Source organism: Rhinatrema bivittatum, chromosome 1 (assembly GCF_901001135.1).
Source record: "Rhinatrema bivittatum chromosome 1, aRhiBiv1.1, whole genome shotgun sequence".
NCBI lineage: Eukaryota > Metazoa > Chordata > Amphibia > Gymnophiona > Rhinatrematidae > Rhinatrema > Rhinatrema bivittatum.
The window spans coordinates 821,411,048-821,483,136 of record NC_042615.1 but is presented as its reverse complement, the minus strand read 5'-3'; the positions used below and the strand labels follow the sequence as shown (position 1 = coordinate 821,483,136).

The 72,089-nt window shown below is 45.3% G+C and overlaps 2 long non-coding RNA genes across 2 annotated transcripts; one reads left to right on the top strand and one right to left on the bottom strand.

Annotated features, from left to right (window-relative positions):
* Positions 1 to 28,078: 28,078 nt before the first annotated feature.
* On the top strand, positions 28,079 to 37,157 carry LOC115082440. Its single transcript, XR_003854170.1, has 3 exons — positions 28,079 to 28,201; positions 31,012 to 31,094; positions 37,122 to 37,157. It is a non-coding gene; the product is annotated as an uncharacterized LOC115082440 (long non-coding RNA).
* A 12,132-nt stretch (positions 37,158 to 49,289) lies between these two features.
* On the bottom strand, positions 49,290 to 54,084 carry LOC115082434. Its single transcript, XR_003854167.1, has 3 exons — positions 54,008 to 54,084; positions 51,243 to 51,246; positions 49,290 to 49,300 (listed from the first exon to the last, which is right to left on the bottom strand). It is a non-coding gene; the product is annotated as an uncharacterized LOC115082434 (long non-coding RNA).
* Between the last annotated feature and the right edge of the window lie 18,005 nt (positions 54,085 to 72,089).

Genomic DNA, 72,089 nt, shown 5'->3' with positions numbered 1-72,089 from the left:
GATCATTTATAAATATATTGAAAAGTAAGGGTCCCAATACAGATCCCTGAGGCATTCCACTGCCCAATCCCTTCCACTGAGAAAATTGTCCATTTAATACTACTCTCTGTTTCCTGTCTTTTAGCCAGTTTGCAATCCATGAAAGGACATCGCCCCCTATCCCATGACTTTTAACTTTTCCTAGAAGCCTCTCATGAGGAACTTTATCAAATGCCTTCTGAAAATCCAAATATACTACATCTACCGGTTCACCTTTATCCACATGTTTATTAACTCCTTCAAAAAAGTGAAGCAGATTTGTGAGGCAAGACTTGCCTTAGGTAAAGCCATGCTGACTTTGTTCCATTAAACCATGTCTTTCTATATGTTCTGTGATTTTGATGTTTAGAATACTTTCCACTATTTTTCCTGGCATTGAAGTCAGGCTAACTGGTCTGTAGTTTCCTGGATCACCCCTGGAGCCCATTTTAAATATTGGGTTCCATAAGCTATCCTCCAGTCTTCAGGTACAATGAATGATTTTAATGATAGGTTACAAAATTTCATTTTTTAGATCCTTCAGAACTCTGGGGTGCATACCATCTGGTCCAGGTAATTTACTACTCTTCAATTTGTCAATCACGTCTACCTCATCTTCTAGGTTCACCATGATTTGATTCATTCCATCTGAATCATTGCTCATGAAAACCTTCTCCAGTATGGATACCTCCCCAACATCCTTCTCAGTAAACACCGAAGCAAAGAAATCATTTAATCTTTCCATGATGGCCTTATCTTCTCTAAGTGCCCCTTTAACCCCTCGATCATCTGTCCAACTGACTCCCTCACAGGCTTTCTTCTTTGGATATATTTTAAAAAGTTTTTACTGTGAATTTTTGCCTCTACAGCCAACTTCTTTTCAAATTCTTTCTTAGCCTGTCTTATCAATGTCTTACATTTAACTTGCCAAAGTTTATGCATTATCCTATTTTCCTCTATTGGATCCTTCTTCCAATTTTTGAATGAAGATCTTTTGGCTAAAATAGCTTCTTTCACCTCCCCTTTTAACCATGCCGGTAATAGTTTTGCCTTCTTCCCACCTTTCTTAATGTGTGGAATACATCTGGACTGTGCTTCTAGAATGGTATTTTTTAACAATGACCACGCCTCTTGCACAATTTTTACTTTTGTAGCTGCTCCTTTCAGGATTTTTCTAACAATTTTTCTCATTTTATCAAAGTTTCCCTTTTGAAAGTTTAGCATGAGAGCCGTGGATTTGCATACTGTTCCTCTTCCAGCCATTAATTCAAATTTTATCATATTATGATCACTATTGCCAAGCGGCCCCACCACCGTTACCTCTCTCACCAAATCCTGTGTTCCTCTGAGAATTAGATCTAAAATTGCTCCCTCTCTTGTCAGTTCCTAAACCAATTGCTCCATAAAGCAATTGGTTTAGGAACTGACAAGAGAGGGAGCATTTATTCCATCCAGGAACGTTATCTCTGTAGCCTGTCCCGATGATACATTTACCCAGTCTGGTCAATATTAGACCTGGTCAATATTAGACTCACAGACTACCTCGAATCCCACGACATCCTATACCCATCGCAATTCGGTTTCAGGAAACGTAGAAATACAGAAACTCTCCTACTCTCATTATCTGACAACATCCTGTTGGGCCTCAACAAAGGTCAATCATACCTTCTAGCTCTGCTAGACATCTCTGCAGCGTTCGACACAGTGAACCACACAATCCTCATCGACCGTCTCATGGAAATAGGTATCTCAGGTGCGGCTCTCCTCTGGCTAAAATCCTTTCTAAGCGACAGATACTACAAAGTAAAAATAACCAACAAGGAGTCGCACCCGGTAGCTGCCAAACAAGGAGTTCCCCAAGGTTCCTCGCTCTCGCCGACCCTATTCAACATATATCTTCTCCCTCTTTGCCAACTCCTCGATAACCTCAACCTCACATACTTCATCTATGCGGACGACGTGCAGATCCTAATCCCCATCAAGGAACCCGTCTCCGACACGCTAAATTACTGGAATAGCTGCCTTCACGCCATCAACCTCCTTCTCACAAGTCTCTGCCTCATTCTCAATACGTCCAAGACCGAACTGCTAATCATTTCCCCTAATGATAACAACATTCTAGCCAACAATACTAACATACCTCTAGTAAATCAAGTGAGAGACCTTGGAGCCTTCCTAGACTGTTATGCTCCTACCCGCAAGAAGCGTGGGCAGGCTCTTACCTCTCACAGCCACAGCCAGCCGGGCTGCTGACTCTGCTTGCTTCCTCCCTGAATCAGCTGGGGCTGTCCCCGCAGCTCTTGCCATGCGGTCTGCTTCTCTGCTACTGTTCCTGCCTTTCCCCAACGTACTGCTGCGATCCCGGGACCTTTAGCCAGCAGCGAGACCGTCTCTCCCAGTGCCTGCTTCAAGCCCGGGTCCTTGCCTGGCTGGGAAGCCGTCCCTGCCAGTGCCTGCACTCTTTCCTCTGCTCCTGGGGCTGACTTCACGGCATGGAGCCGTTCCTGCAGTCAGCCCTTCCCCCGCTTCCTCTGCAGCCAGCACGTCTCTCTGCCAGTGCCTGCAGCCAGCCTTACCTTCTCTGTTTCTGTCCATGCGGCTGGGAGCTGCTCCACTGAACTGCCTTCACCCAGCTCCAGTCCAGGGCTGCTCCGCGGCTTCCTTGGGCCCTCCACGTGGCTGAGGACGCCACCAGCTTCCAGCTCTTCTCTCCAGCCTCCTAGGGCGCGAGCGCGTGCCTCTCTGCTCCTCTTAAAGGGCCAGCCAGGTGTGGCCCCCTGCTAACCCCTCCCTGGGCGTTGTCCACCTCAGCCCTACTAAAGGGCTCAGCTTTCATTGTGTCTTTGCCTTCGCAAGGAGTTGGTCACTCCTGAGATCCTCGTTCCAGGAGCTGCCTTGTATTCCAGCCTTCTGCAATGTCCTGTGTTCCATGTTTCCTGTTGAAGCTTCTTGTCAAGTTGTTCCAATCCTGATGTCTTCAGTGTTCCAGTCCTGATGTCTTCAGTGTTCCAGTCCTGATGTCTGCCTGCCGTTCCAGTCCCAAGGTCTGTCTCTTGATCCAGTCCTGATGTTCCTGATGTCCATGTTCCAGCCCAGAGGTGTGTCTCCTATTCCAGTATATGTGTTCCAATCCCGATGTTCCTGCTGTTCCAGATATCCTTGTTCCTGATCCTGATGCCTAACCTGCCTTGTGCTGCCAGGAGAGCAGCGTATTCCTGCCGTGCTGCCTGGAGAGCAGCGAACCTGCTTCCTCTTTCCTGTGCTCTCCCGCTCTCTGCGTGGTCCGCGACCAGCCTTCCAGGGCTGAGTAGGGCGCGCATGGGACAGGGTGGTCCGCGACTCAGTCCCGCGGGTGGCCTGAGTAGGGCGCCCTGAGGGTCAGTGCCCATGTCTACCTTCAGCCCTCGTTCCTGATTCTACCTCTGTGCATCCAGCACCTCGTCCTGAGTCCACGTCTATGCATCCTACACCTCATTCCTGAGTCCACGTCTTTGCCTGAGTCCACGTCTAAGGATCCTGCATCTATGCCTGAGTCCACGTCTATGGATCCTGCACCTCATTCCTGAGTCCACGTCTATGCCTGAGTCTACGTCGTTCCTGAGTCTCGTCTGAATCCATGTTCCAGTCTTCGCTGCCCTGGCCTCCATCCGGCCTGCCGCTTCGTGCCGTACCCTGCGGCAGGTCCGAAAGGGCTAGGAATGGTCAGAGGACTGTTCACAAGACCAACATTGCGTTGTTGGGTCTTCCGAAGCGTGCAGGTCCGGAGGAGGGCCCGTGTTACTCCAGCCCTGCTCCTGTCCAGCCCATGCTCGGGCATGCCACGCCTCCCACGGCACTTCTTCAGAGTCCTCTGGGGTCGAGCCGTGGCCCAAGGACACACATCACCCAGGAGTGGGATCGCTCTCCTAGCGCTCTACAACATAGACTCCAGAATGAATTTTAAAAAATTCATCAACACCACCACCAAAGAAGGCTTTTACAAACTACAGGTATTAAAACAACTTAGACCTCTCCTTCACTTTCATGACTACCGTTCGGTCCTTCAAGCCATACTATTCTCAAAGATAGACTATTGTAATGCGCTGTTACTTGGTCTCCTGGCCTCTTCTACCAAACCTCTTCAAATGCTGCAAAACGCAGCAGCCAGGATCCTCACAAACTCCCGCCGCATGGACCACATCACCCCGATTCTAAAAATACTTCACTGGCTACCCATTCGCCACAAAATTCTCTTCAAGACACTTACTATTATCCACAAAACCTTATTTCAAGAATCCTTGCTCCAACTTATCATACCCCTCAAACCTCACTCCTCTGCAAGACCCACCAGATCTGCATATAGAGATTCCCTCCAAGTTCCCCCCCAAAAAATCCATTTTTCACAACTCTATAGAAAAACGGGCACTATCAACTGCTGGACCGCTTCACTGGAACTCCCTCCCGCCAGATCTCCGCCAGGAACATTGCCATATCACGTTCAGAAAAAAATTAAAAACTTGGCTATTCGCCCAAGCCTACCCCTAAAAAAAGTCTCTGGGTCACCCACACAGTCTCTTACCTCATGGATGCGTCCATTACAGCAACTCAAAGAAACTGTTGCCCGACCAACTAAGCACCCTCTCCTCCTTTTGACCTTCCCTCCAGTTAGAATTTGTTTAACTTAACTTTAAAATTTGTTAGAATTTGTTTAACCTATTTTCTCTCTAACAGCCTAGTTCTACATTCCCTGTTATAATGTAACTTTTGTTGTTGTTTGCTCTGTTAACTGGTTACCCCTTGTTTACTGTAAACCGGTACGATAAGACCTGGTCTTGAGCATCGGTATATTAAAAGAATTTAAATAAATAAATAAATAAATAAATAAATAAAATATTGGGGTAATTGAAGTCTCCCATTATTACTGCACTACCAATTTGGTTAGCTTCCCTAATTTCTCTTAGCATTTCACTGTCCATCTCACCATCTTGACCAGGTGGACGGTAGTATACTCCTATCAGTATAGTCTTCCCCGACACACAAGGGATTTCTACCCATAAAGATTCAATTTTGCATTTAGTCTCATGCAGGTTGTTTATCCTGTTGGACTCTATGCCATCCCGGACATAAAGTGCCACACCGCCTCTCGGGTGCTCCTCTCTGTCATTGCGATATAATTTGTACCCCGGTATAGCATTCTCCCATTGGTTGTCCTCCTTCCACCATGTCTCTGAGATGCCAATTAAGTCTATGTCATCATTCACTGCTATACATTCTAATTCTCCCATCTTACTTCTTAGACTTCTGGCATTAGCATACAAACATTTCAAAGTTTGTTTTTTGATGTATTTTCATTCTGCTTTTTAATTGATAGGGATGTTAGAATATTTTAGCTCAGATGAGTTTTTAGTTACAGGCTCTTGGACTACTTTTCTTATTATTGGAACCTCACTGTCGGGATGCCCTAATTCTATTGCATCATTAGTATCCTTTGAAGATATCCGAACCATGCGCTACTGAGCGACTGTCGGCTTTCCCCTTTGTTCTAGTTTAAAAGCTGCTCAATCTCCTTTTTAAAGGTTAGTGCTAGCAGTCTGGTTCCACCCTGTTTAAGGTGGAGCCCATCCCTTCGGAAGAGACTCCCCCTTCCACAAAAGGTTCCCCAGTTCCTAGCAAAACTGAATCCCTCTTCCTTGCACCATCGTCTCATCTACGCAGTAAGACCATTTTTAAGTCAAGGAGACCTGAGAACCATTATACAATCTATGGTATTGTCTCCGCTTGACTTCTGCAATTCCTTGTATCTAGGGTTACCACAGAAGTCACTGAAAACCCTACAGATGATAAAAATCTCAGCGGCTAGGGTTATTACTGGTAAGGTTGAGGGAGCACATAACTCCTTCACTGAAGAGTTTACATTTTCTACCAATAAGGTGGAGGATCATTTTTAAAGTTATCATGCTGGTGTTAAAAAATATTAATGAATTAGCTCCCCCTAGTATGAATATGTTACTGAAATCTAATCAAATATCTCGGTGCTTAAGGTCATCACCTCAACATCTTTTGACTGTTCCCTCACCTAAAAGTATTAAACTCAATGAGACAAGAAAGAGGCTTTTTATGGCTCAGGGGCCAATGTTATGGAACACGTTGGCTCTTGAGCTAAAAGAGGAGACTTTGTTATTAAGATTTAGGAAACACCTAAAGGCTTATTTGTTTCTCAAGGCATCTGCTGATACATGACTGTAGAAGAACAATGTTAAATGAATAGGTTCAGAGCACTGTGATAATTCAGATTTTAAGTCAGGAATTTAAGCTAAATTGCTGAGTGAATTATAAATTTAATGAATGTTATTTATGGTGTTTATATTAATGTAATGTTTTTTATTATTTTTTAAAGAGTTTATTATGAATGTATCTATGTACTACTGCATAGACATTTGGATATGTGGGATATAAATATTCTAAATAAATAAAATAAAAATGGCCAAAGGAAGAGTCTGATCCTGAAGATTTCCCTCTATGGGTACTTCAGGAGGCACCCAAGGGTATAGGCCCTCCAAAACTGTTGGTCTCCTCCCCACTGGAAACTGTAGTTTGCTGCTGGAAGTGGACTCATTCCTACTTGAGATATTGGAACTAGGAGACCTGGATGGCACCTCCATGGCCATCCAGCAAAGCTCTCTGAACGTCTTGGGACTTCTAACCATAAGGTTATATTTAGGTGTTACCACTGTACATTTCCTTGTCTTTCTCGGGAGGTAATGGCTGTGCCTCACTCATGGCGCTCCATCTTGTGTAAATGTGATCTGGCCCAAAACCAGCTGCATGAGACTCCAGAGCTTATAGAGGTTGTATCCACACCTGCAGAAGCAGCACACGCAAATCGTGGGTGTGGCACTGATTTGAGATGTTGTGGGTACACTTTTGATGGGGTCATCATCCAATAGCATTGTTTCCGCTGCTAATTAACGTTGCTCTTGGGCCTCCATCTATTTGACCCAGGAGAGCTTTCTGGTATCACTGCCAGGCCTGCCATAGAGGGGTCTTCCTTGATGGCCTCCACTACCATTTCTGGGTCATCGCTGCTTGCCATTGTATGGCTCCATTCAGCCCTCAGCCTTTACCACAGTGGCCCACCTCGGGTGTTGATGACACTGCTGGTGAAAGAGGTTTTGCTGATGACAAAGTCTTCAGTTGAATCGAGCTGTTCCTGCTCATTTCAGACCCTCCAGGTGATACAGGACTGTTATGCTGTGGCACCGCTGAACAGCAAAATGCACTTGAGGCGGATGGACCAGTTGCCACCCGACAGAAATCCCCGGGCCTACTCTGAGGTCTTGCAATAGGCGTCCCTTGCAGCAGTAGCAGTGCAGAAAAAATTAATCCGGTCATTGTACCACACTGCAGTTGACAAATTTGACAGCGAGAATAGCTCTGGTAGTGGCAAATGACATGCGCAATCTGGCACGGTATTGGACTGGAATCACAGCTTACATTAACCCAAAATATTGGCCAGGCCCTCCAATGGGAACGATTGCTTTGCTTACCCATTGGCCTCCGACTATCTGCATGGCGTAAGCCTCTTCCAGTGGTGATTTAGGAGGACGACTATCCCTTGAACCAGAGTTCTTGAGAATCAGCTTGTCAGACATATTGCCTCAATTCGATAAATGCCACTGTTTATATCGCTATGCCACTCGAAGGATTTCTTGACAAAAGTCACCATTTTCTTTAAATTGAAATGCCCGTACGTATTAATAAATTGGAAGTGCTGGTAAAGTTGGTGGTTTAAACTGCAGGCTTGACTATCCACGATTAGGCCTTGCTAGCAGTCTATTAGCACCACACCCACTACACACAATCCCTCATGGCTGAGTGTGCCGCCGCTTTTATACTATTTTTTTGGTAAGACGCCATTTTCTCTGTGGTGATGTCAGATGCACACTTTGCATATGCATTCTCTTCAGCGCACCTCTTCCCGATGATCCACATTGCAGGAACAGGCGCCATTTTGTAACATACGTCACAGTTCATTTTCTACTTTTTTTTAAATTGTACTAATGCCAAACTTCACATTTCACTTCAAAAACACACTGTTCATATTTTCCACCGTCATCAAAGCCTTCCGATTCTTGGGCACCAAATTATGCAACCCTTAGCAGGGTGTGTTAAGTCCCCAGGGCACACAATCTTATTTATATCCAGGTGCATGCACCTCTATAACTTTGAGATCAGTCTTGAAAGCACGTTCAGTGCTATTTAGCCAGATAAGTGGGATATTTTGGATATTGGTCTCTTCGTTATCAAGACATTGATTACATTAATTAGGTTATCCAAATTAATTTTGGCCTCTGAAAGGTGAAGTTTTTGGGTACTTGCCAGGTTCTTATGGCCTGGATTGGCCACTGTTGGAACAGGATGCTGGGCTTGATAGACCCTTGGTCTGACCCAGTATGGCATTTTCTTATGTTCTTATGTTCTTATTCAGGTTTTTGAAAAATAGCACTAATGAAAAGGAAACAGCAAATATTCAGAAAAAAAAGGTATTTGGAGTGGACAGGAAAGGCAGCTGTCTTAAAAATCCCACTATAGCTCCACTCCAACCACAGCCATGCCCAGGAGCACCGTATCCCAAATATCCACGCACCTTCTCATCACCTCCTAGAGCCCTCACTCTCAAACCTGCTTACTGATAGTATTTTACAGGAGGTCTGCAGATAAGGACAATTTGTCCACTCCTTATATCCCATGTTCCCACCCGCTCAGCTGTACGTGTGGTCATCACCTTTCCTTCAATTGACCAGCACCACTAGGGAGATCACCCAGCTGTTACTCAAACATGCTTGAGTACCTGCAGGTGGCTGTTTCTTATCTTTTCTGCCATTAACTGGGAGTGCAGCATTGCAAACTGCCACCCATGTAATGCTCTATGCTTATTGTGAGCTGCTTTGATCTTATATTTGGAAAGGCAGCACATTCTATATAATTGAATACAATAAATAGGTGACCTGCTACCAATCATACCTGCAAACATATCAAAACCCTGCTGCTACTCCTTGCTGTTCAGCATTGCCACTTCTCCCGTGGAGCTCAAAACAGCTGGAGCTCGAAATCAATTTTGCTACCTCCTCCTTTGGCCCTGTACCATGGGCATGTGAGTTTCCACACCTAAAAAAGAAAAACAAACATAGCAGTCCCCTATTTCTTTAACCTGCATCTCCCTTCTGCAGGCCATTGCACACGGTATCTGTCCTAAGTCTGCTTGAGTTCTGCTCTGGTCATAGTCTTGCAATTATCAATCCTACTGTTAGGTTTTGTGTTGTATCCACTTCCCTCTGAATAAAGAATTCTGAAGCCTCTCTCCCCTCCATCTTAATATCCTGGTGCTTCATCCCTGAGTTCCACTTCCCTCTGAATAAAGAATTCTGAAGCCTCTCTCCCCTCCATCTTAATATCCTGGTGCTTCATCCCTGAGTTCCATTTCCCTCTGAATAAAGAATTCTGAAGCCTCTCTCCCCTCCATCTTAATATCCTGGTGCTTCATCCCTGAGTTCCATTTCCCTCTGAATAAAGAATTCTGAAGCCTCTCTCCCCTCCATCTTAATATCCTGGTGCTTCATCCCTGAGTTCCACTTCCCTCTGAATAAAGAATTCTGAAGCCTCTCTCCCCTCCATCTTAATATCCTGGTGTTTCATCCCTGAGTTCCACTTCCCTCTGAATAAAGAATTCTGAAGCCTCTCTCCCCTCCATCTTAATATCCTGGTGCTTCATCCCTGAGTTCCACTTCCCTCTGAATAAAGAATTCTGAAGCCTCTCTCCCCTCCATCCTAATATCCTGGTGCTTCATCCCTGAGTTCCATTTCCCTCTGAATAAAGAATTCTGAAGCCTCTCTCCCCTCCATCTTAATATCCTGGTGCTTCAACCCTGAGTTCCATTTCCCTCTGAATAAAGAATTCTGAAGCCTCTCTCCCCTCCAGCTTAATATCCTGGTGCTTCACCCATGAGCTCCACTTCCCTCTGAATAAAGAATTCTGAAGCCTCTCTCCCCTCCATCTTAATATCCTGGTGCTTCATCCCTGAGTTCCACTTCCCTCTGAATAAAGAATTCTGAAGCCTCTCTCCCCTCCATCCTAATATCCTGGTGCTTCATCCCTGAGTTCCATTTCCCTCTGAATAAAGAATTCTGAAGCCTCTCTCCCCTCCATCTTAATATCCTGGTGCTTCATTCCTGAGTTCCACTTCCCTCTGAATAAAGAATTCTGAAGCTTCTCTCCCCTCCATCCTAATATCCTGGTGCTTCATCCCTGAGTTCCATTTCCCTCTGAATAAAGAATTCTGAAGCCTCTCTCACCTCCATCTTAATATCCTGGTGCTTCAACCCTGAGTTCCACTTCCCTCTGAATAAAGAATTCTGAAGCCTCTTTCCCCTCCATCTTAATATCCTGGTGCTTCATCCCTGAGTTCTATTTCCCTCTGAATAAAGAATTCTGAAGCCTCTCTCCCCTCCTTCTTAATATCCTGGTGCTTCATCCCTGAGTTCCACTTCCCTCTGAATAAAGAATTCTGAAGTCTCTCTCCCCTCCAACTTAATATCCTGGTGCTTCATCCCTGAGTTCCACTTCCCTCTGAATAAAGAATTCTGAAGCCTCTCTCCCCTCCATCTTAATATCCTGGTGCTTCATCCCTGAGTTCCCTCTGAATAAAGAATTCTGAAGCCTCTCTCCCCTCCAGCTCAATATCCTGGTGCTTCATCCCTGAGTTCATGTTCCTCTGAGTCCCTTAAGCCTCTCTGTATTGGGAATCTGTTGCATTTTGCTGCTCCCATTTGATGCTGGAGTGAGTCAGGACCAGGACATTGCCACAGCTGCACAACTCACTTTACTTCCTGAGAAAGCGATGTTGAAATGTATACTATATTTTTTTATTGCTAAAGAGAAATATGTAAGCAAACCTGGAACAAACCATGATGTGAGTGAAAGCTTGATGTGCAGGACATCTCTAACCAGAAGCAGCACGCTCAGAGCATTTAGACTGGACGGCTCCATAGAACAGAACAAAATATCCTTCCTTGTAAATAATGAAACTCTGAGCAACTCCTGTACTTACAAGGAGAGACCATTGTTCTTAGAACTGTACACATATCTAATGATGATTTATGATATAGTCATCAGTCCTAAAATGTCTCTGTCCCAATGATTTGTTAAAGTTTTGTTTATGCAGTTCAAATCCAATGGACAAGTACTAATCTCAGTGCTGACCACTTGTAGAGATAAAAACCAGCACTGTCCATTCTTTCAATTAATCTACATCAGGGGAAATCTTCATTAGAAGATCAAAAATCAGTCACCACAGGCATCCTTGCTATGACTCCCTTCTTTCTCTGCAATAAGTTTCTTTCTCTGCAATAAGCGGAGGAGAACACGTCAATACATTTAATCACCAAAAATGCAGTGACAGGAATATCTGGAACAGGTTTTAACCCAATAGTATACCTGCCTGATACTAATGTCCATAAGTTTGTGTAAGATCAAACCAGCTCCCTACAATTGGACAAATATGATAAGCCAAGGTACTATGTCCCCAACACTGAGAGGAGAGGATCACCTTGCTGGTGGCTGAAAGGAATCAGTAAGTTTTTGCTTGGGACATTGTCTTTTTTAAAAGTATTGGGGCAAAGTTATCTATTTGGGAATATTATTTAGTGTGTTTGTGTGTTTGTGCCTTTAATAGTCAGAACGGCAGTGAATGAACAAGTTAGACTTTGTATTTTTAGTCAGTCAATAAGGTAGCAGTAGGTAGTGTGTTTATTTTTAAAAGTCTGCAGAACTGAGTGTTCTCCAGACTTTTAAAGAGCTGAGTGTTTGTATTTAATACTAACTGAGTGCTTGTATTAAAAAAAAAAAAAAAAACAACCACAAAAAAAAAAAAAAAAAACAACCCAAAAAGTAGCCAGAAGCTAGAAATAAGCTAGGAGCAGTGTATACGAAAGTAAAATTTGAATAGTTCAGCTCAGTTACTCACCTTGGAAAGGTGTTGAGCTAGTGTGATTGGGTTTGAATAGGGACCAACATTTGTTAATCAAGGGAGCAGTAAGTCACTCAGGCTGACTAACTAAAGTTAGACTGTTTGTATTTCCCAACCCACCCCTAGCTCATCTCTTAATTTATAGGCAGGTGCCACTTTGACAAAAAAAACAAAACAAAACATCAACAAAAACTTTATTGAGAATTCGATCAGACCCCGGTAGGCCACTACCAGACACATAATGAATTCACTAATATATTTAAAGGAAGTTAGATACATTCCTACTCCCATAGCAACCTAAAACTTAACTAGGAACTGATCAAAATTGTGATGAAGGCAGCAGTCCAGCAGCAAGAGGAGGGCTTCCCAGTCTTTTGCATCGAGTGTCACATGTATGATTTTTTACCCACCGGTGAGAAGTTGTACATGTGCATGCGATGCAAAGAGCTCCTGGCTCTCAGAGAACGAGTCCAATCTCTGGAGGCTAGAGTGGCAGACCTGGAGGAGCTGAGGCAGACAGAGAGGTATATAGATGAGACCTTCAGGGACATAGTAGTCAAGTCCAACTTCAGGCTGGCAGCCCTGGTGCTGCCTTGGAGGAAGAAGGTCTCATGATGGGAGAGCACCAACCAGGTATAGCAGGAAAGGATCCTGTAGCAAGGACCTGCTCTCCAGGTGATGCATTGTCCTTTCGCACTGATGATATCTCCCCAAGGCCTACTGCCCAGGAGGGAAGGGTTAGGTCGGCCGTCATAGTTGGTGATTCGATTATTAGGAATGTAGATAGCTGGGTGGCTGGTGGGCGTGAGGATCGCCTGGTAACATTCCTACCTGGTGCGAAGGTGGCGGACCTCACGAGTCACCTAGATAGGATTTTAGACAGTGCTGGGGAAGAACCGGCTGTCGTGGTACATGTGGGCACCAACGACAAAGGAAAATGTGGGAGGGAGGTTCTGGAAGCCAAATTTAGGCTCTTAGGTAGAAAACTTAAATCCAGAACCTCCAGGGTAGCATTCTCTGAAATGCTCCCTGTTCCACGCGCAGGTCACCAGAGGCAGGCAGAGCTCCGGAGTCTCAATGCGTGGATGAGACGATGGTGCAAGGAAGAGGGATTCAGTTTTGTTAAGAACTGGGGAACATTTTGGGGAAGGGGGAATCTCTTCCGAAGGGAAGGGCTCCACCTTAACCAGGGTGGAACCAGACTGCTGGCGCTAACCTTTAAAAAGGAGATAGAGCAGCTTTTAAACTAGAACAAAGGGGAAAGCAGACAGTCGCTCAGCAGCGCATGGTTCAGAGAGAGGTATCTTTAAAGGATACTAATGATGCATTAGAATTAGGGCATCCCGACAGTGAGGTTCCAATAATAAGAAAAGTAGTCCAAGTGCCTGTAACTAAAAACTCACCTGAGCTAAAAAATTCTAACTTATTCCTGTCAATTAAAAAGCAGAATGAAAATACAAACAAAAAACAAACTTTGAAATGTTTGTATGCTAATGCCAGAAGTCTAAGAAGTAAGATGGGAGAGTTAGAATGTATAGCAGTGAATGATGACATAGACTTAATTGGCATCTCAGAGACATGGTGGAAAGAGGATAACCAATGGGACAGTGCTATACCGGGGTACAAATTATATCGCAATGACGGGAGGAGGTGTGGCACTTTATGTCCGGGATGGCATAGAGTCCAACAGGATAAACATCCTGCATGAGACTAAATACAAAATTGAATCTTTATGGGTAGAAATCCCTTGTGTGTCAGGGAAGACTATAGTGATAGGGGTATACTACCGTCCACCTGGTCAAGATGGTGAGACGGACAGTTAAATGCTAAGAGAAATTAGGGAAGCTAACCAAATTGGTAGTGCAGTAATAATGGGAGACTTCAATTACCCCAATATTGACTGGGTAAATGTATCATCGGGTCACGCTAGAGAGATAACGTTCCTGGATGGAATAAATGATAGCTTTATGGAGCAATTGGTTCAGGAACAGACAAGAGAGGGAGGAATTTTAGATCTAATTCTCAGTGGAGCACAGGACTTGGTGAGAGAGGTAACGTTGGTGGGGCCACTTGGCAGTAGTGATCATAATATGATCAAATTTGATTTAATGACTAGAAAAGGAACAGTGTGCAAATCCAAGGCTCTCGTGCTAAACTTTCAAAGGAGAAACTTTGATAAAATGAGAAAAATTGTTAGAAAAAAACTGAAAGGAACAGCTACAAAGGTAAAAAATGTCCAAGAGGCGTGGTCATTGTTAAAAAATACCATTCTAGAAGCACAGTCCAGATGTATGCCACACATTAAGAAAGCTGGAAAGAAGGCAAAACGATTACTGGCATGGTTAAAAGGGGAGGTGAAAGAAGCTATTTTAGCCAAAAGATCTTCATTCAAAAATTGAAAGAAGGATCCAACAGAAGAATATAGGATAAAGCATAAACATTGGCAAGTTAAATGTAAGATATTGATAAGACAGGCTAAGAGATAATTTGAAAAGAAGTTGGCTGTAGAGGCAAAAACTTACAGTAAAAACTTTTTAAAATATATCCGAAGCAGAAAGCCTGTGAGGGAGTCAGTTGGACCGTTAGATGATCGAGGGGTTAAAGGGGCACTTAGAGAAGATAAGGCCATCGCGGAAAGATTAAATGATTTCTTTGCTTCGGTGTTTACTGAAGAGGATGTTAGGGAGGTACCCGTAATGGAGAAGGTTTTCATGGGTAATGATTCAGATGGACTGAATCAAATCACTGTGAACCTAGAAGATGTGGTAGGCCTGATTGACAAACTGAAGAGTAGTAAATCACCTGGACCTGATGGTATACACCCCAGTGTTCTGAAGGAACTAAAAAATGAAATTTCAGACCTATTAGTAAAAATTTGTAACTTATCATTAAAATCATCCATTGTACCTGAAGACTGGAGGATAGCAAATGTAACCCCAATATTTAAAAAGGGCTCCAGGGGCGATCCGGGAAACTACAAACCGGTTAGCCTGAATTCAGTGCCAGGAAAAATAGTGGAAAGTGTTCTAAACATCAAAATCACAGAACATATAGAAAGACATGGTTTAATGGAACAAAGTCAGCATGGCTTTACCCAGGGCAAGTCTTGCCTTACAAATCTGCTTCACTTTTTTGAAGGAGTTAATAAACATGTGGATAAAGGTGAACCGGTAGATGTAGTATATTTGGATTTTCAGAAGGCGTTTGACAAAGTTCCTCATGAGAGGCTTCTAGGAAAAGTAAAAAGTCATGGGATAGGTGGCGATGTCCTTTTGTGGATTGCAAACTGGCTAAAAGACAGGAAACAGAGAGTAGGATTAAATGGACAATTTTCTCCGTGGAAGGGAGTGGACAGTGGAGTGCCTCAGGGATCTGTATTGGGACCCTTACTGTTCAATATATTTATAAATGATCTGGAAAGAAATACGACGAGTGAGATAATCACATTTGCAGATGACACAAAATTGTTCAGAGTAGTTAAATCACAAGCAGATTGTGATAAATTGCAGGAAGACCTTGTGAGACTGGAAAATTGGGCATCCAAATGGTTGATGAACTCCCATAAGTCCCGGGATTTTTCGAGGGGGCGTGTCGGGGGCATGTCGGATCGGCGCAGTGTTTTGGGGGCGGGACGCGGCGTTTCGGGGGCGGGCCCGGGGGCGTGGTTTCGGCCCGGGGCTGTCCGGGGGCGTGGCCGCGCCCTCCGTAACCGCCCCCAGGTTGCGTCTCGGCGCGCTAGCGGCCTGCTGGCGCACGGGGATTTACTTCTCCCTCCAAGAGGCGTAAATCCCCCGACAAAGGTAGGGGGGGGTCTAGATAGGGCCGGGGGGTGTGTGTTAGATAGAGGAAGGGAGGGGAATGTGAGGGGAGGGCAAAAGCGAGTTCCCTCCGATTTCGGAGCAGCCTTGGAGGGAACGGCGGCAGGCTGCGCTGCTCGGCGCGCGCCGGCTACATGAAATCGGCAGCCTTGCGCGCGCCGATCCAGGATTTTAGCGGACACGCTCGGTTACGCGCGTATCTTCTAAAATCCAGCGTACATTTGTTTGCGCCTGATGCGCCAACAAAAGTACGCGAAGGCGCGCTTTTTAAAAATCTACCCCTTAGAGAATAGCCACTGCCATTAGCAATGGTAACATGGAATAGACTTAGTTTTTGGGTACTTCCCAGGTTCTTATGGCTTGGATTAGCCACTGTTGGAAACAGGATGCTGGGCTTGATGGACCCTTGGTCTGACCCAGTATGGCATGTTCTTATGTTCTTATTCAGCGTCTCTTAGTCAGATAAGTAAGAACTTACTTAGGTAAGTGGCAGTGGATGAATATCTACTTGTCTATAGGGGCTGACACTTATCCAGATACATGCGTTGTAGAGATGTGTATCGTGTGATCGATCGTCTTAATGATCGATTTTGGCTGGGGGGGGGGGGGAGGGAATCGGATCGGCGCAGTTTTGTTTTTCTAAATATCGTGTAAATCGTGAATTGGGGGAGGGCGGGAAAACCGGCACATTAAAACATCCCTAAAACCCACCCCGACCCTTTAAAATAAATCCCCCACCCTCCAGAACCTCCCCCAAAATGTCTTAAATTACCTGGGGTCCAGTGGGGGGGTCCCGTTGTGATCTTCCACTCTCGGGCGTCGGGCGCGTTGATAGAAAATGGCGCCGGCGCTACCTTTGCCCTGTCATATGACAGGGCAAAGGTAGCGCCGGCGCCATTTTGGTTTGTGTTCCCCGACGTCACGAGTGTAGAAGAGCGCTCCCAGATCCCCGCTGGACCCCCAGGGACTTTTGGCGAGCTTGGGGGGGCCTCCTGACCCCCACAAGACTTGCCAAAAGTCCAGCGGGGGTCCGGGAACGACCTCCTGCGCTCGACTCGTGTTGCCGTACGGCCGGCGCCATTTTGCTTTGCCGTACAGCAAAATGGCGCCGGCCGTACGGCAACACCGTCCTTGTGGCACTGCTCTGTCTGCAATGTTAACATGAAAACCAGTTTTGAATATTCCGGGTAGAAGTAAAACGTTTAAAACTCAATAGTTTTACTAACTGCAAAAGCTAAGGTGTCATTTATATAGTATTTTGTCCATGTGGAAAGATGTGTATTGGTAAAACTGTAAGACAATTTAACAAAAGAATAATAGAACATAAGAGTAGTATTAATGGAAAAATAGAAACAAAACCTTTGGTATCCCACACATTAGAAAAAAACCATAAATTTGAAGATTATAAATTTTGTGTATTGCAACAGCCTGTTCTCACTTGGAGAGGTGGAGATTTAGATAGTTTACTGTTACAATTGGAACAAAAATATATTTTTGAATTTAATACTGTAGAACCATGTGGTTTAAATCTTGAAATCGACTACTCAGTGTTCCTATGAATATGCACCATATTGGTCTGGTAGTTGTTTTATTTCATTTTACCCTCAATAGGTCATAGTATTATTATTTATATATACCTCTTCTGTTTTTATTTATTTATTTTTTACAAGTATCCATTTATTTATTCATTCTTTTATTGTACTAGCTTGCATATTTTATCTATTTTTTATTATATTCTATATTTCATATTTTCATTTTATTTTATATATTTTATTTATTTATTACATTCTTTCATTTCCATTCCATTTTATTAGTTCATTGTTTTTTAGAGTAGTTTTTTAAGGAATAATAATTTTACTGATAGATTTGCTTTTTTCATAATTTTAGTGTAGTTAGTAGGGCAGGATGTTTTATAACTTAATACCACTTTAAATAGCAGAATACACCAATCAATAGACTTCTGGATTCCATATTTCCTTTAACTTCAGCATTCTTTTTAGAGTTGTTTTGATGCAAGGATGGTTTCCATACACACCGCTGTGGGTTTTGTTGTTTTCAATGCTTAGCGCGATCTTCCGCTTAATGAATTCACTGCACTCATTTGCCTCTTTTTATTCTAGGACATGAGCAATCACGATTTTAGGCCTGGATTTATCAAAATGCAGTACGTACCGCATGTGTTTTATGCTATTTATCACAATTTGTGATAATTACCTGTGCAAAGAGCTAAGTTAGTGCACATTGCAATACCATTTCAGATTCTGTGATAAGTGCCAAACCTGATGTATTCTCTGCATTCAATATATATATATGAGAGAGAGAGAGAGAGAGAGAGAGAGAGAGAGAGAGAGAGAGAGAGAGAGAGAGAGAGAGAGAGAGAGAGAGAGAGAGAGAGAGAGAGACTTGCTATAATGTCTCTTCCCTAGACAGCTATTTGTATCCCTATGAGAGGCCCACCTAGTAACTCGAGGTGGGGATTAGGTATGAGTGTAGGGGGTTGGGGGGCCACTTTCACATTCAACATAGACGTACAAACAGAACAGTGGTCTCTTGTGAAGCTTTGCTGGCCTTCGGAGTGAGGAAACTCACTCCAAGATGAGATTTGGACAATGTTCTCTCCACCTAGCTTGATGGACACTCTACCTGGGCAACAACAAGCTAGTTTGAGAGAACATTGCCCAAATCTCATCTTGGAGTGAGTTTCCTCACTCCGAAGGCCAGCAAAGCTTCACAAGAGACCACTGTTCTGTTCTTACGTCTCATGTTGAATGTGAAAGTGGCCCCCAACCCCCTACACTCATACCTAATCCCCACCTCGAGTTACTAGGTGGGCCTCTCATAGGGATACAAATAGCTGTCTAGGGAAACGACACTATAGCAAGGTGCTCTCTCTCGCTCTCTCTCTCCCCAGGGCTCTGGAGCCTTCAAATCATCTGAAATACGCCGTACGGGACACATCACAAATGGAGATAAAACCTTACCGCATGGTCACGGCTGCTATCACACTTCCTAACACATTTCAAAGAGGTGTAGTTAAAATCTGCATTATGGCTGTGCAATAGCTCTTTGCAGAGAAGCTAACCCAGCCCACTCTCCACCCCTAACCCCTCCCATTTTTTAAATTTGCATCGCACCATACGATATGGTGCGATCGCATGCGGTAAACACGTTTTCGCATGCGTTAAGGGCTTATCGCATGCGTTAAAGGCCTATCGCATGCGAAAACGGGGCTTTTTGCATGCGATAAGCCCTTAACGCATGCGAAAACGCCTTACCGCATTTTGATAAATGACCCCCTTAGTTTGTTACATTTCTATACAGCAGTGTGTTTTTATATTTATTGGAGCCAACCGGAACAGCTTTTCAAATCAGCAGCGCTAGCTGTCACATGCGGAGTATTTGAGTACACGCCCCCTCATTTTGATTGACATTAGTTGTCACATACGGGGTATTTGGGTACACGCCCCCTTTATTTGACTGACGCGACTTTTTCGCGCGTTTTTTCAGCGTTTAAAACCCCTTTCTGAGTCTGCCCTGTCTTTTTAAATGCACAGTGAAGATACGTGACTTGGTGCAATCAAAGAAATGGGTGAGTTTAGTTTATTAGTTTTAATACCAATACGGTTTGTGAGAGGTAACCGGGTATTTTTTGAGTTAATATGCACACTTTTTAAGATATCGGGTGTAGCAAGTTACAATACTGAAATGCGGTCTGGTTATGCATTTTAAGTTATTGTGTGATCTTTTTGCATAGTTTCATTGTTGATACATGTTTTGTGCATTTAAGCTCTATTATATTGATCTTTATCCCTATCTTATTGATATGATGTGCGCTGCATAGAGATTACAAATCTAACCGTCACTAGTGCTAGTTACAGTAAATCTACATCCGCATCCACTATTATTGACATTTAAACTTGAGGTATCCATAACGCAGTAATTTTTTATCTATATATAACTTTATACCATTTCAGATGTTATAGAGTTATATGTGAGGTGTGTGTTGGGACTGTCCGTGTATGGAAACACAACAACTCGTATAATGTTTTTTATAGTAAATATGTACCCGCGGTTTTACTAATTATATATCCGTGGTTTTTGACATTCAAGTTTGAGTTATTTAAAACGGAGCAATTTCCATACATATTTTTTATATACAACTCTGTGCCAATTAAGATAGTAAAGAGTTTTATTTTGACTCGCATATGTTTTACAGGTTCCTTACATTGGTGATACCCCACTTAGGGGCGGATTTTAAGAGCCCTGCTCGCGTAAATCCACCCGGATTTACGCGAGCAGGGCCCTGCGCGCCAGTGCGCTTATGTTCCATAGGCCTACCGGCGCGCGCAGAGCCCCAGGACTCGCGTAAGTCCCGGGGTTTTTCGAGAGGGGGGTGTCGGGGGCGTGTTGGATCGGCGCGGTGTTTCGGGGGCGGGACGCGGCATTTCGGGGGCGGGATGCGGCATTTCAGGGGGCGGGCCCGGGGGCATGGCCACGCCCTCCGTAACCGCCACAGGGTCGTGTCTCGGCGCGCTAGCGGTCCGCTGGCACGTGGGGATTTACTTCTCCCTCCGGGAGGCGTAAATCCCCCGATAAAGGTAGGGGGGGGTCTAGATAGGGCCGGGGGGTGGGTTAGATAGAGGAAGGGAGGGGAAGGGGAGGGGAGGGCGAAAGCGAGTTCCCTCCGAGGCCGCTCCGATTTCGGAGCGGCCTCGGAGGGAACGGCGGCAGGCTGCGCGGCTCGGCGCGCGCCGGCTTCATGAAATCGGTAGCCTTGCGCGCGCCGATCCAGGATTTTAGCGGCTACGCGCGTATCTACTAAAATCCAGCGTACTTTTGTTTGCGCCTGATGCGCCCACAAAAGTACGCGAAGGCGCGCTGTTTTAAAATCTACCCCTTAGTGTGGTTAGTTATAGACATTCCTGTCACAGCAAAGCATCTATGGTGTATAAGCTATTTTTTGAATTTATTCTCTTTCTGACTTTTTTATATGCAGTATGCAGCCTAGGTGCCTACTCATGAACCACAATTGATCACAATTCTTTGGTCATATGTTTAATGACATTTCTGCTTAGAGGTAAAATATTTATTATTATTATTTTTTATATTTTTATTTATTTTTTCTGTGTAATTCATTACTTTCTACTCTTTCTCTTTAACCTATTTTGGATTATATTTGTAGTGATTTATTTTTTGTTACATCTTCCAGACCATATGACGCATTTTTTCATACTCCATCTGTGCATACATGAATATGATTTGATATAACAGAGGTATGTTTTTATACAATTCATTTTTTCACTTTTTATGTGTCCACTTTCCATGTTACCATTTTATATGTCATATGTCATGTGTTTTACTATTTGTTTTATTTACTATTATGTATGTATTCATTTATGTGTTGTAGCCCCTGATGCAGCCCCTTTGGTAGAGGGCGAAACTCGGCCTGAGTCGGGCGTTTTTAAGATTTTAAGTCTCCAATAAAGGATTGAATTTTGGACATCTTGGCTTCTAATCCTCATTTTGTTGCCTCCACCAATATTCACCAGATCCACAAAAGGAATGGAAAATCCAAACTCAAAACCGTGAAACATGAAAAGTGCCACCTCAACATTTTGGTACCTCTCCAGCCAGGGCAACATCATGGAAGCCCGGATGGGCTAAATGAAAAGTTCATTTAGAGGAGATTTTTGTGGAGACACCCCCAACATTCCCATCCCCAGATCGCTTTGTACACATAGAGGCGGGGTGACCAGACCCGCAGCTGGAGCAAACATGCTTGAACTTGCAATCGGAAAGTTGCAAGTAGAATGGTTGAACCTCCAGCATACATCCGATAATCCAGTTTAACCTGCTCCTGAATGAAAGGACCATTCTCCAGACCTGTTGGAAACTCCTTTGACATTAAGCCCAGCAGAAGACCCATCTTAGCGCTCATCTGGGTCAACCAAAGCCCTCCATCTCTCATACCCCACATCATAAATTTGTTTTACTTCATCTTGTCATGGAATTTCTCATCACAGTTGAGCCGTGACCACCCCTCATATATCTGCATAGGCAAGCACAGGACCATATTGAGTAGGATCACTCCACCCCACCACATTAGTGAGCCGGAGGAAGGAACGGATCCAATTGAGAACATTGCGTGCCACCCTCTTTTGAGTCCCCAGGAATCACTCGATGCCACATTTTTCCTTCTTCTCCCTCTTCATGCCTTTATGCCCCTCTAACAACTGAAAAATATCTATATATTTACTCTGACGAATTTTCCTGCTCAAGGATCTAGGTACATCCTCCCATAACTCTGATAAGCTAACTAAAGCAGGAACCCCCCCCCCCCCTTCAGAACCATTCTCACTAGACCCCTCCCCCCTTCTTGCTCGATCCAGCAGATATAGGGACAGAAGAGGAAGAAGAGGAAGAAGAGGAACTGTGAAGGACTTCAAAGGGGTGTGGGATAAACACTGTGGATCCATAAAGTCTAGAGGATGTGAATGAAGAGAGGGTGGCTTGCGGGAATGACGGCTACTACCTGGAGATAAGATAATATCTTTATTCAATAAACATACACACGTTTATGTGACTCCAACATTGCTCTTTGCTTCAACGGCAAGAGGAAATGTGGAAAAAAGGATTTGCATTCACAAAAAAGTGGGGAGCAGCTTGATTGTTACGGCGGTTACTACCCCAAACCAAATAAACCTGATACTTCACTTTCAATGCATATCCAGCATAGCTCTCTGCTTCAACGGCAGGGGAGAATGAAGAAAATATGATGTATATTCAGACAACAACCAACAAGGACTGAATTACATAGTCTGGATAAACAAATAAGTGTGGGCGTAGCTGGCTTGTTACGGCAGTTACTACCTCGAATCAATTAAACCTGATACTTCACTTGAAATACATATGCAGCGCAGTTCACTGCTTCAACAGCAGGGGGAATGAAGAAAAGTGGATTTATATTCAGACAACCAACAAGGACTAAATTGCACAGGCTGGGTAAACAAATAAGTGTGGGAGTAGCTTGCTTATTGTGGCAGTTACTACCCCTAACCAATTAAGCTAGATATTTCACTTAGATGCAGTTCCAACACTGCTCCCTACATTAATGGTGGTGGTGGAAGGGAAATAGAACCAAAAGGTTACTAAGTCCAAGAGTAACAGATAAGTATGATAAAAAAAACCAAGTGTGAAAGCTTGCTGGGCAAACTGGATGGGCCGTTTGGTCTTCTTCTGCCATCATTTCTATGTTTCTATGGAAGAAGAGGATGAAGGGTCTGGCAAACTAGATCTGGACCTCTTCTTCTTACACCTAGACTTCTCCTGCTTCTTCAAAGCACAAGGATTGTAGCAGATAAAACAGAAACTCCCACCAAAGAGGCCAAAGCACTCTGACTGAAACTGGTAATTCACCCAGAACAGAGACCGACACCTCCCCGCCATAAAAAGGAGGTAACTCACCTGGCTGCTCACTGGCAGGATCAACTCCATGAGGGTTTGGGAGAACAGTATCAGCGGTATTTGAAACTGCAGAGACAGGATCGTTGCACCATCCTTCCCAGTGCAAAGGCCCAGGACCATCAGCAGACACACTATCCGAATGTGTCTGTAAAACAGAAGGGACAGCAGAAACTGCAGGCCCAGAAAACCCAGACATTACTGGGCCCCCAGAGGACCCTTGAGAACCGCTTGAGAAGGAGGGCCGGTGCTAAGAGCCAGGGCCAAAAGAGTCCTGGCCCGAAGCCCCAGGCCAACGACCAGAGTTGAAACCCCAAAGGGAGACATAAGAGGACTGCCTAGGAGGGTAATAACCAAACCAAGGAGCCATCAGGCCCTCCCCCCAAGATGGAGGAAATGGACCGCAAGTGTCCCAAGAACCCCAGGGACACCCAGGAACGCCGCTCATACCAAACCCCCAGTCGCCAGGAAAACCGGGACAGGGGGCAGGGACAGCACCCTCGGTTCCCAAAGGGGCCTCCACCAGAAGTCCCACACCAGCCGATCACTGCACCTGCCGCGATCCCATCCAAAGCCAAGCCCAGCACCCCTAACCCCTGCAATGGGGCCCTGCACTGACCTGGCTGAGAAATATAACCAGCAGCATCGCTGGCAACAGCACTGCCTACTGCTTCAGCACCAGACAGCTCCACATGCACAGCCAAAGCAGGAGCTGGTTGGCAAGCTACTCTCCAAAGTCTCACGCAAGGAAGGGCATTCTCATTGGGCGAATTAGCGACCAAAGGAACGCCTGCCCTTGATTTAGCCTTCACGGCCTTGCTGCTGCGCACCCGGGAGCGGGAGGCCCGCCCCCCGCCCAGAAAACGCTTGAGACCCGCATTCCCACACAGGAAGAGAACACAGAAAACAGACGGCGCCTACACTCCTTTGCCACCGCAGAGCCCTCACCGTTCACTGAGGGAGGAACAGACGCATCAGTCAGGCCGCCTCTGCTCCTGGGACAGGCCTACCCCCACAGGACTAACAAGGCTCCTCCCCGCTTGACATCGCCACCTCCTCTGACTCCATGTGGGCCTTAGCAACACAAATGAAGGCGTGGAAACCACCGAGGCAGCAGAGGAGATGTCGCATCGGGTGCAGCAGCAGACAAGTGGCGCTTGCTCAGCTGCTCACCAAAAGCCCAACCCCAACTCCTCCCACTCCTGACTACACCAGCCCCCAGGGAACCAATCAGTTCCCGAAAATCCCAGTGGTTTAAATTTAAACCACCAACTACTCCAATGGCTGCAAGCAGCCAACCAGTCCACGAGGGAAAATGTGCTCACCCACCCCCTCATGCCCCCCCAACCCCCCCAGCCTATCAGGCTAGCACAGCGAGCCTGGCACCACATTACATGGGGCCTACCTGACCTCCCAGTATGTGAGCATGTGTGTGTGAGAGAGTGTGTGTCTGTGTATTAGTAAGAGCATATGTGACAGTGTGTGTGTGTGTGTGCATATGTGTGTATGAATATATGTGAACATTTATGTGTGTGTTTGTGTGTGTGTGTCTGTGCATCAGGAAGAGCATATGTGACAGTGTGTGTGTGCATATGTGTGTATGAATATATGTGAACATTTATGTGTGAGAGGGTGTGTGTATTATTAATACCTTTTCAGAGTTTAAAAATCTGTATCATATTCTAGAGATGTGCATTCGTTTTTGCCGAATTGGAAAATTGCAACGAAATTGTCCAATTCGGCATGTTTCAGGGAGCCCGAAAAAAATCAGGATGTTCCCATTTTTTCGCAAAAATTCGTTTTTCCGATTAGTGCGCACTAACGGGAGTCAGTGCGCGCTAACTCCCCGTTAGTGCGCACTAACGGGAGTTAGTGCACACTAACAAAAACTAACAAAAAGTAACAAAAAGTAACAAAATCTAACGTTTTTTGTTAGTGCGCACTAACGGGAGTTAGTGCGCACTAATGGGGAGTTAGCGCGCACAAATGGGGAGTTAGCGCGCACTAACTAAAAATTGATTTTTCGCGAAAAAAAAGACCCGAACTGAAAAAAAACGACATTTTCCATGGCGGCCGAAAAACGAAGAACGACACGAACACAAAAAACGATGCACATCTCTATCATATTCCCACATCTCGACTCACCTTTTTGGTAAATCTATTCAGGTTCTTTTGTCTCATTCCATAGAGTTTCCATATCTGTTCATCTGTTTCAAGTTGAAATCAGGACAGAGAATTTTATGTGATTTGTACACGTGTCCTTCCATGGATTAATAATGAACATGCGTCAGTTAGGGCATCACTGTGTTCTTTTCTCAGAGAAGCTCATGATCAGCTGTAGGACATTGGCACTTGTACAAGGCTTGAAATTTGGAGAAACTCCAAAGATCTCACAAATGACGACACCAGGTGAGTTGTGTGTCAGTAAGAGCATATGTGAAAGTGTGTGTGTGTGTGTGAGTGAGAGAGAGCATGGTGATAGCTTATGTGAGACAGCGAGTAAGAACATAAGAAATTGCCATGCTGGGTCAGACCAAGGGTCCATCAAGCCCAGCATCCTCTTTCCAACAGAGGCCAAAACCAGGCCACAAGAACCTGGCAATTACCCAAACACTAATGCTACTGATGCAATTAATAGCAGTGGCTATTCCCTAAGTAAAATTGATTTCTAGCCATTAATGCACTTCTCCTCCAAGAACTTATCCAAACCTTTTTTGAACCCAGCTACACTAACTGCACTAACCACAACCTCTGGCAACAAATTCCAGAGCTTTATTGTGCGTTGAGTGAAAAAGAATTTTCTCCGATTAGTCTTAAATGTGCTACTTGCTAACTTCATGGAATGCCCCCTAGTCCTTCTATTATTCGAAAGTGAAAATAACCGAGTCACATCTACTCGTTCACGACCTCTCATGATCTTAAAGACCTCTATCATATCCCCCCTCAGCTTCTTCAAGTGTGTATCTATTTGAGAGCAGATGAACATGTGTATGACAGAAGAAAGTTTATGCCTTCCCTTTACTTTCCCTCCAGCTAATAATCCCCAACAATCGCAGGCTGACATGAAAGCAGAAGCTCCCTGGCATGAAGAGTGCAATGTGGGAAGCTTTTAATCCTTACTTGTTATTAGATGTTCTTTGAGTCTTCACTTTTGAAAAATTAATTGGAGTTTGGGAAATTGTGCATGAGTTTTGAGAATGTTCTATTCATGAGCTGTTTTTGAAATATTTATTTATTTTAGTACGGTTTTACTATAATGATTGACTTTTCTAAATTTCTGAATTGTATTATACTTTACGCAAGTCTTGTGGGGGTCAGGAGGATCACCCAAGACTTGCCAAAAGCCCCTGGTGGTACAGCGGGGGTCTGGGAGCTATCTTCTGCACTAAGGCCATCGGCTGCCAGTAATCAAAATGGCACCGATAGCCTTTGCCCTTACTATGTCACAGGGGCTACCCATGCCATTGGTCAGCCTCTGTCACATGGTAGGAGCACAAAATGGCCCTGTCCATCCAGTGCTCCTACCATGTGACAGGATCCGGCCAATGGCACGGATACCCTGTCACATGGTAAGGGCAAAGGGCCATCGGCGCCATTTTGATTACTGGCAGCCGATGGCCCTGGAGCCGGAGGACAGCCCGGAGCGGGAGATCACTCCCGGGACCCCCACTGGACCACCAGGTACCTGTAAAAAGGTTTGGGGGGGGGGTCGGGAGGGTGGGGGAAGCTAAGGGGTTACTTTTAAAGGGTCGGTGTGGGTTTAGGGGTTATTTTTGAGTGCCGTTTTTCCCGCCCTCCCCCAAAACGATAAGGGAACCCCCACGATCAATATCGTGGGGTTTTCCTATTGTTTTGGGGGGCCCCCGATTTCTGACGATTTAGAAAATATCAACGATATTTTCAATCGTCCGAAGCGCGATTCACATCCCTACTGATTTCCACTTTCCACTCACCCTGAGATAGCAGTGGTTTGGGGGGAGGGATGCTGCACAGACTGTTATTTCTCACACACAATCATATTTAGTTAGTCACTTACACATGTTCTATCAAACACACACTCTGTTTATGATGGTTTTCATTGATTTATGATGTTCTAAAACATTTTCATCTGATCTGCTTCATTGATATTTTTATTTAGTTTGTGACAATTATGGTTCCTACCTCTGTGCCTTCATCTGCCTCTGGCAAACCTTGGTCCAAGAAGCCCACTTTTCTAAGTCAGATTTAGACCTCCTCGCATGTCTGATCCTCCTAGGGGAAGATTTACTGTTTCCCCCTTCAGTTCTCCTGCTAAAATCTAGTATAATAAATCCTGGGGGTCTTCTGAGAGGAGTTTAACAAAGAAAGCATCCTTCCCTCATGACATTGCTTCTGAGTCTACCTACTTGTAGCATCATATCATGACCCCATGTTCTACAGCTTCATTTCCAACAAAAAAGGTTTGATTTCTGTACATTATTAATACCTTTTTGATATTTAACATTTTGTATCATATTCCCCCATCTTGACTCTCCTTTTGGTAAATCTATTTAGGTCCTTTTGTCTCATTCATAGTTTCCATTTATGTTCATCTGTTTCATGTTGAAATCAGGACACAGAATATTATGTGATTTGTACCCGTGTCCTTCCTTGGATTAATAATGATCATGCGTCAGTTAGGGCATCGCTGTGTTCTTTTCTCATGTTAGCAAAGATGTCATGAATGACGACACCATTTGCGTTGTCTCCTGAGATCCTGGGTGGAGTGAGGGTGGCATTCAGTGAATATATGAGCTCGAGCACCGACTTCTCTTCTCAGACTCCTCTGTGTATCGAAGCTCAGAACTCAATATACAACCAACCCAGCCATGAAGATCGCAGTTGCCTTTCTGGTGGTGGCTCTGAGCTGCTTCTATCAGGGTAAGAAATCTTTATATTATCTAAGAATATTGAGCAGAAACCTCCAGGTTTACTGAAGTCTATAGAGTGCAGAAAACTCCTGTGCACATATTTGCTTTACCCTCTCCCTCAGAGTCATAAAATCACTTTTTTAATAATTTTTATTTTAACAGACTGGAATACATTCAAGAGCAATTGTTAGAACAAAGTGAGAGCAACATTCTCACATATTCACAAAATACAATACTCAGGTTCTTGTCGGGCAATACCAGACTCACCCAAACTCCGAGAAAACATGGAAGGGTTTATCCCCGATGGCCCACACAGAATGGATTTATTTTTGCAGATAGTGCCAAAATTTCTTCTAGTTGAGATTATATTTAACAGGTTTTCCGTTAAGGAATAAGTAATTTTCTAAATAATTGCAATTTCATCCATGTGGGAATGCCACTGAGACATGCTATGAGCTCTCTTCCACAACAATGCAATCATGTGCCTGGCAGCATGAATAGAGTGATTAGTAAGAACTTTATCCATGGCTGAGATTGTTTCCATGGTGTCTTTCCAATAACCCAACAACCCCACAAAGGGAGATAGAGAAAAAGAATTATTACCCATTAACCTATTTTCCATTCAATATCCTGCCAAAAAGATACCACTAGTGGACATGACAGTCAAACATGCAAGCATGTACCATTTAGCTCGCAACCATTCCAACATTTCGGGGAAGCACATCTAGAGAAGGCAGTAAAAACCTGAGCATATTGGTATGCTCAAATCAAGAGCTTAACCATTAGGTAAGTCCTTTTTACGCATATTGATTGGAGTGTGCCTCCTGTCATATCTTATCCCCATGCATGTCATCAAGTGCAAGCTGGTTGGTCACTCACTTCTGAAGGGCATGGAGGTGTTCATGACAAATAGACCTTACAACAGTTTAAGGAAGCATAAACAAACAAAAGGGTGTTGGCTGTCAAAACGCCCAGCACCCACCATAGTAATCTCAGGCAAAGAAGCTTTTGAAGCTTGGACCCAGCCTTGAGATCTTGGTAAATTGAAGCACTGTATTCATTGACCAACCGGTGGAGTGTGATCACTCGTAGGACCCACTTTTTGGTTGGTCATTGGAATGCATCCAAACACCGTTTTAATTCATCCAACAATATAAAGAAATAGTGCAGAGTAAAGTAAACATCCACACAATAGTTTTTATATATATGTTAATATGCATAATTAATCCCTTTTGTCTCATGCTAACTTGTTATACTCTGCCTTTGCCGAGATGTTATAAATATATATATATATTCTATTCTTGTATAATGTTATAATCTATATGTTATACCTGTTCTCTGTATAAATTGGTTACACTGTTACACTGTAAACCGGAATGAAGGCATTCTGCTATATTTCGGTATAAAAAAGAATATAAATAAAATAAATAAATAAATGTTCTTATAAAAGTTTTACCTGGTACGGCAACTGCACTATTTCTGAAATATACATCAAAGGATTGCAGCAGGTCCCCCGACACGGATCCCGTGTTTCACTGCAAGGTTGCATCGGGAGGGATAGACAAAAGATTATCAAATCTGAAAATACAAACAGAAGTACATTATAGGGTGGAACAACATATTGATGGGGAACCTATGTCACTGGTATAACTAACAAAGCATACACGTACCTGTGTAAATTTCAACTCGAGATAACCGGGAGTGCACAGATACAATGACAATGAAGTCCTTTAAATACTGTAAATATGGCGCGAAAACCGCCAACCAATCAAAAGAGATCAGACCCAAGACAGCTAGGATGTGAAAGGAAACTGAAAACACCCACACTAAGTGAAAAAGGACCACTCGATCTCATTATTGAGGCCGTGTAGAGAGATACTATTACGATTATAAAGCCATTTTTGCTCTTTACGAATAACCATTTCAGAAAAGTTTCCCCCTCGACGTGGAGGAGATAACACATCAATAACAAGAAACCTTAGGTCAGAGATAATTTGCGGCTGAGCCACCCCGTGTGCCACTAGGGGTGCATTTTCCCATTGAATATTAATACTGGATCTATGTTCGATGATTCTGGCCTTTATCATGCGTGTTGATTTCCAACATACAATTTCTGGCAGGGGCACATAATAGGGATGTGCAGAGGGACCGCATACATTACATTAGGTATTCGTATTCGTCGGGAGGCAGACACATTGAATTTGGCAAGGGGGGCCCCCGATCCGTTCATGCGTTCCATTCTTATTCCTTTCCTGGCTAAAATTTAATTAGCTACAACCCCCCACCCTCCTGATCCCTAATTTTTTTTTTTTTTTCTACTTACTGCTTTTCTGGAGCAGAAGCAACTTTCACGCGCCGGCCGGCTGCCAGCACGCGCTTCGCCAGGACAGCCTACAATGGCGCTCTCCCAGACCACCCCCCGCCCAGAACCCGCTCCCTCTCCTGGAGAGGCCCGGCACTTGTGCGCGTAGCGGGGTATACACGCGTGGCCAGGCCCGTTTTAAAATGCGCACAGCGCACGCAAGCCCCAGCCACACGGGAAAACCCCGCTTTTTACATGTGCGGACAATTGAAAATCCACATATAAAATTGTCATGTCAATAAAGTTATCTGAATCTGTGATTCCCATTACTATAAAATGGTTTCTTTCAATTATAAAAATAACGTCATCTTTCGCTGAAGCTTGATGACCATTTCCAATACTTTTGTAGAGAAATTGTTGTTTCAGTGACCAAAAGATTAAGACTTGTATGAAAATGATAGCTTCAGTGACAGAGCAGTCTTTAGTTACACAGCTCGTTTCATCTCTTTATTATCCAGATGCCACTGCCCTCCTCGACGCTGCAGGTGCTGCTGTCAACCCCATTATTGGAGACGTTGAGGACATATTGGAAGACACTGTGGTAAGTGTGCATGAGCAGCACTAAAGCAGAGCAGGGAAAGAAACTTGTGATTTTAAGTTCACTTTTGTTTTGCTTTATTGTTACAAAGAACGCTCAAGTTATAAAAATTTAACAAGGGTAACTTCCACAGCCAAGGCCTTGATCCACACCTACCCCCTCCCTATTCCCACAGGCTTGATTCACCCCTGAACCTCCATGAACCCCAACCTCGACCCACCTCCTCCTCTGAACCCCTAATGCTCCTCTGTCAGCTGCTGCCTGCTCATGGTGCTGTCTTAAGAACATATGAACATAAGAAATTGCCATGCTGGGTCAGACCAAGGGTCCATCAAGCCCAGCATCCACTTTCCAACAGTGGCCAAACCAGGCCACAAGAACCTGGCAAGTTCCCAAACACCAAGAATATCCCAGGCTACTGATGCCAGTCCTGTGCAGGAAATTCAATGGTGCCTGCCTCCAAGGACCAGAGACCCAATTTTATTGCATATCCCAATTATTCCTTTGAAACCTGGAAATATATTTCCCTGCTGCTGTGAAAAAAAAATCAATCACAAGAACTGAAGACAGGAACAAAGACCAGGAACTGAATACCCAGAGAAGACCAGGAACTTGGGAATGCTGAGTCATCTCGCTCTACGAAGAACTTAGGGAGACCTGTTGCCGAGGTAGTATATGAGCATCTGCAGAGGCCATTTATAGGCCTGAAGAGTGATGTCATCAAAGGGTGCCTCCAGGCTCTTCCTGTCACTGGCCCTTTCAAACTGAGGAGGTAAAGACCGCGCATACCCTAGGAGGAACGGGGCCAGGTGTCATTGGCAATGTCCTTCCATGGGAGTCGGCAGTGGCATCCTGCTGTATTGCATCTTCACTAGGAACCTCCAGGGTCTTTCCTGCCATGGAGCTAATAAGAGATGGTGCACGTCGGGGGCCCACCCCTAGAGAGAGCTGAGAGATTGACGGGATGGCTGAGGTGCTGGTGGTGTATGTGGCTGGTGGTGGTTCTCCCCATGACCAGTCAAAATGTTATAGTTCAAACTTAAAATTCATTCTCTTTTAGTGTTTGAGAAGAGTAACCTTCACTGAATTAAACACTGTCCCAGGGAGAGTTTTTACTATACTGGGAATATAAACCTAAGCTAGAATGTAACTCTGGAAGGGTTAGTGATTTCCTATTATTTTATATTTTATGGTGGTTTTCTCCTTGTTTTATTAACTGTAAATTACACATTATCTTAATAAATTCGGTCAGTTGAGGCCATCCTGTGGCACTGGAGCCACATATGGCTCTATTATGAGGAAAATGTCTCTTGCCCTCCTGACCACATGGGAATTGAAGATCCCAGCAGAGATAGGAGGGGAGGGACTAGAGGAGGAAGAGCGCACAATAGAAATGAGAAGAGAAGAGCCAGTCTTGTCCCTGCTCCACTCCCTTCCTACTGAGCTCATAGAGCTGCTGGTTGCTGCAGAGAAGAAACAGAGGGGCTGGACAGGGATCAGAGGCTTTTCTCTGCTCATCCCTACTCTACAGCAGCAGTGCAGGACAGGAGGGAGTGCGGTGAGGCTGGAGCTCACAGGATAGCAAAGAAGAACCAGTCTCGTCCTGCTCCAGGCCTCCCTATCTGGTCCAACCCCTCCACCCCACCCGCTGCCTGGAGTAGAGGGCCCTTCTCTGGCCGGCCCTCTGGTGGGGAAGGGCTGGAGTGCAGACTGCCCCAGGTCCAGGGCCTCACAGTGCTCCCAACACTTCTGATGCTGCTGACATTAGAGGGCAGGAGGGAATCACCCAGAGCTCCCATCAGGCCAGAATGATTTGTGGCAAGGAAGAAGGAGCGAGGGGAATGCATGAAGTGAATGGTGGGGAAGGTGTGGGGTGGTGAATTCTTGAAGAAAGGGTGAATACGTCTGGAGACAGTGAAGTGAAAAGGGTTAATGCTGTGAGAGTTTTGGGGGTGGAGAAAATCACAAGCAGGAGCTTATGTTTCGGGGGAAAGGTTATGCCCATCGGACGCAGACGGCTGCAACCGTATCTACTTACATCCTGCACCATTCTCCTGCCCTCCTTGGGTCTGCTTACGGCACAGTCTAGTCTTCACTGCCACGTTCCCCAGGGCTCCTCGTGGTGGCCGTGACACATCGACTTTGAAGCCTCATCGGCGGAAGCCTTGAGGGTGTCCCTGATTGATGTCATTGATCAAGGTACTTAAGCTCCACCTTTGCTCCCAGCTAGCTGACTTGGCAACGAATTCCTTACATCTGTACAAGCTCCTGTCTCTGTGTTCCTGTGGCTACGCTATCGGACTCCTTGGACTTTGGACTCTGTCTGGTACCCGCTCCTCAGGGGCAGTGTGCGCACTCTATGGGGACTTGGTCTCCTGGCCTCCCCCACTCCTTGGGGCTGGCCCTGCGTCTCCTGAAGTTCTACCCTACAAGGCTCCTCGCTCTTCTGGGCTGCCCCCTGGAACATCTTTACCACTCGGGAGTTCTACCTCAATGCTTCCCCGTTCCTCGAGATTGTGCCGATGTGCTGTACAGAGACTCTCAGCGCTTCCCCGCGCCTCGAGGCTGTGCCTATGTGCTATTCAAGAGACTGTCAGTGCTTCCCCGCTCATAGGAATTGTGCCAATGTGCTGAACAAGACTGACAGCAGTTCCCCGCTCTTCGGGCCAGTGCTTCTGTGCTATACAGAGTCTGTCAGTGCTTCCCGCTCCTCGGGGTTGAACATACTTCATCATTGGAGACCTGATTAAGGCTTCCCTGCTCCATGGGTTGGCCTACATCATTGCATCAGCACCTCCTTCGCTGTACAGCTCCGCACCTCGGGGTTCCCTCTCTGGAATACCTCCTGCATGGCCAGTCTCGCGCCTGCCGCTCTGTGGCCTGCCTAGCACCTTCCCCCTAGGGTGTCTCTGCCCAGGTATTATCTCCAGCCTGTCTACCTACTGTGGGAATCTCTCCTGGCTCCTCGGGACCCCTCCACAGTCTCACATAGAGCTCTCTGCTGTGCCTGACCTCGCCTTCCAACGGTGTAGACCTGTGGAGCTCCTCCCCCACAGGTGGTAACAACTTTCATCTCGGGCCAAGGGTCCACATACCCACAAACCATAACAGGAAGATGAGGATAAGGTGAATGTTTTATCCCTCCCCATCTCCTTGATGTCAGCAATGCAAATTGGACTGTCTGACACCTTATTCCTCCCCAATGGCCACACTGCCCCTGATCTGCCACAGGAGTGAGGGGACCTTGGTTTGCATGGAAGAAATAGACCTGGATTGGGTATTGTATAAGACTGGGGAGTGGAGGGGGGCATCAGAGAGAAATAGAGATTGGGGTAGAATGGGGCGAGGCAGTAGAGAGGAGTGAGAAAGCCAGAGGGAGGGAGGATGTGTGCAAGATGCCAGCAATGGAGATTTAGCGGGTGGGGGCATAAAAACAGAAATGGTGTCATGGTGAGACAGTTGGAGAGGGTTTAAAATGGAGGGAGAGTGAGGGTGGGTGAGAGAGAGCTATAGGTAGTGAAGGTGGAAGGGAGGGTAAGAGAGCCAGAGTTGGTGAAAGAAGAGAATTAAACAGAGGCAGAAGGGGTGATGGGACAGGGAGGAGAATGAACATAAGAACATAAGAAGAACATAAGAACATAAGAAAATGCCATACTGGGTCAGACCAAGGGTCCATCAAGCCCAGCATCCCATTTCCAACAGTGGCCAATCCAGGTCACAAGAACCTGGCAAGTACCCAAAAACCAAGTCTATTCCATGTAACCATTGCTAATGGCAGTGGCTATTCTCTAAGTGAACTTAATAGCAGGTAATGGACTTCTCCTCCAAGAACTTATCCAATCCTTTTTTAAACACAGCTATACTAACTGCACGAACCACATTCTCTGGCAACAAATTCCAGAGTTTAATTGTGCGTTGAGTAAAAAAGAACTTTCTTCGATTAGTTTTAAATGTGCCCCATGCTAACCTCATGGAGTGTCCCCTAGTCTTTCTACTATCTGAAAGAGTAAATAACCGATTCACATCTACCCGTTCTAGACCTCTCATGATTTTAAACACCTCTATCATATCCCCCCTCAGTCGTCTCTTCTCCAAGCTGAAAAGTCCTAACCTCTTTAGTCTTTCCTCATAGGGGAGTTGTTCCATTCCCCTTATCATTTTGGTAGCCCTTCTCTGTACCTTCTCCATCGCAATTATATCTTTTTTCAGATGTGGCGACCAGAATTGTACACAGTATTCAAGGTGCGGTCTCACCATGGAGCAATACAGAGGCATTATGACATTTTTCTTTTTATTCATCATTCCTTTTCTAATAATTCCCAACATTCTGTTTGCTTTTTTGACTGCCGCAGCACACTGAACCGACGATTTCAATGTGTTATCCACTATGACACCTAGATCTCTTTCTTGGGTTGTAGCACCTAATGTGAAACCCAACATTGTGTAATTATAGAATGGGTTATTTTTCCCTATATGCATCACCTTGCACTTATCCACATTAAATTTCATCTGCCATTTGGATGCCCAATTTTCCAGTCTCACAAGGTCTTCCTGCAATTTATCACAATCTGCTTGTGATTTAACTACTCTGAACAATTTTGTGTCATCTGCAAATTTGATTATTTCACTCGTCGTATTTCTTTCCAGATCATTTATAAATATATTGAACAGTAAGGGTCCCAATACAGATCCCTGAGGCACTCCACTGTCCACTCCCTTCCATTGAGAAAATTGCCCATTCAGTCCTACTCTCTGTTTCCTGTCTTTTAGCCAGTTTGCAATCCACGAAAGGACATCGCCACCTATCCCATGACTTTTTACTTTTCCTAGAAGCCTCTCATGAGGAACTTTGTCAAACGCCTTCTGAAAATCCAAGTATACTATATCTACCTGTTCACCTTTATCCACATGTTTATTAACTCCTTCAAAAAAGCCAGAGATGAGATGGGGTGGAAGGATGAGAGCGACAGCGATGGTGATTGGAGTGGGAAGAGGATGAGAGAGAGACACGGGAGGGGGGAGCAGCTGAATACCTCTGGGGGAAGTGACTTGAAAAGCGGTGAATGCTGGTGGAGAGGGGGTAAATTTGTGAGGGCCAGAAAAGGGTGATGGGAGAGGTGTGTGAGAGAGAGCTGAGAGGGCATTGAAAAGGAGGGGTCAGAAGGAGTGGGGACAGAGTGGAAACTGCTGCTGAGATGAGGTGGACAGGATGGAGAGATTGAGAGAGAGAGAGAGAGAGAGAGATTGATGGGGAAGGGGGGACTCCCCTCCCCCACACCCCACCTCCCTTGAAAACCTGAGGCTCTTTGGTGCTGGGCAATCTGATCCCTTGGCTCTTAGTGTGTGAAAGCTTGGCCACCCCTGAGCTAAAGGTTTTAAATGGAAAACACAAAATTGTCTCCTCTGTTTGCCATCGCAGGATGCAGCTTCTCTTACCCGCAGAGGGGAGGGCAAATGTCAGCCCCACTTTTACCCAGCTAAAGGTTCATTAAAATCATTTGAAATTGTCCTCAGAATTCAGGCCTGGAATGATTTAGAGATGATAAAGTCTGTGTGTGTTTGGGTATTAGTTTTATATTTATCATGCTATATCCTGGTTTGGTAATTTGGGGGGAACTCTGAGATGTACATTTTTCTCTTACCCTGCAGTTTCCTCCTGCTCCATTGGGTCTCCCGCTCAGTTGGAAGCAGGGAGGGACTCCTGAGGCCATGAGCCCTCATTCACAATTACCCCAGGACTTTCCTCTGTTTTATAATCCCCAGCCCCTGCTGTGCTCCTCATCATACCCAGTGTTATCATTGTAGAGGAAGTCCTGGCCTGAGACCTTGCACCCGGGCTCCTTCTGGGACCCTGCAATGCCTTCAGGATGACACCAGAGGTCACTCAATGAACCTCTTCCCCCTCCCCCCAGGGGTCGTGAAGTTTACACCCACAGCATCCCTACCCCAGATAACCAGGAGAGCAAAAGATCCGACTCAGGGCTTGTTCAAGATGTGCATTTTAATCATTTCTATTTCTTTTTCTTTCAGGGAGGAATTTCTCCACAGACCGCAAGTATTTGGGTAAGAGCAATTTATTATATGAGAAATAGTTTCACTAACTATTGAGTTACTTAAATCTTATTTTTTACATTCTACATAATAATAATGTGTGTGTGTGTGTGTGTGTGTGTGTGTGTGTGTGAGTATTCATTGATCACTGGTTTAGATTTCTTTTACCTCTACAGATACATTAAGGAGGTAACCTGTATAAGTTAACACTGAAAATACTTGCTTCATTACTGACTGAGTGCACTCAAACCTGACATTGCACAAAGCTTCTGGGAACTGGGAAACCTTTGGGGAAGGGGGAGACTTTTCCGAAAGGATGGGCTCCACCTTAACCAGAGTGGAACCAAGCTGCTGGCACTAACTTCTAAAAAGGAGATAGAGCAGCTTTTAAACTAGAACAAGGGGGAAAGCCGACAGTCACTCAGCAGTGCATGGTTCGGAGAAATGTATCCTTGAAGGATACTAATGAATCAGGAGAATTAGGGCATCCCAACAGAGTTTCCAATAAAACCAAAAAAAAAGTCCATGTGCCTATATGGAAAAAATCACCTGAGCTAAAAATTTCCAAATTGCCCCAAACAACTGAAAAGCAGGTTGTTAATACAAACAAAAAACACACTTTGAAATGACCATGTGCTAATGCCAGAAGCCTAAGAAGTAAGATGGGAGAGTTAGAGCGTATAGCAGTGAATGAGATTGACATCATTGGCATCACAGAGACTTGGTGGAAGGAGGATAACGAATGGGACAGTGCTATATCAGGCTACAAATTATATCGCAATGATAGGGAGGATCAACTTGGTGGGGGTGTAGCACTTTATGTCCGGGAGGGTATAGAGTCCAACAGGATAAAGATCATACAAGAGAGTAAATGCTCAGTAGAATCTATATGGGTAGAAATCCCATGTGTGTTGGGTAAGAGTATAGTGATAGGAGTATACTACCGTCCACCTGGACAAAATGGTCAGACAGATGATGAAATGCTAAGAGAAATGAGGGAAGCAAACCAATTTGGCAGTGCAGTAATAATGAGAGATTTCAATTACCCCAATATTGACTGGGTAATTGTAACATCAGGACTTGCTAGAGACATAAACTTCCTGAATGTAATAAATGACAGCTTCATGGAGCAATTGGTTCAGGAACCTACAAAAGAGGGAGCTATTTTAGATTTAATTCTTAGTGGAACGCAGGATTTGGTGAGAGAGGTAACGGTGGTGGGGCCACTTGGCAACAGCGATCATAACATGATCAAATTTAAACTAATAACTGGAAGGGGGACAATAAGTAAATCTGCAGCTCTAACACTAAATTTTAAAAAGGGAAACTTTGATAAAATGAGGAAAATAGAAAAAAACTGAAAGGTGCAGCTGCAAAGGTTAAGGGGCGGATTTTAAAAGGGTTACGTGTGTATGTCCTGGGGCTTGAAAAAAGGGGCAGGGAGTGTGTGTCTGGGGCGGGGCAGGGGCATCGCCAGAGGCCTCTGAAGGCCTGCTAAGCCTGGGGATCGTGCGCCGGCACTCGGCTGACGTGCGCAACCTATGCCTGCCCGGAGCCAGGCTCAACTTAAATAATAAAGGTGGGGGGGATTTAGATAGGGCTGGGGGGCGGGTTAGATAGGGGAAGGGAGGGGAAGGTGGGGGGTGAAAGGAAAGTTCCCTCCGAGGCCGCTCCAATTTCAGAGCGGTCTCGGAGGGAATGGGGAAAGCCATCAGAGCTCCCCTAGGGCTCGGCACGTGCAAGGTGCACAAGTGTGCACCCCCTTGCACACCCCAACTCCGGATTTTATAAGATGCATGCGGCTGTGCGCGCATGTTATAAAATCGGGCATAGATTTGGGCGTGCCCGAGTGTAGGTTCGAAAATCTGGCCCTATGTGTTCAACAGGCATGAAAATTGATTAAAAATACAATCCTAAACACGCAGTCCAGATGTATTCCATGCATTAAGAAAGGTTGGCAAAATGATTATTTTAGCGAAAAAAAATCCTTCAAAAATTGGAAGAAGGATCCATCTGAAGAAAATAGAATAAAGCATAAGCGTTGGCAAGTTAAATGTAAAACATTGGTAAGATAGGCGAACAGAGAATTTGAAATGAAGTTGGCCGTAGAGGCAAAAACTCATAATAAAACCTTTTTAAAATATATCCAAAGCAAGAAACCTGTGAGGGAGTCGGTTGGACCATTAGATGACCGAGAGGTTAAAGGGGCTCTAAGGGAAGATAAGCCCATTGCAGAAAGACAAAATGAATTCTTTGCTTCCGTGTTTACTAATGAGGATGTTGGGGAGATACCAGTTTCAAAGATGGTTTTCAAGGGTGATGAGTCAGACGAACTGAAACAAATCACTGTGACCTTGGAAGATGTAATAGGCCAGATTGACAAACTTCTACCACCTGGACCGGATGGTATGCATCCTAGGGTAGTGAAGGAACTCAAAAATGAAATTTCTGAACTATTTAAGAACATAAGAACATGCCATGCTGGGTCAGACCAAGGGTCCATCAAGCCCAGCATCCTGTTTCCAACAGAGGCCAAAACCAGGCCACAAGAACCTGGCAATTACCAAACACTAAGAAGAACCCATGCTACTGATGCAATTAATAGCAGTGGCTATTCCCTAAGTAAAATTGATTAATAGCCATGAATGGACTTCTCCTCCAAGAACTTATCCAAACCTTTTTTGAACCCAGCTACACTAACTGCACTAACCACATCCTCTGGCAACCAAAATGATAAGGGGAATGGAACAGCTCCCCTATGAGGAAAGACTAAAGAGGTTAGGACTTTTCAGATTGGAGAAGAGACGGCTGAGGGGGGATATGATAGAGGTGTTTAAAATCATGAGAGCGGGAGATCGGTCCCCGCGCCCCCACTGGACCACCAGGTACTCGTAAAATGTTTTGGGGGGTTCGGGAGAGTGGGGGAAGGTAAGGGGTCAATTTTAAAGGGTCGGGCCTCAGTAAAAAAAAATTAACTTCACATCTCCACCGATGAGATTTTTTTCTCCCTCCAGCCGAAGCCGATCGTTAAGACGATCGGGCACACGATTCACATCCCTAATCCTTTCAGGATTTTCACGTGATTTATGGTTTTGGAATCACCCACACTTTCCCTTATATTCAAATTGCACATTACTTAAGAGCGCTCCCTGATAGTACTAGAGATCCCTTGGTGTTTCATAACCTAGATGGGGGTTTTTTGCTTTGAGGGGGCTAAGTCCCCATCCATGTCAGTATATTATAAGCACCTACAAAAACATGCTGAAGTGGATATGTGTTCTATTTTGGAAACCCGCTGGACCAGGGATGGTGATTTTGTCCTTACACAAAATATTTCGAAGACATGCTTTTGGCGTATTTCCAGGATCTCAGCCAATATGTAATATAGAGAGTTAAAGTTTAAGTTTCTCAGTTGGGCCTATGTGTCACCAGAAGTGGCCTTTCTACTAACTACAGCACCCTCAGCCAGCTGCCTCCAGTGTGGGCACGCTTCTGGGACTTTGTCCCATGTATTCTGGACTTGCCCTGCTATACAACGCTTTTGGCGCAAAGTGGCAGAGTACATGGCTGATTTGATAGATGTCGCTTTTCCAGTTACCCCCTCCGGCTGTTATTTGGGTGTATTTCACTGATTTGGATACGAGATCCTGGGTCGCGTATGCTTTTACGTAAAGCCTGTCTTGTGGGGAAAAAAATGATCCTTTCTGACTGGCGGTTGCCTGATAGTCCGTCCTTTTGGGCCTGGAGAAACTGTTTCCATAAAATGATGACCATGGAGTCAATGGTAGCTCGAATTTCTCCTCGCTGCCAAAGGCATTTTTTGAAGGTGTGGCAGAATTATCTTCAATCTCTCCCACATCGTGCCCGCAGTCTTGTAGTTAACGATTAACCTTGCTGTTGTGTGTGTTACTTGGTGGAACTCTGGGTGGAACTCTGACTGCTGCTGACTTCCTATGCATTGTGTGGAATGGGGGGGGGGGATTTCATTGTTTGCATCTATTTATTACTAGTTTGATTTTGCTACTGCAACTTCGATAATTGTAAACCGGCTTGACATGTACTTGAAAGTCGGTATATAAAGTTGTATAAATAAATAAATAAATATTGTGATTCTATTCTGAGGAGGGGGCAGAAACCACCCCTCTTCAGTGTTGTATTATTAATGTTGTATCCTTAAGGTTGCAAAAATCTAATAAAAATTGTTTAAACATAAAACCAAATCCTTGTGCACAGAATGAGCCACAGTTTTCCTGCCACCCCACCACTTGTAACCTTTTTAAAAAACAGAAGGGGCTAGAAAAATGCATACTTCCAGCTACAAAGCATGCTTCCGGTTCTGTCAGTAAAAAGCATCAGGAACATTTCTGCTGATGTTCTAGGTCGCATGTTTTGGGAATTTTGGATTGTACTTCCAGTGAGATCATCAAAAACAGCCAGAGTCCATTAATTCTGTCGTCATTAAAAAAGTGACAGGACCCTTTCTGATGATGTTCTAGGGAGTGTGGTGAGCGTGGTGGTGAGGGGGTGGACTTCCGGTGATGTCATACCCATGACATCATAGGGGGTGTGGCTTGGGGCAGGGTGTGGGCAGGACAACCAGTGACATCATAGGGGGACCGGTTTGGGGACAGGGCATTGGAGGGGCCTCACCATTCACTTCTATTGGGGGGAGGAGCATGGGCGGGGTCTGGGGCAGAGCTAAGGTTGTGGTCAGGGGCAGGGTTAAGGACAGTAGGAAGTGGGAGGGGTGGCTATGCCCCCATTGACTTCTATGGGGAGTGGGCGGGGCTTATAAGAGAAGTGAATGCTGATTGGCTGCTTGTCATCCTTACCTCAGCTGTCAATCAGTTTGATTGATGGTGTACCCATAGACTGCTAATAGCAATTTATAGAGAATCCAGGAGATTACCAGAGGATAAGAAAGAGTTAACAATGTTAGCAATGGGTAATATTATATTATCTATGAAGAGTTTGAGAAGAACAGTGGAATATGGTGAGAGAGGTCTGCATATAAGATTTCATTTTGGTGATTATTTGTTAGATTTATGTGCTGGCGACAGTTTCAAATGTGTCCAAAGTACTGACACGGGAGATGGTCGGAAGCATCAGCAATGTGGTAGGAAATGTGTCAACTAAATTTTGAATTTTTGAGTGAAAGAATTTTCCAAATGAGACGCATAAGCTCATATGAAGAGCTGGCATCGGGATATTTTCAGATATGATTATGATGTGGTGTAATACATTTAACAGTGTTAAACAGGACTTTAGGATTTTCTTAGCATGTTGAATGTGTCTTGAAAAGTGAGCTTTTTGGGCAGATTCATATGATGAGAGTTGATTGTTAAAAAGATTCAGATTCCTAGCAGTTTTGTGTTTTTTCCAAACACTTTCTGACTGATGGAATTTTTTTAATGCAAAGCTAAGTCACGAGTATACCAGGGTGCGTAGCGGATTCTGTTACTGGTTAATGTTCGAATGGGAGCGAGTTTGTCAATAGTGCTAAGCAAAGCAGAATCCCATGTGTTCACCATTTCATGAGGATCAGTATCAGGTACGTCAGAAATTAAAGGAAAAATTCCAAACAAACAGGTCCTACTGAAAGTAAGTATGAAGACTTGAACAAAAAAAACATTACTTTCACGAGATGTTTAACATTCATTCAATTACTGACTGCCAGATTAAATGTCCATGGGAAACAGAAGAAAATACCTTAAATCACCAGCATTGATGCAATATTTTTGTCTTGCTGGCGAAATGTTTGGCCAACGTCGGCGGCAAATGAATAGAATCATTGGTATAAAATCAATGAAATGGAAAGAGTTCTAAGATAAATCCTTTTTAAAAAACATCTATAATATTTTGCATCAATAAAAATATTTAGGTAGGACTGAGGGTTTTATGACCAATGATTGAACAAAATGCAGCAGGTCTAGAAGAAATTAAAGGGAGTAATGTTTATATAAAGGCAGATGGTTCCGCATGGTTTCCTTTGGGGTAGATTTTCAAAGGGGTGCGTGCATAAGATACGCGCACAACCCCGAGAACCTACTCCTGCCTCCTTCTGCGCGCGCCAAGCCTAACTTGCATAGGCTCAGCGGCGCACGCACGCCCCGGGACTCGCGTAAGAGATGGGGCTTGAAAAAATGGGCGTTCTGGGGTGGGGCCGGGGACGGGGCGCAGGTCCGGGGGCGTTCGGGGGGGTGGGACCGAGGCCTCCGGAACAGCCCCCGGGTTGGGGGATGGAGAGCCGGCGCGCACAAGTTATGCCTGTCCGGAGGCAGGCGAAACTTCTTCAATAAAGGTCAGGGGGGGTTTAATTAGGGCTGGGGGTGGGTTAGATAGGAAAATGGAGGGGAAGGTGCGGGGGGTAGAAGGAAAGTTCCCTCCGAAGCCTCTCCGATTTCGGAGCGGCCTTAGAGGGAACGGAGGCAGGCTGCTCGGCTTGGCTTGCGCAGCTTGCACAATTGTACACCCCCCTGCGTGCACCGACCCTGGATTTTATAACACGCGCGCGGCAGCATGCGCGTGTTATAAAATAGGGCGTAGATTTGTTCGCGCCGGGTTGCGTAACAAATCTACACCCGCGCGCTTGTTATAAAATCCAGGGTCGGTGCACGCAAGGGGGTGCACAATTGTGCACCCCCCTGTGTGCGCCGACCCTGGATTTTATAACACGTGCGCGGCAGCGTGCGCATGTTATAAAATAGGGCGTAGATTTGTTCGCGCTGGGTTGCACGAACAAATCTACACCTGCGCGCTTGTTATAAAATCTGGCCCTTTGTGAATAGGAGCAAGTGGGGGAGTTGAGTTAAGTTGGGAATGATTACATTTAATGGTGGTGTTGATTAAGTAGTGATCTGAGCAGGGAAAATTGAAAGATTTAGAAAGAGCAAGTCTAGGGTGTGTCCAGGCTTATGAGTAGGAGCAGAAATAAATTGATGCCAGGCAAGGGCATTCATGGCACTTGAGATATGTTCAATGGAATTAGAGAAATGGATTAAATCAAGGTGCAGCTGAAATCACCTAGGATAATAGTCTTTTCAGGCCAAGCGAGAAGAGCAGAGCAAGGAGAGCAATTATGGGCTAGTAATCCTGGTGGACAATATACTATACAGAGATGAGACCACAGCCTGAATACTGTGTGCAATTCTGTTTGCCGCGTCTCAAAAAAGATATAGTTGCGATGGAGAAGGTACAGAGAAGGGCAACCAAAATGATAAAATGCAAGGAACAGCTCCCCTATGAGGAAAGGCTGAAGAGGTTAGGGCTGTTCAGCTTGGAGAAGAGACGGCTGAGGGGGGATATGATAGAGGTCTACAAAATCATGAAAGTTAAATGTAATCAGTTATTTAATCTCTCAGATAATAGAAGGACCAGGGGGCACTCCATGAAGTTAGCAAGTAGCTCTTTTAAAACAAATCGTAGAAAATTCTTTTTCACTCAGCACATAGTTAAGCTCTGGAATTCATTGCCAGAGGATGTGGTTACAGCAGTTAGTGTAACTGGGTTTAAAAAAAGTTTGGATAAATTCCTAGAGGAGAAGTCCATAAACTGCTATTAATCAATAAGGTTTAGTAGCTTGGGATTTATTCAGTGTTTGGGTCCTTGCCAGGTACTTGTGACTTGGATTGGCCACTGTTGGAAACAGGTTGCTGGGCTTGACGGACCTTGGTCTGACCAGTATGGCAACTTTTTATGTTCTTTTGTTCTTATGTAGGATGCAGCTTCTCTTACCCACAGAGGGGGAGGGCAAACGTCAGCCCCCACTTTTACCCTGCTAAAGGTTCAGTAAAATGATTTCAAAATTGTCCTCAGAATAAAGGCCTGGAATGATTTAGAGATGATAAAGTCTGTGTGTGTTTGGGTATTAGTTTTATATTTATCCTGCTATATCCTGGTTTGGTAATTTGGGGGGAACTCTGAGATGTACATTTTTCTCTTACCCTGCAGTTTCCTCCTGCTCCATTGGGTCTCCCGCTCAGTTGGAAGCAGGGAGGGACTCCTGATGCCATGAGCCCTCATTCACAATTACCCCAGGATTTTACTCTCTTTTATAATTCCCCCCTTGTGTGATCATTGCAGGGGCAGTCCTTGGCTGAGACCACGCACCCGGGCTCCTTCTGGGACCCTGCAATGATGGGCATTAAATCCGGCCAATTGGAGTCAAGCGTGAATATGACACCAAGGGGCCGTGACGTTTGCTTCCACAGATTCCCTATCCCAGATGACCAGGGGATCAAAAGATCCGACTCAGGGCTTCTTCAAGTTGTGCATTTTAATCATTTCCATTTCTATTTCAGTTACGTATCGTTGACAACTTGATATCATTGTTGGTAAGAGCAATTTAATATTTGACAAATAGTTTCAATAGCTGTTGTGTTTTAATAATGAGTGTATGTGTTTGTATTCACTGATCTCTGGTTTGGATCCTTTTAACTCTACAGATACATTAAGGGGGTAACACGCATAATTCACTTTGAAAATACTTGACTGATTTGTGCTTCAGTTCCTCCTGGCTGCTCCTGGGGTTATTGACTGGCACACACTTAACATTGCACATATCAAAAGCTCTGTGTGTGAATGCCACCTCTGTTTACAGAAACTGAGGCTTGGGATCATTATTTGCAGCCATTTACAGCTGCAGCTGTTCTAGCTATGGTCGGCATCAAGAGAGATGTCCTGTGAGGGCAGCGAGGCTGGGGCACATTGAGGTGGGGGATGAAGTGGTAACTGAGAGGGTGCACTCATGCTCACACTACTCTCTGTAGTGGCCACTCTTTCCTGCACTATACACCCACTGTGTCTCTGCTTCTAGTGCTCCTGCTCACACCCCCTACCCACCAGTATCTCCTTTATTTAAGTGACATCCTGAGAGCCCCTGGTACAGGTTCACTGTGTGAGTGTGGTTAGACACAAGGTCAGTATCCACCAGGCAAGCCAGCCCTGGTGAGACCCAGTACCCAGGGCACAAGACCGGTATCCTGCAGGCACTTCCCTGACAGGACCGGCTGCACTGAAACACAACACACCATACTCACACCCTGAGGCAGGGCACTGTAGACTCCAGGTATAGCAGTGCTTTATTATTATTTGCTGAGTTAAGATTCAGAAAGTAACGGTGCAGAGATAATAAGGGCAAAAACCATATAATTATAATACAGTATAATATTTTGCTTTGCTGCTCTTTAAAAGGGTCCAGGAAAGCTGCAGGGGCTCTTTTACCCCTAGACGTTTAGAATTCTCTCCCTCTGTCTATCCCTCTCCCTTTATAAACATGACTTTCCATATTGATCCTGTTTTTTTGCACATCTGAGAGCCTGCTTCAAGAGACGCCTGCTCTCCTCACTTCTACAGAGTACTTCAGATTGAGAAGCAATTTGCTTTCCCTTGTGACCCTAATTCTTTTACCACAAGCCTGGGCATCTGTTGTCTACTTCTCCTGTTCTCACAGATGTTTTATAGTCACATGATGTGGGGTCAGTGGGAGCACCCTGAGGACTAACGTCTGAATGCATCCTTAGCTCAGCTGATCAAACTTATCTTAAACAATTCTTTTTCCTTTCACCCATTGGCCAGCGTGTAAGTACTGTCTGCTGTCAGAGGTCTCCCTCTCTCTCCCTCTTGTTCCTGCTGAGGCAAGGAGTCCTCAAACTGTAAAATCTCTGCTTTCAATGCCTCTTTCTCACAGAAACCCTCTGACTTCTCATCCAGAACATTTACTATGGGGATGACCCCACCTAGGGTGGCATTGATGGAGCTCAGATCCTCCATGGCATCCTTGAAGGCCTTCTGGACTTACATCATCTCCCTCATCACTGCCCGATCACGAGGATCCAGGGGGAAAGCCACACCTATCTCCATTCCCAGACACAGGTCCTAAAGTAATGTCTGCAGCTCCAGTAACCTCTGAAGCATCAGATAGGAGGAATTCCAGCAAGAGCCATCATCTTGAATGAGACAATTATGAGGCATCTGAAATTCTTCCTGCTTCTCACAGGGAAGCCGCCCATCCTTTATGCTATGATGAAAATGCCCCACTATTTACCCCCACTTCTCTATCAGGTCCCTCACATATCCCGTGTCCCTGGGCCCCAGTCCCAGGGTATCCCATACTGCCGGCCCTCTAGCATTGCTGGGAGAATAAACTGTGGGAGCTACCTAGTATAGAGAGACAAATGAGTCCTAAGTCAATCCTCGCTTGAAGCGAAGACTTTCTCCTTACTAACTCGATTCATTAGCAAATACTGAGACCTTTTATATTGGAAGTGGATGACGTCATCTCAGGGGGACACCCCCGAGGTTCGCGCCCTTGCTGGTACATCAATCGGAGAGCGCGCCCTACGTCATCAGGCAACATGGCGGATCCGCAGTGTCGAGCCGGTCCGGGGACACCGGAGAGAGACGGCCAGGAGACGCCGCGGCAGTTAACCGTCCATCAGACCCTATGGGGGTCGCCACAGAGGTAAAGAGGGCGGAGTGAGGGCGTCAAGCAGCGACGGTTGCAACAGTATTGCCTTTTGGACTCTGTAATGCCTCGGCTGTATTTTAAGCCTCTTGTATTCTCACGTTCTGGTTTACCTGGACGACATCCTTATTTTTCCAGAACTAAAGATTAACACCAGATTCATGTTCGACAAGTTCTCCAGTATCTTCAAGAGAACCGGTTATTTGCTAAACTAGGAAAATGCTTGTTCCACAAAGAAGAGCTACCCTTCCTAGGCTATATTGTCTCTCGGACTGGCCTACATATGTATCCAGGGAAACTCAAGGCCATTGTAGACTGTCCTCAACCCAAAGGCCTCAAGGCCCTACAACGTTTTTTGGGTTTTTCCAATTACCATCGTCAGTTTATTGCCATGACAAGGAAAGGGGCAGAGATTCAGAAGTGGTCTTCCGAGGCTGTCCATACCTTTCAGTGTTTAAAAGAAGAATTCATCGAAGACCCTTGTCTTCAACTACTGGACCCTACTAAACCTTTCACCATGGAGGTCGATGCCTCAGCACTAGGAGTAGGGGCAATTCTTCTGCAACCTTCAGAATCAGGGAAGATACTTACCTGCACTTATTTTTCTAGAAAACTTTCTCCGGCAGAGAAAAATTATGCCATCGGAGATCGAGAATTCCTAACAGTAAAGTCCACTCTTGAGGATTGGTATCATCTATTAGAGGGAGCCAAATATACAGTTACAATGTATATAGATCATAGGAACCTGGGGTATCTTTCACAAGCTCAACATCTAAATCCAAGACAGGCCTGCTGGGCGCTGTTTTTCAGTCAATTCAATTTTAATTTATGCTTTTGACCTTCTGAAAAGAATCAGCGAGCAGATGCCTTATCTAGAAGTTTTCTTCCCGATGACACTCCTGACCCAACTCGCTATATTATTGATCTGGCTCAAATCTTGTTCGCCGCTACCTTCACGGTACTTTTGGGGAAGACAATGGTACCCAGGTGACTGAGGCAGAAGGTTCTTTATTGGGCTCATGACTTTCATTTAGCAAGACACCCTGAAATGGCTGGATGAGAGATCTTGTTTCTTATCATTATTGGTGGCCCCAGTGGAGACTAGATACCAAGAGGTATGTTGAATCCTGTCCCACCTGTGCGGCAAATAAAAGTCCCCAAAATCGACTTTGTGGGTTGTTCCAACCTTTGCCTATTCCTGATAAACCAGGGACCCACATAGCTAAGACTTCATTATGTATCTTCCCGTCTGATGGGAACATGGTCATTTGGGTTGTTGTGGATGGATTTTCCAGAATGGCCCATTTTATTCCACTCCATGGTTTGCCTTTGGCCCCAGAATTGGCTCGATTATTTATACAGCACATTTTTCGAATTCATGGAATGGACAAGCAGAATGCACCAATTATACACTCAAGGCCTTCCTCCGCTCCCATGTCAGCGAGTGCCAGAACAACTGGGCCACTCTGTTTCCCTGACTAGGTTCTCCCATATCACCCATTTCAATGTAGCCACCAGATCTTCACCTTTCCAAAGGTCTATGCAAAACAACCTTTGCCCCCGCTGCCAATAGCCGTGATAGTGCCTTCTCCAGTGGTTTTTCTCTCCACCCAGGAATTGCATGAACTATGGGAACAGACTAATCACATCATTCAGAAAGCCACTGACAAGGCCAAGAAAACTGTGGAAGCCCCTAGAAAACTAGTGGTTAGAGCAGTGGGCTATGAACCTGGAGACCAGCGTTCGAGTCTCACTGTCGCTCCTTGTGACCTTGGGCAAGTCACTTTACCCTCCATTGCCTCAGGTACAAACTTCGATTATAAGGCCTCTAGGGATAGGGAAATACCTACAGGACCTGAATGCAATCCACTTTGAAGTGCTGAAAAAGTGCAAAAAGCAGAATATAAAAATAAAATAAATATCCTGTCTCAGGGAAGCAGCAGACTGTTTATCCTGTCTCGGTGGAGGCTCCAGTTTGTAGGCGGGTGCAGGGATCTGTCTGTTACAAGACACTGCCAGCTGCCCCTCCCACCTTCCTTGTGATCACAAGTCAGGTAAAAGATAGTGTGGGTTCTCCTCAGAAATAGACTTTTATTTATCAGATTTGCAGGAACATAACATTTAGAAAATAACAATAATTCCTATCTGTAACATCCTGGCTACTAACAAAACCTGCCATAGACCTTAGCCTGCTTTGATATAAATAATTGTGGCTAACTTTCTTACTCCAGATTCCAACGTTCAGCTGATTCCTCTTAGTGTTCACCTCTGAAGCAGGTTCTGGCTGGAGTGCTGGCGAGCGAGGGCAGGGGAGAGGTTCTCTTTCTAGCTTGGCTGGCAGGGCTGGTTCTCACCCTCTGGGATGGCAGGGAGATCTGGCCAGCTTGGCCTTTCCTTTCACTTCCAGGGACGCCCTCAGCACAGGTTCTTGCGCTCAGGGATTTCTCCCAGGGTTTGCATTCAGGATTTGGGCTCCTCCGGGGGTCCGGGCCTGCTCCCTTTTAGGCTTTGGGGTCGCTCTGCCAGGAGGTTCTTCTTCTTTCAGGCCTCTTTTCCAGCATCCTTTCTTGTTTCTTTTCTGGAACCAAACCTCTTTTCTTTATGGAACTGAACCTCTTTCCAAAACTGGACTCCTTTCCAGAACTGGACTCTTTTTTTGCTTCTTCGCTGATAAATGTGCATGAGCTCATGCAAACCCTTGTGGGGGGTGGAGGGTCTCTTGCCGCATTGCAGGTCTTTTTCTCCCCCCGTTATTTCAGGGGGGGGGGGGTCCTGCCACGTTGGCAGGTCCCTTCCCCTCCCAGTTTCTTTGGGGAAGAAACTGTCCACATAGTCCTACCAAGCTGGTCACAGCGTCAGCTTTGTCTCAGGCTGCTCTTTTCTTGAATGTCCCTGCCATCTGCTTAGGATCTTAGTGTCTCTTCTGTATGGTTTCTTTATTTGCACAGGAACTACAAACAGAAACATTGGATAAGACTTCCAATACTGCTTGGAACAAGGCCTTTAGTTTCTACTGATGCAAGGAAGTTTAAAGTTCACCTGGGTAAAAGTCCTTCTCCTGCTATAGCAGATTGAGGGCCTGTCAGAATGTATTCTGTGCATGGCTATTATAATTCATAACTGGTGCATCATTGGTAAACAGGAGATATCACCCTACACTAATATGGAAAATGTTTTTTTACTCAATGCTATATTAAGCTCTGAAATTCAATGCCAGAGGATGTGGTGAAACCTATTAGTGTTTTGGACAAATTCCTGGAGGAAAAGTCCATTAATCCTTATTAAGGTGGAGTTGCAGATATCCACTGCTTATTCTTGGGATGATCAGGTTGGAATCTATCTATCCCTTGGGATCCTGCCTGGCTCCTATGTCCTGGCTTGGCAACTGTTGGAAACATGATACTGGGCTTGATGGGCTTTGATCTGACCCAGTATGACGTCATATATTTCTTATGTACTAGATGTATACATTATTTATTTCTTTAACAATATTTACAATGCGGCAGCTTCCAAATATACAATTTATCTAGGGCAGATCATGCAAGCACATAGATAATACAATTCTAAATTAAACTAAAATAGCACACAAGGTCCAATCAGGAGAACTTTGTTTCAGGGTCCATCACATGACTTACAAGACTCCCTGGCTTCATTAGTATATACAAAGAAAATATCATGCAAACTTATTAAGAGGATGTTGTTTTAATGTTCAACCAATTAGGAGAATGTTATGCAAAGAAACAAACTAGCTCATTTGTGTGGTAATTGGAATCAATTTATTGTGTAAACAATGCCTCCAGACTGCTTCTGAATTGCTTTGCACTCCTGGGATTGTTTATACTTTATCTAACAAAATATCTTTCTTTGGGCTGCTGGTATGAAGACTTTATTATGGTTACCTACAAGGGGTGTTAATGTAACTGCTAAGCCCCCGTCATTCTTGTGAGAGGACAGGAGTTTGTGTGGGGCCAAAATCTGCAGGTTTACTGATTCGAATGTCAGCTTTGGGAGTGTGAATGTGCAGCATCTATGATCTCTTTGTATTTTGTGTTGTTCAGGAGGAAATGCATTTCTGTTTCCATTTCTCCAGTGCTGCACTGTAAGCAGATTCTGGTTTCTTGGGGTTTCCCAGTTCAGTTTCTGTCTGTGAATTTCTATTAATAATTTGCGCTCACTTATTCTGTATGTGATGAGGGTTTTACCATGTTCTCTCTGTGTTAATAAGGAAAGGTTTTCTCTGAGTGCCGTTCTCTGTGCAGTCCTGTTGTTCTCTTTTCCCCATACGACATGTGGTGGATTTTCGAAGGACCGGTGTAATATTTGCAATGCTGACACTCAAAGGGGATCTCAAAGCTTTGCCCTGATACAGCGCGTGGGGGTCGTATGCTCTCTGGCTCTGTATGTACAGATCATATCTCCCCTGTAATGTGTGGTCCTCATTGCCTCTCCATTGGAATGAGGAGTAGATGTAAAATTGTTCTTTTGGTACAAAACATTTTTATAGTGAGTGTCCTTGCTCCTTGGTCAGTGAGCTACAGTAAACTCCGCAGCATGAGTTACGATCCTCTGGTGATCATCTGCTGACCTTCCCTTCCACACAGGATTATAACTTGCAGATAACGCGCTCTTGTGCTTTTTCATACTTAGCAGCAGTTCTTTGGAAGGCATTGCCTGTGGCACTCTATGGGAGAAAGAAATAAAAGTTTTGGAAACAGGTGAAAGCTTTATATTTTATTGAGGCATCTGGAAGTAATGGTTTTTATGGTTTTGGTTTTATGTTGTTTTTGTTAGAATTAAGTGATTATGGGTGTTAACACCGTACTCTGCCCTGAGCAAAATGGAAATAGTGGGCAACAGGATTTTTAAATAAATAAAAGTAAATAAATCTGGATCCTGGATTGTTGCCCCTTCCTATCCCATCCGCAATGCCTGTAAACTCCCAGCTCCTTTTATCAGAAAGAAAGCTCTGCCATGCATGAACACCATGCTATGCTCATGCAGGTTTCCACTGGTAATGTGCTGGAGATTTCCTCTGCTAATCTTTCACATCCTGAGATATAATGCTGAAACCGCATGGGGCTTAGAACCCAATGGGATGAGGACAGGAGAACCAGGAGTAGGAGGGAGCCTCTGCTGCTGGTCCTGGTGGTTTTAGCATCTGATCACTGTGACATGGACTTCAGTTCTAACTCTGCTGTCTCCCCTATAAAGTGACCTTCCCAGGACATCCTCTCCCTAATCTCACTGCTCTCTTTCTTTCCTTTAGGATGCTGCTGCTAACTCTGTGCCTGCTAAGGTAAACCTAAACATTTCCTCCTGATAATTATTCAAATTAACCATTGCTAAGTTTAAATTTGTGTTACTGCCTCAGAAACTTCCTCTTTCTAACCTCAGTTTCTGTTCTCTCCTGTAGGATAGCAAGGGCCCTCACTAACTGCAGGTAAAACCACCTTCCTGCTCTTACTAATATTAAGAGTTTGTACGAATGCTCCGGTGCTGAAATAGGAAATGACTGCAGATAAAGACCAATTGCTCCCCCAGTCTGCTCAGCTGAGATTCTTCCTTTCTGCTGCTCTGCCTCTTTCCATAGATGAGAATAAAACATCCAACACTTGCTCCCCATCTCCCCTCCTTCCCCTCACCCACATTGTCCTTACTGATCTCTCACCCCTCTCCCCATCGCTGGCCTCTGAACTAATCTTCACCTGAATTTTACCACAACATTGGCAGAATGTGGCAATTCTGCTTCCATGAACCCCCAATTCAACCTCCTCCCCCCAATATTATGCAGCTTTAGGGGAGTCCTGGGGTTCAGTGCTGTCACCGTGTGCATTAAACTGGAGGTTCTGGGAGGAGACCCAATCCTGCTCTAAGACAGCCTGGTTCTGTGATTGCTGTGGAGGGGGTGAGAGCTGTTTCCTGTGGGGAAAGATTGGGGAGGAGAGCAAAGGTGACTCTAACTCCAGCAAATACCTGCAGCCTCCTTCCTTACATCTGGAGTCCTCTAGGATTTCTGATTTATTAATCAGAGAGCAGGAACGGGACCGTTCTTCATTAGAGAAATACTGTGTGGATGAAAGTGAGCATGGAAATATAGAAAGTATCAAAGCAGTGCAATAGAAGTTAATAAGTAGGTACAGTCAATGCCAATAAGCAGCCAATCAGAAAGCTTCTGCAGTGCAGCCAGAGCCAATAAGTAATCAGGACTCTCCCATAGTGCAACCAGAGGAAACGAGCAACGAGTTAGCTTCTCCCCATGGTGTCCTTGGATCATCCCCCTCATTAATAGAGATCCACTCTCACTGATCCCTTCAGAAGATTTTGTATTTTTCTGTCTCAGGCTGACCCTGCTCTGTATTTATTGCTCTTATTCTCTATTTCAGAGAGTTCTGGTCCATACCTGAATATCAGCCGATGGATCTGCAAAGTGATGGCTGACGGCTGAATCCTCTCTGCTCCTTCCTGCTCAGTAACAAGGGATCTTCTTCCTTTCTGCTGGCACACGAAGCATCTTCTCCTCCAGAGACTTCTCATGATTCTGCTCTCCCTTGTATCGCTTCTTCAATAAATCAAAAGCATTCACATTCCTGTGTCTTCTAATTTGTTGCTCTTTTCCCAGCAGGGAAATGGGTGATTTGAGGGCTCGAGTAATTCAGTCTTTCCCCTTTCCCCTCATTTCTAGGGTTTATACAGGTAGAAAGCTCTCATAAAATAGCCCAGGGCTCGATGTGCTTAAAGAAATGAGAAATGTTCCATCAGCAGAGTCTGTAAGAATAAATCTGCCCACTCAAGATGTGACATATCCTGCATTCATGCAAAAGATGACAGGACAGTATCATAGTAACACAGTAATGAGGGCAAAAAAGAACAGATGGTCCATCCAGTGTGCCCAGCAAGCTTCTTATGATAGTATCGACTGCATCATGCAGGTTACCCCTATGTTTCTCTAAGGGTAGTAACTGTCGGTCTGTAAAGTTTTTATGATAACCATAAAATGTATTGCTATCGACATTTTTTTATGGTTGATGAGCCTAGAAAATTCAGCCTTGTCTGCTTGATGTGCTTTGTTAAGGACTTGCCTGAGAAGCAATCCTGTGCTTTTTTCCTTATGTCTACATATCAGTACCCCAGACCGAAAAAGTCAGGGCCTGTGTTTGATTATCATTGAATTCAATTCCCATTCCTCCCACAGTTGAAGCTGAGAGCATATTGCAGCTGCATCAAAAGCATCAAGACTTATTGGTTAAGGGTAGTAATCCCGTGCTATCTCTTAAGGGTAGTAACTGCCGCTCCGTGCAGGTTACCCCCCATGCTTAGAACCCCAGAGTATCCTTCAAAAACATAAGTCTCACCATCAGAGAAAAAACCAAAACTTATTAAAATGTATCCAGCCTCTCAACCAAAAATAAAAGCTTGTCCGGTACATAAGGTGCTGCAAAGGACATGGGGGTAGATATTCAGCCGCTGTGAAAATACTTCATCTCTTGTTTTCTTGCTCCTATCTCCTTGGGTTATTGAGCACACGCACAGGTTGCATTGCTCAAACCTACACCTGCTCCAAGGAGAGAGTAACATGTACATATGGATTTACACAGAAAACAAATCGGAAGTCGATCCAGTTGGCTGTGTAGCAGTAAAGATAGCGAAGATCAGATTATGGAAAAAGCCTTTTATTAAAATTTGCCCGACTCTGGCCAAGTTTCGCTCTTTAGTCGAGAGCTGCCTCAGGGGCAACTAGAAACAAATATATAAAGTGTTAAAAAATGAACACACATAAAAAGAAATAAAATTGATAAGCAACATATATGGGTGTACAGAACAGAAATAATGCAAATCATAACATGTATGTGTGTTGACAACATAATGATATACAGAAATAATGCAGATAAAGAACTCAGGGCACAGTATGTGTGCAGATATCATTAAATACAAACAATAGTAGTGAAAACAGGTAAGAATGTGCTGGAGAGGATAACACGGTGCTTAAAATATTAATAAAATGTCAGGGAGTAAAGTGGTTTCGGACCATATTGCAGGAGGTTATTTAAAAAATAAAATATGAAGTTAAAAAATTAAAATTAAATTTAGTTTTATTCTAAATAGGAACCAAAGATTGTATGCAAGAGTGGATGCACAAATACTGTGACTTCAGCCCTGTAGGCACACAATAAGTCCTGCTAACATTTAGTAAGCATTCCACGTCCTGCAGACGCCGACGTGGAAGAGGAGCTGGAGCTGCGCCATGCAGGCCGCTGACGAGAAGATCTGGGGGTGGCTCCTGCCGCAAGAAGACCCCAGGGAGAGCAGGCTCCGGGCCACTTCAAAGAGGATGATATAAGCGGCCTCCGGGCCACGGTGCAGGCCGAAGTCCACTGCTCCCTGAGGCGGTGAAGAAAACAGGCACAACCTCGGGCACCCGCAGGAACGGCAAGATGGCAGCCTCAGGGCCACGGAGGATGGACCGGAGTGGCTCCATGCTACAAGGAGGATCCCTGGCGCAGCTCCTGCCACGCCGGCATGATGGCGGCTTCCTGCCGCTGCAGGAACTCCCCGACAAGACAACAACGGGTGTCGGGCCGGGCTGGACGAAGAAAGGTGAGGGCCTGCTCGTGGACCTGCAGTGAGCAGGATCAAAACAGTTATGCCATCTATTCTGTCTGTATACGAGGCCAATTACCCATAACTTCATTTTGAAAGTACAGGTTAAAGTCTGAGCATAAAAGGTACAGGCAGATGATAAAATTACTCTCTAAATGAGGTAGCAGCTGGAGGTAGTTACAAAAGAGGCCACTCTAGTATTACAGAGGATGCTCTTATTCAGGTGGAAAAGTAAAGGCACATGGTCCACTCCTTCCTGCAAAGGCCAAGCAAGGTACGGATCCAACTCCTCATGCAGGGAAAAGGGGGAAGGGATCCTCTGATAATCCATGAGAGCAGAGGGGTCACTGTCCCATTTCTGCAGGACTTGTCTCTTGTGGAGAACCCAGAAGGTCCATCCCAATACCCTGCGACTCACTCACTCCCCACTGCATTATAATGAAAGCCACTTCAGGGATATTGAAGTCCATGTGTATTGCACTCTCTCATTCCTTGAGGTCTGGGACTCGCTCATTCCCCACAGCATTATAATGAAAGCCACTTCAGGGATATTGAAATCCATGTGTATAGCACTCTCTCATTCCTTGAGGTCTGGCACTCACTCGTTCCCAACAGCATTATAATGAAAGCCACTTCAGGGATATTGAAGTCCATGTGTATATCACTCTCTCATTCCATGAGGTCTGGGACTCACTCGTTCCTCACAGCATTATAATGAAAGGCACTTCAGGGATACTGAAGTCCATGTGGACAGCACTCTCTCATTCCATGAGGTCTGGGACTCACTCATTCCCCACTGCATTATAATTAAAGGCAGTTCAGGAAAATTGAAGTCCAAGTGTATAGCACTCTCTCATTCCATGAGGTCTCGGACTCACGTTCCTCACAGCATTATAATGAAAGGCACTTCAGGGATATTGAAGTCCATGTGTATATCACTCTCTCATTCCATGAGGTCTCGGACTCACGTTCCTCACAGCATTATAATGAAAGGCACTTCAGGGATATTGAAGTCCATGTGTATAGCACTCTCTCATTCCATGAGGTCTCGGACTCACGTTCCTCACAGCATTATAATGAAAGGCACTTCAGGGATATTGTCCATGTGTATAGCACTCTCTCAATCCATGAGGTCTGGGAATCAAGTTCCTCACAGCATTATAATGAAAGGCACTTCAGGGATTTTGAAGTCCATGTGTATAGCACTCTCTCATTCCATGAGGTCTCGGACTCACGTTCCTCACAGCATTATAATGAAAGGTTCTTCAGGGATATTGAAGTCCATGTGATAGCACTCTCTCATTCCATGAGGTCTCAGACTCACTCGTTCCTCACAGCATTATAATGAAAGGCACTTCAGGGATATTGAAGTCCATGTGTATAGCACTCTCTCATTCCATGAGGTCTCGGACTCACGTTCCTCACAGCATTATAATGAAAGGTTCTTCAGGGATATTTAAGTCCATGTGTATAGCACTCTCTCATTCCATGAGGTCTCGGACTCACGTTCCTCACAGCATTATAATGAAAGGTTCTTCAGGGATATTGAAGTCCATGTGTAGCACTCTCTCATTCCATGAGGTCTCGGACTCAAGTTCCTCACAGCATTATAATGAAAGGCACTTCAGGGATTTTGAAGTCCATGTGTATAGCACTTGCTGCATCCGTCGGTCGCAGACGGCAGTGACCTCTCTGCCTTACCTGTTTTCTATCATCTGCTTCTCTCTTGGGAAAGATGGCTACATCCGCTGCTGCTTGCCGAACTCCCCGGCGTCCCCGGACCGGCATGGGTGATTGTGTTCGCCATGTTTCCCTGAGGTCTCCTAGGGCGCACGTGCGCATACGGGGCCCTCTCCTTTGAATGCATTATGGCGGGAACCTCGAGGGCGGCACCACCGCATGACGTCACTACCTCCGGGTACTTAGCCTCCGATCATCACCATTGCTACGAGTTAGCAAGGATTGCGGTCCAGCTATTTCTGACCGCTTCTAAGCTGCCCGTTTGGAACACCTCCTATCCTCCTGGGTATATTGACAAGGTTTTGGATTATTTCTTTATAACCACAGATTCATGCGAGAAGTTTTATTGAAAAATGATAGATGATAAGAATTGATGGTGCTCCTTATGTTTCCATCTGAAGCCCTTTGGGGGCAAGTGAGTGAAGGTAAACTTTCAGGCACATTTTCATACCACTTCTCTTACATAATACTAGTTGAGATACCATAACAAACTAATTGAGTTTGAGTGATGTCACTCTATTAGTAGTTTTAATATACAGTACAATTTGTAGTTACATTTGTACAGTGGGGCACATCTTCCTTTTCTGTTTGCATTGGTGGTACAATGGTTAATCCTTTTATTTATTCTGTTAAAATGAGCCATTGTGATAATGTAAAGTGCTCTTCATATTATTTCATGGGAATTTGAGCCTAAAGTCAGAAGGGAGCTGGCAGAGAGTGAGCACGAGGGGAGAGGAGCTTGGTGCAGCAGTGCGCAGAGACTTCTTACTGCCGTACGTGGAAATAGTAAGAACAAAAGAGTCTGACGGGAGTATTGGGAGTCAGAAAAACTGTTTAATTCCTGCCTCGATAAAGGATAGAGCACAAGACAAAAGGCACAGAGAATGCTACAATCTGTTACCAGAACTCATGGAATGAGAGAGTGCTGTACACATTGACTTCAGTATCCCTGAAGTGCCTTTAATTATAATGCTATGAGGAACGAGTGAGTCCCAGACTTCATGGAATGAGAAAGTGCTATACACATGGACTTCAATATCCATGAAGTGCCAGCCCGACAGATATTTTGGCTAATAATGCCTTCCTCAGGGGATACTTTGATAAATGAGCTTAAATTAATGGACTGACAATGTTGTTGACGTTGTCTATGTCATTAGGAATGAAAGCGCACCTATACATGAAGCAGGAGTTGCTACCCCTAAGCTGGGCAGACTGCAGGGACCACTTGGGTCCGTATTTTCCATCATTAACTGCGTTACTTGGATTCTTTTCCAGATACTCTTTTTTACCTTTACCAGAGAAGAAGTTTCTAAGAGTTCAGCTTGGCTAGACATAGGCAATCCAATGGAAATACAATGTGACAATCATTTATCAGACTCTGCCAATGATGGAGAGTTAAAATCCCTCAAGGAGGTATTAAGAATCCCTGTATCATTCACTACAGAATCACTACATTCACTACAGAATCCTATATAAGTCCATAACCACTATTTTCAAAGCTATACATCACAATCTCAGCTCACCTTCAAATTCCTCTCAAAAAATTCACGTCCATAAGACCAATCAGAGAGTCCTATAGAGAACCCCTACAAGTACCACACTCCAAATCCATGAGCACATAACCACCAGAGACAGGGCTTTCTCCACTGCAGGACCAACACTGTGGAACTCCATCCCACCAGATTTGCGACAGGAACCATGCCTTCCAACTTTTAGGAAAAGACTTAAAACGTGGCTATTCATGAAAGCATTTCCTGAACTAACGGAACCTATTCCATTATCAACCAGTCGCACAGACTTGCCTTAATCATGGTAATTAACATCCCTACCTCATAAGGGCAAATTCATCAATGCTATAAGCACATTGACTGGCATATATGTTCTTTCTATTTAAACCCCTGCTTCTTTTCTCCGATCCAAGTTACTTTATTCCCTTGTTTATTGTAACTGCATTCCTTAGCCGTCTTCTTGTTTTATGTTTTTTTTACTACTATTATTATTATTATTATTTATTACTAAATGTTATTTATTGACTTTGTTCCCTATCCACTTGTTAATTGTAAACCGACATGATGCGATATTTATCGCGAATGCCAGTATAGAAAAACTTAAAATAAAAAAATAAAATAAATCATTCAGCACTCCAGTCACTCCCTGATTTAATCAAGAAGGAAGGAAATGGGTCCACTTATCATACTATAGGATTCAAAAGCTTTTAAAATAAAATAAGATTGTTTCCAAACTCAACATATAAGAATGAGCAGCTTCCTGCTGCTCGGGGGATATCCCCTCTGCAATACCTTCCTTATGGGTGGGAAGGGAGAGATATCCAGTCATCCCTCCTGAAACCAGACTCGCCTTATCTTTCTCTAGCCAATAATACTAACGTTCCTGGGAAACCAGGGCAGTCTGTATGTTTTTTGTGATAGTTTTTATTATAAGTATGATTGTTTTACAGTGAGCTGCTTAGAACTTTGCACTATACAACTTATAAATATTTTAAATTTATAAATAAACAGGATGGAATGAGTAGATGCAAGGCTTTAAATGTATGTAAAACGCAGCTTATTTCAATATAATTTATATCCTGTTATCAGAGTTGGTGCAGTTGGTAGTGAAGCAGCTTCAGTCGTTAGGTTGGGTAGTCAACTTCGCAAAGAGCCAGCTGGTTCCAAGTCAGCAATTGGAGTTTTTGGGGGCTCGATTCGATACCCTGGTGGGCAAGGTATTCCTGACTCAGCAGAGAATGGTAAATCTGATGGTTCAGGTGCAGAACCTACTGGAGCTCCCATTACCTACGGCCTGGGATTATTTACAGGTCATATGGTTTCTACTCTGGAGATGGTGCCTTGGGCTTTCGCGCATATGCGTCCTTTGCAATGGGCTCTGCTTTCCCGCTGGGACCAGAGGTCCGAGGATTACGGCGTCCAGTTGCCACTGTTGGAGCCGGCCAGGTCCAGCCTGGCCTGGTGGTTGGTCCTGGAACATCTCTTGCAGGGAGTGGACATGGATCTTCCTTCGTGGATTGTCGTCACAACGGATGCCAGTCTATCAGGCTGGGGAGCGGTCTGTCAATCCAGAGCGGTGCAGGGGACGTGGTCTCCTCACCAAGCCACTTGGTCCATCAACCGTCTGGAGACCAGAGCGGTACGTCTAGCCTTACACCACCTTCTCCCGATGGTACAGGGTCGGGCGGTACGAGTTCTATCGGACAACGCAACCACGGTAGCATATATAAATCGCCAGGGAGGCACAAAAAGTCGGCCGGTAGCGGCCGAAGCGTCATTGTTAATGGCTTGGGCGGAGAGTCATCTGTCCCGCATCGTGGCCACCCACATTGCAGGCGTAGACCATTCAAGCGGATTTTCTCAGTCGACAACAATTGGATCCAGGAGAATGGGAGCTGTCGGCCGAAGCAATGGATCTCATCACCCTGCGTTAGGGAATTCTGTGTCTCGACCTGATGGCGACTCGGCACAATGCAAAGGCGGCACTTTTCTTCAGCAGAAGACGGGAGCATGGGTCAGAAGGAGTGGATGCACTCGTGCTTCCATGGCCTCGTCACATCCTCCTCTATGTGTTTCCTCCGTGGCCCCTCGTCGGCAAGGTGTTAAGGCGCATCGAATCCCATCAAGGTCGGGTGATTCTGGTGGCTCCAGAGTGGCCGAGGCGCCCTTGGTTCGTGGACCTCGTCAATCTCGCAGTGGACGGCCCTTTGCGTCTGGGCCATCTTCCGCACCTCCTTCGACAGGGGCCGGTATTTTTCGATCTGGCTGATCGCTTTTGTCTGGCGGCTTCGCTCATGAGAGGAGGCAGCTGAGAAAGAAAGGTTATCGGGAAGCTGTAATTTCCACGCTTCTTCGGGCGTGTAGGCCTTCTACTACACTTACTTATGCTAGTGTGGAAAGTGTTTGACTCCTGGTGCGGTGTCTCCAAAGTATCGCCACGTCGGGCTTCGGTAGCCCATATCCTTAACTTGTTGCAGGAAGGTTTGAAGAAGGGTTTGGCCTACAGTTCTCTTAGAGTGCAGGTGGCGGCTTTGGGTTGTTTGAGGGGTAAGGTTGAAGGGTCCTCTCTCGCTTGTCACCCAGATGTGGCCCGATTTCTACGAGGTGTTCGGAACTTGCGTCCTCCTCTGAGGGTTCCTTGTCCTTCCTGGAATTTGAACTTAGTCCTCAAGGGCCTCAACGCGGCTCCCTTTGAACCTCTATGGCGAACTTCCTTAAAGGATTTAACGCTAAAGACGGTGTTTCTGGTAGCCATCACGTCGGCACGTCGTGTATCGGAGCTACAAGCTCTTTCATGCAGAGAACCGTTCTTGCGTATTTCGGATTCCGGCGTGTCCTTGCGAACGGTCCCTTCCTTCTTACCTAAGGTGGTATCGGCCTTTCATGTTAATCAGACGGTGGAATTGCCTTCCTTCTCGGCAAACAGACCTGTCTCCACAAGGTCCTGATTTGAGGGGTTAGATGTCCGTCGAGTACTCCTGCGTTATTTGGAGGTCACCAATGACTTTCGACGGTCGGATCACTTGTTTGTTCTCTGGCAGGGCCCCAAGAAGGGCCTACAGGCGTCCAAAGCAACTATTGCCCGATGGTTGAAGAACGCTATCGCATCCACATACATTAGTTGCGGTAAGTCTGTTCCTGAGGGACTCAAGGCCCATTCCCTGCGTTCTCAGGCAACTTCGTGGGCTGAGAGTCACCTGGTTTCTAGCCAAGAGATTTGCAGGGCGGCTATGTGGAAGTCGTTGCATACCTTCGCTCGACATTATCAGCTCGATGTTCGAGGGCCGTCTGCTGACTCCTTTGGAAGCAGTGTGATTCGAGCGGGACTCTCTGGGTCCCACCCCTGTTGTCGGCTCGGGTACATACCAGCAGTCTGGACTGATCCTGGTACGTACAGGGAAAGGAAAATTAGTTTCTTACCTTTCCTATTTGCAGATGATACAAAATTGTTCAGAGTAGTTAAATCACAAGCAGATTGTGATAAATTGCAGGAAGACCTTGTGAGACTGGAAAATTGGGCATCAAAATGGCAGATGAAATTTAATGTGGATAAGTGCAAGGTGATGCATATAGGGAAAAATAACCCATGCTATAGTTACACAATGTTAGGTTCCATATTAGGTGCTACAACCCAAGAAAGAGATCTAGGCATCATAGTAGATAACACATTGAAATCGTCGGTTCAGTGTGCTGCGGCAGTCAAAAAAGCAAATAGAATGTTGGAAATTATTAGAAAGGGAATGGTGAATTAAACGGAAAATGTCATAATGCCTCTGTATCACTCCATGGTGAGACCGCACCTTGAATACTGTGTACAATTCTGTTCACCGCATCTCAAAAAAAGATATAATTGCAATGGAGAAGGTACAAAGAAGGGCTACCAAAATGATAAGGGGAATGAAATAGCTCCCCTATGAGGAAAGACTAAAGAGGTTAGGACTTTTCAGCTTGGAAAAGAGACGGCTGAGGGGGATGATAGATGATAAGGTATTTAAAATCATGAGAGGTCTAGAACGGGTAGATGTGAATCGGCTATTTACTCTTTCAGATAATAGAAAGACTAGGGGGCACTCCATGAAGTTAGCATGTGGCACATTAAAAACTAATTGGAGAAAGTTCTTTTTTACTCAACGCACAATTAAACTCTGGAATTTGTTGCCAGAGTATGTGGTTAGTGCAGATAGTATAGCTGCATTTAAAAAAGGATCGGATAAGTTCTTGGAAGAGAAGTTCATTACCTGCTATTAATTAAGTTGACTGAGAAAATAGCCACTGCTATTACTAGCAACGGTAACATGGAATAGACTTAGTTTTTGAGTACTTGCCAGGTTCTTATGGTCTTTAAAGCTGGCGCGGACCATGGCCGGCCATTCAGTGCTCCTACCATGTGACAGGGGACGGCCAATGGCACGGATTCCCTGTCACATGGTAAGGGCAAAGGGCCATCGGCGCCATTTTTATTAGTGGCAGCCGATGGCCCGAGAGTGGGAGATCGCTCCCCGCGCCCCCACTGGACCACCAGGTAATTTTAAAAGGTTTTGTGGGGGTCGGGAGGGTGGGGGAGGCTAAGGGGTAAGTTTTAAAGGGTCGGGTGGGGTTTTTTTATTATCGGGCCATCGGCGCCATTTTTATTAGTGGTGGCCAAAATGGCGCTGATGGCCCGAGAGCAGGAGATCATGCCGGGACACCCCCCCCGCCCCCGCTTGATCACCAGGTAATTTAAAACATTTTGGGGGGGTTCAGGAGGGTAAGGGATTCATTTTAAAGGGTCGGGGTGGGTTTAGGGGTTGTTTTGGTGTGCCGGTTTTCCCGCCCTCCCCCCAAATAACTCCCGTACCCGATTTAACAATTTTTCACGATAAATCGGGGGAATTTGTATTGTATCGCGCACTCTAAAGATTTTTGACGATTTAAAAAATATCAGACGATTTTTTAAATCGTCAAAAACTATTCACATCCCTACTTCAGATGCTTCAAAACTTGGTGGCCAGAATCCTAACAAACTCTAGCAGAAGAGACCACATCGCCCCCATCCTCAAAAATCTATACTGGCTACCAATACATTTCAGAATTTTACACAAGTCCCTTACTATCATCCACAAAACCATCCATAATCAAGCCCTTCTTAACCTTCAATTCCCACTCAGACTACACACTTCGTCTAGACCTATCAGAGAAGCCTACAGAGGTTCCCTGCACGCCCCCCAACCAAATCTACTCACCATTTGAGAGGAATAGTGGTCTATGGTGTTTATGTTTTTCCAGTGTTTCACTGCATTCAAAGTCTGGCTTGTTGTGGTTTCCAGCTCTGTTTTTGTCTGCATGTTTCTTCTTGCACTTTCTAGAATATTTATTTGGAGAGGGTCTTTCTGCATCCTGCATCCATGAACGACGTGAGGTATTCTGCTTGTGTGTTGAGCTGTAAGTACAAAAGGATGGCTTTTGTACTTACAGCTGTGGATGGCTCGTGCTATATTTTAATCATTGCTTCCTCCTGCTGCCATCTTAGTTCTCCATACCTGGCTGGGATCTCTTGATGAATGATTTCCATTTTCCACTCACCCTGAGATTGCAATGGTTTGGGGGGAGGGATGCAGTGCAGACTCTGTTATTTCTCACACACAATCATATTTAGTTAGTGACTAACTAAATATGATTGTGTGTGATTGTGACTAAATGATTGTGTGTGATTGTGACTAAATATGATTGTGTGATAGAACAGAGTGTGGTTCTATCAAACACACACTCTGTTTATGATGGTTTTCATTGATTTATGATGTTCTAAAACATTTTCATCTGATCTTCTTCATTGATATTTTTATTTAGTTTGTGACAATTATGGCTGCTACCTCTGTGCCCTCATCTGCCTCCGGCAAACCTTGGTCCAAGAAGCCCACTTTTCTAAGTCAGATTTAGACCTCCTCGCATGTCTGATCCTCCTGGGGGAAGATTTACTGTTTCCCCCTTCAGTTCTCCTGCTAAAATCTAGTATAATAAATCTTGGGGGTCTTCTGAGAGGAGTTTAAGAAAAGAAAGCATCCTTCCCTCATGACATTGTTTCTGAGTCTACCTACTTGTAGCATCATATCATGACCCCATGATCTACAGCTTCATTTCCAACAGAAAATTTTGATTTCTGTACATTATTAATACCTTTTTGATATTTAACATTGTGTATCATATTCCCCCATCTTGACTCTCCTTTTTGGTAAATCTATTTAGGTCCTTTTGTCTCAATTCATAGAGTTTCCATTTATGTTCATCTGTTTCATGTTGAAATCAGGACACAGAATATTATGTGATTTGTACACATGTCCTTCCTTGGATTAATAATGATCATGCGTCAGATAGGGCATCGCTGTGTTCTTTTCTCATGTTAGCAAAGATCTCACAAATGACGCAACCAGGTGCATTGTCTCCTGAGATCCTGGGTGGAGTGAGGGGGCATTCAGTGAATATATGAGCTCGAGCACTGACTTCTCTTCTCAGACTCCTCTGTGTATCGAAGCTCAGAACTCAGTATACAAAACCCAGCCATGAAGATTGAAGTTGCCTTTCTGGTGGTGGCTCTGAGCTGCTTCTATCAGGGTAAGTAATCTTTATATTATCAAAGAATACTGAGCAGAAACCTCTAGATTTACTGAAGTCTATAAGATGCAGACTGTGCACATATTTGCACATATTTGCTTTACCCTCTCCCTCAGAGTCATAAAATCACTTTTTTAATAATTTTTATTTTAACAGACTGGAATACATTCAAGAGCAATTGTTAGAACAAAGTGAGAGCAACATTCTCACATATTCACAAAATACAATACTCAGGTTCTTGTCGGGCAATACCAGACTCACCCAAACTCCGAGAAAACATGGAAGGGTTTAACCCCGATGGCCCACACAGAATGGATTTATTTTTGCAGATAGTCCCAAAATTTCTTCTAGTTGAGATTACATTAACTTTCTTTCCCTTAAGGACTAAGTAATTTTCTAAATAATTGCAATTTCATCCATGTGGGAATGCCACTAGCTATGAGCACTCTTCCACAAAAATGCAATCATGTGCCTGGCAGCATGAATAGAGTGATTAGTAAGAACTTTATCCATGGCTGAGATTGTTTCCATGGTGTCTTTCCAATAACCCAACAACCCCACAAAGGGAGATAGAGAAAAAGAATTATTACCCATTAACCTATTTTCCATTCAATATCCTGCCAAAAAGACACCATAGTGGACATGACAGTCAAACATGCAAGCATGTACCATTTAGCTCGCAACCATTCCAACATTTCGGGGCAGCACATCTAGAGAAGGCAGTAAAAACCCAAGCATATTGGTATGCTCAAATCAAGAGCTTAACGATTAGGTAAGTCCTTTTTACGCATATTGATTGGAGTGTGCCTCCTGTCATATCTTATCCCCATGCATGTCATCAAGTGCAAGCTGCAGGTCATCACTCCACAGCTATATCAGAGAGGTAATTCTATCAGGGACCTCATCTGTATTGGTTATAGAATTATAGATACGAGATATAGCACAATTCTTGGGACAACATATTTGTCATGAATACCTCCATGCCCTTCAGAAGTGAGTGACCAACCAGCAGTACCCTCTGCCTCCTAGTTTCAGTGGTTGTTGAGCCCTCAGCTTTGGGATTTGCAAGTTTTGGTTCCTTCTGAGCTTAGGATAGTTTCCCTCCTCCACTTCCAGTGCTCAATACCATTTCTTCAGCTCAAGGGAAACTGAAGTCAGGTTAGAGATATGAATCCAGTTGTTATATTGTTTTTTCTATTTTCACCTTCCACTCTGCTTCAGTTTTCTAACTTTGATGCTTCAATAAACCTTTCATCGATGTAGTCCTCATTCTCCCTGATGTTTCTCATTCTTTGGCAAAACGATGCAAACAACATAGCAGGCGTGACTATGTGAGTAAAGTTTTGCCAGGATAATTTACGTACAAAAGTCTGCTTGAAAAAGTTTTATGCAGTAACTGCCACATAAATTACCTGCGATGTTTGAAAATTACTCTCTTAGGAATTATAATCTTAAAAGGAGTAACGTGTAAATGTAACATGCTATCATAGCAATTTTTAAAAGCTATTCATGCCTGTAAAGTGCACTTACATTTTATTTATTTATTTATTTAGCATTTTTCTATACCGACTTTCCAATAACAAAATTATTGATCAATTCGGTTTACATTTTAAACAATAACAACAATGACAAGTAAATGTCTTACAATGAACAGGTCGTCCTATGGACAATTCAATGACATATACAATTTAACAATTTTCACAGCCCCGGCAGGTGCCAATGAGGCACCCCTGATCCTCCATGAACCCAATCAAAACCAATCCAACTCCCTCTCCTCCATCCCCTCCCACCCCTTCCCATCCCACTCCCTCATGCAGCTAAATTTATTGTTTTATGTTAATTTATTGTTTTATGTTAATTTATAGTTTGGAATTTTTGTTAACTTATTGTTTGATTACTTAATTCTGTCCTATCTTCTGACATCCATGTTTTTACTCTCCCTGTTTTAATGTAACTTCTCATTTCCACTTATACGTTAATTGGTTTTTTCCCCTTGTTCTAATGTAAACCGGTACGATAAGACCTGGTCTTGAGTGTCGGTATAGTAAAAGAAGTTAAATAAATAAAATAAATAAATAAATGGAGGGGAGACCAGCCAGCGTTTGAAAGCAAAATGATATTTTATTGGTTTACAATTCATCCACAGCAATTAATTCCAGCAGTCATGTTAGCATGTTAGCAAACTAGATTCTAAATAATATCACTCCTGTTTGTTGTGCTCCGCGGCCGTGGCGCCCCACGACCGTGTCCCCCTACCTGACCTGCTGCAGGGGAAGCCGTCCTGCTTCCCTCAGCGGCATCTCTCCTCCACCGGGGAGATCCAAGATGGCTGCCGCCATGGGATCCAAGATGGCCGCCGTCAACTCATTCGCATTTAAAGGGACCTGGTCCCTTTAACTAGACTCACCTGCCTCCAATGAGCCAGAGCAGAGGAAGTATATAGGGAGGCTTCCTCTGCTCATTCCTTGACTTGGCAACGTCTCTTGCGAGTGTTGTTTGAGTCTGCTTGCCTCGGTGAGTTCCGGCTTCTTGCTCCTGTTACGTCTTGGTGTTCTCTGGTTCCTGACTTCGGATTGGCTTACGGTGATTCTCTGGTTCCTGACTTCGGATTGGCTGACGGTGATTCTCTGGCTCCTGACCTTGGCTTGGCAAGCGGTGATTCTCTGGCACTCGACGTTGGACTGGTATTCGACCTAGGACTTCTTCAAGACTCTGTCTCCAAGGGCCCACCTAAGTCCCAGCGGCCCGGGTCCCTACGGGCTCCTCCTGGGGGGACCGCGGGCTTCCAGGGCGAAGCTCCAGTTGGCCTTTGCATCATTGCCTGACCTTTCGAGGTCCACCTAAGTCCCAGCGGTCAGGTCCCTACAGGCTCCTCCTGGGGGACCGCAGACCACCAGTGGTGAAGACACAGCACCTCGTCCCGACTCCTCATTGCCTCCGTGTTCACCTCAGCCTCCAGTGCCAAGAGTCGACTGGTCCTACCTCCTGTCCTGCCTCGCCACCCGACGAGAGACCCTACGGACCATCTGGAAGGTATACCATCCTCTCGTCGGCCAAGGGTCCACAAGTCCGAACATAACAGATTGCCAAGTCCATGGACCCGGCGGAGGCTTCCGCCCGCCAGGCCATTCCGGGAATGGCCCAGCGCCTAAAGGATCAGCAACAGACCGTCGATGCCTTAGTTTCGGCTGTGCAGAGCCTCACCCGACGCCTTGAGGCATTAGGGCCCATGAAAATACACTACCCTCTCCGCCTGGGGCTCAAGGAGGCCGCCCTACTCAGCCGCATGCTGTCCCAGACCCCAGGCCCGACCTGGGGCAAGGAGCCCCCACGCAACTCCCGGCACCCTCTCGATATGCCGGAGAAGCAAAGTTGTGCCGGGGATTCCTCAGCCAGTGCCAGATCCGGTTTTCTTTGCTGCCTGCGCAGTTTCCCAGCGACCGAGTCAAGACGAATTATATTATGTCTCTACTCGACGGGAAGCCCCTGATCTGGGCCTCTCATCTGTGAGAGAAGAGACCCTGTCTTTGAAGACTTGACTCTGTTTCTGTCCACCTTCCGACAGGTATTTGATGAGCCGATCCGTAAGCCCACGGCCGTTTCGGAATTACTTTGGTTGCGACAGGGAACTCGACTGTGGCCGAATACGCAACCGAATTCCGCACCCTAGCCGCAGAGTTAAATTGAAGGGAAGATTGCCTCCATGGGATCTTCTTAGAGGGGCTATCCTCACACCTGCAGAATGAACTGGCCGCGAAAGAACTGCCGGACGACCTCGATGGTGTAATAGAACTAGCCAACCGCGTGGACCGTCGTATGCGGTTACGCCTTCCTGAGGTAAGGGCAGCGAGGAAGTTCCCGACCCCTCCTAGTAGCGCCTCAACCGTTCCTCAAGCCCCCGCCCAGGAACCCATGGAATTGGGTCGCGGGAGAGTCTCTTCACAGGAGCGGCAACGCCGAAAGAGAGAAGGACTTTGCTTTTACTGTGGCAGGGCAGGCCATCGAATAGCTGCCTGTCCAGCACATCCGGAAAACTCTCGGGCCTAGGACCTGAAGGAGGTCTCGTCCTGGGCCGTACTGCACCCGCACCTCCTCTGACGTTGCCGGTGGCGTTATCCTCGACAGACGGGGAGTTCCACACGCTAGCTCTAGTGGACTCCGGCGCCAGTGGCAATTTTATAATGAAGGGCCTGGTGGAATACCTTAAGATTCCACAAGTGCGTCTCTCTGCCCCCATGGTCATTTCCTCGATTCAAGGGAAGCCACTTCCAGAACGAGTGACACACGCCACGATGCCCGTCCAGCTGCGAGCTGGGGTCCTGCATCAAGAACAGATGTCATTCTGTGTCCTGGAGTACTCCATCCATTCAATCGTCTTGGGCCTTCCTTGGCTCCAGGAGCATGAACCCCAGTTCAATTGGAAGACTTTGCAGCTGGCTCGTTGGGAACCAAACTGCCACGGCAATTGCCTACGCTCTGTGGTTCCAGCATCCTGCTCCATAGCGTCCACCACTCTTCCTGGCCTACCAGTTCCTTATGACGCGTACGCGGACGTTTTCTCGAAGCAACGGGCAGAGATACTTCCACCCCATCGAGCGTTCGATTGTGCCATCCAACTCCTCCCTGGCACGGAACACCCTCGGGGCCGCACTTACGCCTCTCTCCCACAGAGACGCAGGCCATGAGTGAATATATCAAGGAGAATTTGGAGAAGGGCTTCATTCGGAAGTCTAAATCCCCGGCCGGGGCGGGCTTCTTCTTCGTCGCGAAGAAGGACGGGAGTCTTCGCCCCTGTATCGACTACCAGGGTTTAAATGCCATTACGGTCAAGGATCGTTACCCCTTGCCCCTCATCTCGGAGCTCTTTGACCGGCTACAGGGTGCAAGGATCTTTTCCAAATTAGACCTCCGAGGGGCCTACAACCTCATCCGAATTAAGGAAGGAGATGAGTGGAAGACGGCCTTCAATACCCGAGACGGCCATGAGTATTTAGTGATGCCGTTCGGACTCTGCACGCTCCCGCGGTGTTCCAGAACACCATGAATGAGATATTCGGGATCTCCTGTACAAGTGCGTAGTGGTGTATCTGGATGACATTTTAGTATCTCGAATTCTCTGTCTGCACACCGGCAACACGTCATCCAGGTCTTACAACGTCTCCGGGAACACCAGTTATACGCAAAACTAGAAAAGTGCCTCTTTGAGAAGGAGTCCCTTCCCTTCCTGGGATACATCATCTCCAACAAAGGCTTCCGTATGGACCCTCAGAAGCTGCAAGCCATTCGAGAATGGCCCCAGCAGTCTGGACTGAAGGCACTCCAAAGGTTCTTGGGGTTTGCCAATTATTATCGATCATTCATTCCTCACTACGCGTCTGTAGTGGCACCGATGACTGCTCTAACCCGAAAAGGCGCGGACCCTAAGAAATGGCCTCCGGAAGCTGAGACCGCCTTTCATCGTCTCAAGGAATTGTTTCTGCAACAACCATGCCTTTGGCACCCAGATCCTCAGCGCCCATTCATCATCGAAGTAGACGCCTCCTCGGAAGTATAGGCGCCATCTTGAGCCAAGTGTCGGAGGCTCACAAACTTCGTCTGTGTGCCTTCCTTTCGCGCCAGTTCTCCCCAGCAGAGAGAAACTACGCCATAGGCGATAAGGAGTTGTTGGCAATCAAAGTCGCTCTCGGGGAATGGCGCCCTTGGCTGGAGGGGGCACAGCATCAGTTTACTGTCTATACAGATCATAAGAACCTCGAATACCTGCACCGAGCACAACGGCTCAACCCACGGCAAGCACGCTGGGCCCTGTTTTTCACCCGGTTTAATTTTGTGCTCCGCTACAGACCGGCGGAGAAGAACATCAAGGCTGATGCTCTATCCCGGGTATTTGAATCTACTGAAGGCTCAGAGGAACCGCGATACATCATCGAGCCATCCCGCCTCCTTTTGTCTGCTACCACGACTATCCCTCCAGGGAAAACCTTAGTTCCTCCGGGCTTGCGGAAACAAGTCTTGGCATGGGCCCACGACTCCCGCTGTTCTGGTCAC